Here is a 63,651-nt window from a genome sequence, read left to right on the forward strand (position 1 = left end):
CTGTAAATCAACAAAATAAGAGATTCTAACAAGTTTATAATCTCCAGCAAAAGAATCGTAACCAAATCCATGAACACGAGCAGCGAAGAGAGTCGTATCAGATTCAGAGCGAGGAGTAGTAGGAAGATAAGGGATGATCCGATGTTTACGGATGTTAGGGTTCCAGAAAGCGATATCGTCGGCGATGTTAGAGATACAGATGAGACCGTTGCATGAACCGAAGAGAGTGATGCGGTTGCTGTAAGACATGAGAGGGTGGTTGAGTGGGATTGGGGGGGTGAGGTTAGGAAAATCGAGTTGGTAGAGATTTGCGTTGTGGCGGATGATGAGGTAGAAATTGTTGGAGTTTTTGAGATGGAGGTTGGTGAAGGTGTGAGAATCGATTATGGATTTAAGTGATTTTGAGGTTGATCGGAATCGGAGAAGGGGGTGTGGTGGTAAAAGGGAGAGTATGTCGATGAATATTTCCGGGGGAATATTCGCCATCGGAGATCGGAGGGGTATTTTTGGGTTTTTTTTAAGTTTGGTTTGGCGATGAAAATGAAGAAGAGTGGAAGTTTGGTTTGGGATTAGGTTATGGAACGTAGTGGATACGTCATCGTTGGGACCCGATGTTGATGGGGAGATTTTTGAGAGCCTAGTGTTTGTGAAAAGGTGGAGGTGGGAAGGTGGTAGGAAATTGTTAGACTATGATTTCTGTTGCCCAATTACTACGGCATAGTACTATTTGCTTTGTTTGGTTGGTTGAGAAAAAGTGAGGAAAGAGTGTGAACAAATTACTTTTCTTTATTTGATTATACGACAAAAGAGAGGAGAAGAGAAATGTATATTTACATCCCTCCATCTTAAAATATAAATAATATTTGTACAACTATTTTTTGACAATTTTTAAAACAACTCTCTCTCATATTCACGTGAGTTTTTGTTATCTCTATTCTTCTTTCTCTCTGTTGTTTTTATCCAATAAGAAGAGATGAAAAGTAGTTGTCATAGAAATTGTTTATGATTGATTGTACAAATATCATTCCTCATTTTAAAATGATTGTCGTTTAGGTTTTTACACACATTTTAAAAATGTATTAATTAAAAGAAAGAGTTATCATATTTTACCAAATTATCTTAATAAACTATTGGTTTGTTTAATTGAATGGTACAATAAAATTATTATTTCATTGAAAACTTAAAGTGACATTTATTTTAAAACAATTTTTTTTGCTAAAACGACACTTATTTTAAAATGGATGGAGTAGTGACAAAGATAAAATAAAATAGAAATTGTTTTGGAGAAGTTTGAAATGATTTATTTTACAAAGCTAAAGAAACAAAAAAAGAGAAAGGATAAAGGAAAAAACTACACTCAACAATAGAATCAAATTACCATAAAATATGTGGAGGGAATGTCACATGCTATTGGGCAACCATAATGTTGTGACACACAACTTTTTTTGGTTTTCTTCTCTCTTTTTAACAATGTTTATTTGTTTTTTATTTTATTTTAAAATGAGGTTGTCACATTGCAGTTGGACGGTATCATGCAACATTCCTACCACAATGTCACATAAGGGAAATCCAATCTAAAATTCATGATGAGGGAGATGTGAGAGGTAGGAGAGAGGAGAAAGGTGAACCATAAGAAATATGTTATAGAAAACATCTAACTTAACAGGAATATCAACATAGATGTTTCCTTTTAACAAAGTGTGAACAATAAAGGCATGTAAACCTTGATGAAGTAAATATTTTCTATTTAGCCAATAAAATCCCATGATAAATGCGATGAAGCTCGACTTGAGGAATTTCAGAGGATCTTGAAGGGAGCTTCGAGAAACTTAAACTCCAAACTTTTGAAGGGTGACAAAGCAACCCATTAAACCCAACTCTAACGGGATCGCCAATGCAGCTACTATCAATATTAAGAATAATGTAAGCTTGATTGAAGGAGTTTTCCTGTAAGCTTGATTAAACTCATATTTCGTCACGTGTCACTGGCTGAGAGTTAGGGAAGCAAGAGATGAAGGTGGAAGTCATATTGTGCGCTTTCATGGTAAGACGGTAAAAGGGGTAGCTGAATTTAAGAAGCAAAAATAATTGTGATTATGTCAAGACCACCAAATACTTGCGACAAAAGTGTTGGACTTGATCCCATAAAGACTCGCCTTAAGCCAACTCACCGTGTCCATGTCAAAAAGGAAGTAAATATTGGAGAAGTCAAGGGCGTACCATAGATTCCTTTCATTTCTAGATTAATTTTTTTTTTAGGGAAATTTTAGATTAAACATATACGTCATAAAAAAGTCTTAAATAGCTAAAAGTATATGATATCTTGTATTATTTTAGTAAAAAAAATTAATAATTATTTCATTGAAAATAATACACTAAGGACTTGTTTGTTTTGGGTGAAAGTGAAAAGAAAGATTGAGGAAGGATAGAAAGAGGAAGGATTGGGAATCTTTCCATTGTTTGGAACCATCTTTAAAAAGGGAGAAAAGATGCTGATAGTCGGGTCCCGCACAAAAAAATGTTTCCCCTCTATTGTGCACGGAAAGTCTATGGAAGGCACTATTTTGAACAAAACTACCTAAAAAGCCATCACTCTATTGTTAAATCTAATCAAAAGAATTTAAGCTAATTTTTTTTTATTTCTTTTCTCGGATGTTGGTGCACTTCGTTCTCTGCTATGCAAATGTAATCTTAATAGTAATATGTATAAAAAAAAAACTGTAAATCCTTTTGAATGTGATATTAAAATATATTAAATAAAATAAAAATTATAATATAATATTGAAAGTAAATTCTGACGGTGTGTTCTATCGAAATAAAAAAAGTGGTATGATCATAATTTTAAATTAGTTATATATATAATCACTTTCTTATAGGGTTATTTTAGTCATTTTATTAAATATAAATATTTCTTTCCTTACACTTTCACTCATACCAAACAACTAAAAAATCATCTCACTTTTTACTCTCTTTCTATTCACTTTCTTTCCTCTAACAATCATTTCTTACACTTTCTTTCCTTCAACTTTCCTTTACAATCCAAACAAAGTCTAAATGTAGGTCGAAATATCATTAAAAAGTTAACGAGTTTTTTTTTTTTTTGACAAAAAAGTTAACGAGTTAACAACAGCCACGATAGAGCTTTTTATTTGGATGTGTTGAGCAGGTTTCGTATACATCACCTTTTATAATAAAAATTATGTTACTGCTAATAAGCATCTAGGTGCATATTTTAAACATTGTGAACAATGAAAATGTGTGCATTGTAAATGGCTACTTACGGTGCATATTTTAAACATTGTAAATTATTAACAACTATTAATGTTACATAATTGAACATTCTTCTTTGTAAATAAATCTATTTAACTTGAAAAATATCAAAATCCATATCCATTGACCATTACAATAAATGTGGAAAAAGAAAATAGGTTGTGAAAAAGTTAATCGTTTGAAAAACAAACATAGAAATATGAAATATTTTTATTAGCCTAAGGGGTATACCTGTTAAACTTTTAATTAGAAAGGAGATCCATTAAACTTTATTTTTTTCAAAAAGACCTGAAATAAGACGTGTGCTCTTCGGACCCTCTCATTGCTTTGGGGGATAAAACGAAAAATTTGGAGGGTCTGGAAGCAATGGGGATGGCCAAAATAGCACGGTCTTGAGATAATTTGAATTGAAATTTTTGAGCCCAAATTCTATATTTTATTGGACTTATTTTGATCGGGCCAATATTTTTAGACTTTAGTCTTTTTAAAATATTGCTATTTAAGCCCCTAGTGTTTGCTCACAATCACATCAAACAGATCAAAATACCGCCGACGATAATCAATTACCGTTCACTCCAAAACGATAGTTAGGTACTGTTCCAAACATGTCATACACATAAACGCAGCTTAGCAACGGTAATTAATTACCACTTACCTCTTTGGGTAGCTTCAAGTTTAACAGAATAATGCACTATAAGACCAATGAGAAAGCCACGTGCTTCATAAGATCTGTAGAGTGAATTGAATTTCAATCAATATAGCAGAATATTAATAAAAAAAGAATATAGAAGAAGTTCTTTGTGAAAAGAAGAAAAAATAAATGACAATGATCAATTTAATTGGCTCCTAGATGAACTGAAATGTTTTCATGAAAACTAGTTAATGATAGTTTACCAAAATTTATATACAACGATGCTCAAATTATACGAAGAGTTTGGTTTGCATACTCTAACAGTGTAATAAAACAGAATATAAGTAGAAATAAAACAAAATGTAATTGAGAAAAAGAGGTAAACGGTAATTAATTACCGTTCCTAACAAGAACGAGTTTTGTTTTTGTGTTTCTTTATATCAGAGGTCTTGACGGCAATGAACTATTGTTTGAGAGGTAGTTAGTTATCGTTTGGAATTTTTAGTCAGTTTGAGGTGCTCTGAGCAAACACTAGACACCCGAAGATCAATTTTCTCATTCTAGTTGCCTCTAATTTTTTAAATTGCTCAAACGATCGAATCATAACTTTCAATCGACAATTTTTGTATGTAAACTTGATCAGGTTGTAACCACTGATCAATTTTTTATTTATTTAAAAAATGAGTAATTTTGATGGGTTTATTGATCATCATCTAATATCGTGTTTCTTTTGTTTTTAATTGAGAATTTTTTTAATCCAAGATAGAAAGCATGTTTTTTATCTAAAACAGAGGTACAAATAAATTTATATTTATCTCCTCCACATAGATTATCGGTGCTTCAATTCGAAATCTCTCGATACAAACTCAACTCCTTAGAGTTAATGCGGCTTTTTTTTTACAGGGTTACGCTAAATTAAAATTAGAATGTTTGCATTGGATTTAACAACATTATGATTTTTTAAAATTTAAATTAATCACTTTTTACTCCCTCAGTTTCTTTTTAATTGTCATTTTTGGAGAAATTTTTTGTTTCTATTTAACTGTCACTTTCAAAGTTCAATGCAATATTAAGTGTTGTTTTATCAATATTACCCTTAAATATTTATTGCGGAGAGAGAAACATATGAAATGAAATATTAAATTAATAAGGTCATTATAGTAAAAGTAAAAACAATTGTATCAAAAGTAGTAACACTTATTAATGGTCTTGGTTTATGTAAAATGTCAAAAAGTGACAATTAAAAAGAAATTGATGTAGTACCATTTTTCAATATAATATTTTTATTTTTATCTTCTTATCCAATACTCCAAGGACACTCTTTAATATTTCTCCAATACTCCACATCAATTTCTAGTAGAAAAGCATAGGAACAATTCAAAATTGTTGGGCATGGACAAGGTGGACCATAGGCTACACACACCTATTTGTGCATTAGAGGAATGCTAAATTTAATACTCAATACTTGACCTATTTAGAAAAAATATTTGTTCCACAATACTCCTTTATAAATATTTTTTTGTGATCCCCATATTAAAGTTTGTAGTGAAACAAAGAAAGTAATCATTACTTAAAAGTGAAAAAGTTTCAAAATAATGACAAGGACAATTCAGTAAAAAAATCATTTTCTTTTTTTCATCTTTACACTTTTCTTAATCTGTGTGAAATGGTCAAGTAGGTCGAATATTAAAGAACGGTGGGAGTATTTCATCCCTAAGAATCGACTGTACAGTCCTAGTGTTTATTAACCCCCACACAGTGTACACATGCAATTTATTTCCTTGTTATTATCATCAAGTAGTAGCATCAACAAAAGGAGAATATCTTTATAACCGTTTTAAGCCATTTGACTTTGGAGTTGACAGATTTGGCTAACTTTAATTGATTTTGGACCTTGTTGGTAGATGGTTCCACTTATTATAGAGTATGGCAAGCAACTAGATGTGGATCACATTCATAGATAGTGAAATGACCAGCAATCAATTTAGGGTGGCATTTAGGGTGGGTAAGGGAAAGAATTCCCTACTATGGGAAAGTAAATTTCAGCCATTAGATTAAATGAAGAACATACTTTTATCATACACTCTCAACACTATATATATTTTGTTTCCGTCTTCCACCACCATCTCTCTCCTTCTTCCACACACAATCAGTTCACGAACACCCACCCTAATCTGCACTTTACGTTCACCTAAATTATTTATCTCTTTTACTTAGGCATTCACAAAAAAAATATTGTGATTCATATTCTTAACTTTGATATTTTTCCTAATAATTCTTCCAAACCAAACCAATTCATGAAACCTAAAATCACACGATAAATTATCCATTATGTCTTCTCAATCATCTTCAAATCCCTTGTTGGAATTAAAATGACAGTACTTGTGTTTCATTTTCATCATCTTCAACATTCAGAACATGCTATGATTTATGAACATCAGAGTCATACTCAGATTTGATTATTACTTATTATTATTTTATTTATTTTTACCATTTTTACACAAACTATTAAAACCCGTAAAACTTCAGCCACTTAAATAAATTTAGATTTCAATTTCATTAGAATTACAATCGACTGAAACACAATACCAAGATAAGAAGATTATAATAAAAATTGAATCAGTAAATCAAAGACAAAGTAAAAAAAAAAAAAAAAACGGGAGTATAAGAACCATGATTTAGATATGGGTAATGATGGTTAGGTTGTAATTAAGTTGAGCTTTTTCAGTAGTTGCTGGTGGTTTGTAAGTGAGTGGGTGGAGGGCATGGTGGTGGAGAGAAAAGAGTGGTGGAAAAGAGCGTGAGAAAATAATCCAGTGTTTAAAGAGTATCATAAGAGTGTGTTATTAGTTTGATCTAATGGTTAAATTTAATTTTCCTATGGTGGGAAAATCTTTCCCGTTCCCACCTTAAATACCACCTCAATTTAGATGTAAACTCATCCTAGCCTCTAAGGATGTCCATGCGTCAAAATAAGGAGAATCGGATCGAGGGAGTCAAAACAATAATAGGATTCACATTGAGAAGAATTTTGTTCACACAAAGTGTTTGGCTGAAAAGCACAAATAATTTACCAATATAACCCCATCGACTCTTAACTGTCGATGAGCAATTTTGTCTTTTATTTGTGTTTTTAGCCAAACCTTAAATGTCAACAACAGTCCTCTGACATTGATGGTTATTGGGCTAAATATTTACATGAAGTTATGGAGATATTTGATGTATTGAGGCCCATATTCAAATTTGAGAAATGATAACTAAACACATTTATTGTGACACAATACAGACACCATGGGCAATTTGACTTCTCAACATTAAAGTAAGGACATTGTTGTGAATACAACACACCCCTCTTCAACCTCTCTTCTCTTCTTTACGTCTACAGAACTCTCACTACCACCATCCTCTCAATGACAGCCGTCAATCCCTTCTTCTTCATCCCCCCCCCCCGGCTCTCTCTCTCTCTCTCTCCACCATCCTTCTCACCTCCGTTCAACACTAACCACGATCTCTCTCTTCTCTCTCCGATCTGTTCTTCTCCCTTACGTCGTCGGAGATCCGTTCACCCGCCGTCCGAGACCCATCATCTTCCGTTTTGGACCTCCAGCGCCGGCGACATTCACACCACCGCCTCATGCTGTATTTCTTTCAATCATTACAGATCTCCTATTCATATGTCTTTTTTATTTGTGTTGATTATTGGCGGTGCCGAGTTTAGCTGTGACGACGAGTTTAGTGATGACGAGGGAGATGATACTGAGAGACGATGAGGAAGAGTCAAGGTTTATCTGTCTCACCATTGTGCAAAGGCGCCACCGTGTTGTAGATACGGCGGTCATGGTGGTGATAACAAGTTGCAGGGAAATGAAGAAGAAGAAAAAAATAGAAAGGAAAGAAAAAAAGAGTATAAAGTAACAGTGTAAAAAAAGGGAAATACCGTATAATTATACGGTGGTGTCTGTATTGTGTCTAAAATATGTGTCCATTTATCATTTCTGTTCAAATTTACAAAATACTTGCATCTTTTATATACTTAGTGTGCAGGGACGTTTATGAGATTTTGGTGGCTTAGGACTTACAATTTAGGTCATAACTAATAAATATATAAACATCAAACTTGATACAAAAAACTAAACAACTTTTTTTAGGTCTAATAGACCCTTAAAAAAAATTGAGTTCAAAATTTCGCACTTAATTTTTAGGGTCTAGAGTGGTCGACTGGTCGCCCTCTTCGTCCTGCCTCAGATACGGCCGACCCGGTTAGTTGTGAGGGTTGCAGTTAGATTTTATTAAAAAAAATGAAATACTTGCTTGAATTTGGTATGTTTCTCCTTATTATTATAAAGAAACTAAGACACGTTTAAACAATTGATTTCATATTTATTGGATCATTAAGTTACTGATATCTTAGTTGCAATTTAATACTTCCTCATGTCCTTGTTATAAGAAACAATTGAGTTTTTAAGTTTATTATGTAAGTGATGTATGTAGTCTATATTTACAACAAGATACGTTAATTATTCAATGAATTTAAAAAGTCAATTGTTTCTTATAATAAAGCTTAGAGGGAGTATCTTGTAGCATGATTTAGGACCCCATAACAGAGAAGGGAATTTGGATCAATTCCTTCGTTTTTTTTTTCTTTCTCTTCATCTCTATTAATTTTGCTATCTATCTTCATTCAAAAACCATAAAACAATAAAACAATAGAATAAAAGTAATCTTTATGTACTAGAGAAATAAAACACAACGATGGTCACGAGTGTTCAGCTTTGAAGGAAACGATTGTCACGAGTGTTGTTAGGATGCATATTTATTGCAAAGTCTAACCTAACTTTTTATTGTATGTCCTGATTAATGAGTGTACGTCCAACAACTTTCACATGGTTCATAAACTGAGGGTATGCTTAAAAAAAATTAAACTAACAAAAAAAAAAACATAAATAAAAAGCATAGTAGTAGAATTGAAGTTAAAGTTGTAACCCTAAACTAACAAAGAAAGGTGTTAATCTACTAAATTTACTTTGTAGAAAAAAATACTATATATAAAAAAAGAGAAATATTAACTTATGCCTTTAGAGCACATGTTAAAAATTTCATTAACAGAAATTATGTATTGGAAATTGTTTTAATTTATTGCTCAAAATGTTTAATATTAAAAGTTTTAATTTATTCCATTAATAGGGCGCATGTTAAGAAGTCCTTGCATTTAATTTTTTATCAACACAAAGTTATTATAAAATTTATTGATATGTGTCATAAGATCACATGTTAATAATATCCTCTAAGTGATAAAAAAATCAATAGAAATTCATTTTATCAAAACTTTTTTTTACCTTAAAGTGAGTTGAAAGAAAAATTAATTTGACAAAAACAAAACGATATTCATTCATTCAAATCGACAGAGTACATCATTCAACACGGCTAAAAACGTAAATGATGAATATGCGAAAAAATTCACAACATCCAAATTAATGAGTAGCATATAACGACATAATGCCTACAAAAATACATGATAAAATTAAAGTGTCTGGAATACTCATGTCCCCGGTTTACGTCAAAATCTTTGATTGAATAATCGTTCTTTCAAAATGAATCAAATGAACACCACAACAAGACGGAAAAACAAACAATGACGCACAAGATGACGAACAACACACCACCACAATAAGATGACGAAATCACGAAGAAAAATCTTAGATTTATGTGAAAATCCCTTATTTAAATAGAAAGAAAAAGATGAAGAATGTTGATTTCATGTCAAAAATTGACCCAAAACCATCCCTCAATGAAGAAACTAGAAGAGAAAAAACTAGAGCCGGTTTGTTGGAGAAGAATATTGAAAAATCTTGTTCCTATTTACTTAAAATATATGGTTTAAAGAAAATCATTAACCTAAATGACAAAATTTACAATTTTCAATTCTAATTAATTTTTTCCTTTCTAAAATATACTTTTACAAATTATCATATGAAAATAATCATAAAAAAATTACATACATATCATCGACGAGATGAAGTTTGAACCCATGATCATGCTCTAAACCATAAATGCATTAACCAATTATTCACTTTTTTTAAGTAGTCTAGTGCCTAAAAATTAATCTCTTAGAGAAGAATAAGTGAGGGGTATTTGGGGTTCGAACCCCGACCCCTACATATATTATGCAATGTTCCTGCCAACTGAGATAAGTTCATGAGAACAACAAATTCTTCACGTTCACTATGTATAACTATTATTTTAGTACTTTAAATATAAAAAGAAAATATTTTGAGCTCCAAAAATTTGAGGTCTGATGGCATGAGTGCATCTTTGCTCCATTTAGGAGGGCTCCATTTATACATGTTCACTGCATAGATGTATGACATGCGGTAAAAACATAACCAAAGGTTCAGATTGAAAGATTAAAAATAGGCATTTGTTCATTGAAAAAACAAAATCTTAGCGCTTCCACTTCTTCCTCTCTCGTAAACAATATCTTCCTCTCCTTATTCCTCAGAAACAACCATATGTTGGGATATTCTTAAAAACGGTGATATTATCTTTTTAACCCTATTACTTGGCTGACCTTCTATCAATCGAAATTCAAATGCTGCAAATTTATCTTCCAAAGAATAATTCCCTCACCTTTTCTGTTTTACTTTTGTTGTTATTGGAAGATTTTGTAGATTGATTTCTTGTTTCAGTTTTCAATTTCAATATCTCCCTTGATATCAATTTGGATCGTTTTGTTTTGTTTTTTTTTTTTTTTGTTTTGTTTTTTCCTGTTGATCTCGAACTAGTTAATTTCATCAGACAGAGACAATCGGACGGCACCGGCGAGAATTCAGAGAAGAAGAAGGAACGTGGGGCTTTTTGAGAGAGAGCGCGTGTATGATTTTTTTTCCAGTGAACAAATGCTTATTTTTAATCTTTTAATCCGAGTCTTTAATTATGTTTTTGCAATGTGTCGTACATTTATGCATCGAATAGGTGTAAATGGAGCCCTCTTAAATGGAGTAAAGATGCACGGCATAGCCCAACCTCGACCAGTTCTAATATAATAGAAGAAAGCAATTGACAAGAACAATACATTGTAATAAATAGGGACGAAGTTCGAACCCAAACTCCCCACTTATTCACTTTTAATAGATGCATTTCTAGCCATTTTAACTACTCGACCAAAAAACGATCTTGGCTACTTCTATATCATGTGGAAAAAACTCATGAATAAAAAAGCCTCACACTTCATATATATCTCTCAAACGTGTCCTTTCCAACCATAGCCGCCATTTTTCCATAATTATTCCACCTCCCAACATGGCTGGAGAAGACTCTCTCAATGCGACACTTCTACCCCTTCAAGAACCAATCCAAGAAACACCCAACAATAATTCCATTACAATATTTTCAATCTTAAACCTTCAAAACTTTTATATAATTTTAGGACCATTATTGTCAATTATTATTTGTCTCCTAGTGAAGCTAGATGCTCCTACGACAAGCACAAAAATGCTTGGTGTGATTGCTTGGGTTTTCACGTGGTGGATCACTAATGCTGTTCCACTTCCTGTTACTTCCATGTGTCCCCTCTTTTTGTTTCCTCTCTTTGGAATTGCTTCAGCTGATACTGTTGCTCATTCTTATATGGATGATGTGATTACACTTGTTTTGGGAAGTTTCATACTTGCTCTTGCTGTGGAACGATACAACGTGCATAGAAGATTGGCTTTGAATGTGAGTATTCCAATGCTTAAATTTTGCACAATTTCTTTTAAATATTGAATCAGAAAGTCACATTTAATATGAATAAGTAGAAATCCTTTATTCGAGTTTCAATCCCTACATGTCGCAAAGTCTGTGTCAACCGAGTTGTTATCACGGACATTAATTAAATAAAATCTTCAAATTATAGTTCGAACAAAACAGCAGTTGAACTGTTTAAATAATCCAATAGTAGACAATCTCGTTTCATGGTTCAAAAATCATCATATTCAGTTCAATTTTTAAAACATTAATTCAGTTGTTGTTTATGTTTCCAAGTTTCAAATTAATCTTGTTTTAATGTTAATTGATCGGATTTGGTTTATGTTTGTGTCTTGTAATCTTTGTGGAAATATTTTATTTGAATATATGCTCAGCTGTTGGCTGTAAAAAATGTTTGAAGCTTTGGACTTATTCTCCCTTTCAGAGGATGACAAATTTCTATTTTCATTCTCTTGAAATTATTAGATTAATTAAAATTGATGTTAGGTCTTTAAAAAAAAAATGCTGTTACGTGTCTGAAAATGATTGAATACTCTCTTTTTTTAATTAATTTTGAACAGTAACTTATAGTATTTTTTTAGGGGAGTAATTCATAGTACTTAAATAGCATGGCCAACGTGTGTGTGACATGATTGATACTTAAACATGTGCTCATGGTTCAATATCATGTAGGTCATGTATGTGTCAAAGCATATGTATAAATAATCAGTAGTATACATGTATATCACACAATCAAAGCATGTGTTTTTTTTAGAAATGATATTCGAACGTCCATTTTGTGATAACTTTCTCTCTCATATTCACATTACTTTTTACTTTATCTCTCTATTGCTTTGGTTTTCGTGCAAATATCTACTTTTTCTTTGTAAATTATGACTGTCTCATAAGTTGTCAACTAAATGGTTGTTCAAATAACAATTTTTTTTTAATAGTAATGATATTTTAACAACCATTTTGGTATAACCTTTGAGACAACTTTGTTGTTCTCTCTTCTTATTGGTCAAAAAGAATATAGAGAGAGAGAGAGAGAAAATTAAGAGAGAGATTAAAAACAAAAGTTGTACAAATATCATTTCTCTTTTTTTTAAAGAGAACTATCAAAGCAAATGGATACAACAAACTCTTAAAAAAAATGCTACGAGCTCAAAAAAAAATTACAAATTATTTTGTATTGATTATGCAGTAAAGAACATATTAAAAATTAAAGGAATCATACTTTTTTTGAAAGGATTAAAGGAATCATATTTAAATAATTATAAAAAAATTTAGGCATTTTCAATTTAATCAATATTTATTAGCAAAGGTTAAAAATAATTGTAAAATTTAAAAAGTTCTTAATCGTGTTGGACCCTGCAGGCACTGCAAACCCTTGGATCTAAATTGAATTTCCCTTCTCCAAAACACAAGTTTATGTTAGACAACTTAAGAAATTAAAATTCTCAAAAAGAACTATTATGATCAAACAAGTTCATTTCAATTAGTATCTTCAAATTGTAATAATTTCATATTAAATTGACGTCTTGATAGGATTAGTTTTGCTAAATTTACATCGTGCGTGCTACAATTATGTTGAAACATTTTACACTGACATCATATCAAAATTAAACTCATTTATTTATAATACGATAAAATATGGCATGGTCCCTGCCTACAGGTAACCTTGGTGTTTTGTGGCGATCCACTGAATCCATCAATGCTACTATTAGGTCTATGTGCAACCACATTTTTCGTGAGCATGTGGTTACACAATGTGGCAACAGCGGTTATGATGATGCCGGTAGCAACCGGAATCCTACACCGGCTACCACCAGCGGAGGAGCAGCCAGAATTAATGAACAAGTTCAGTAGAGCAGTGATTCTAACAGTGGTGTATGCTACACCAATTGGAGGGATAAGCACTCTAACAGGAACAGGTGTGAACTTGATAATAATTGGAATGTGGAAAAGCCTTGCCCCTGAAGCAAAACCAATAAGCTTCAATTCTTGGTTTTTCTTTGGGTTCCCTGTGGCTGTTTTGTTGCTTCTCTGCTTTTGGTGTATACTATGTTTGATTTATGTTCGAAAGGGGTCGAGTAGGGCTTTGTCTGATTATTTGGATAGAGCTCTCTTGAAGAGAGACCTTGAAGCTCTTGGTAAGTTTCTCACTTCTAACCTATTTGAATATATATTTGATATGCCTTTTTTTTTGCGGTACAAGATATGTTGTGGTTAAATCTTACCCTTTAATAGAATAAAAAAGATTAAGGTTGTAACAGAAAAAAAAAAATAAAAAAAAATTGAGGAAATAAAAGAAAGGGTCATGTTAAAAGAAAGGTTAACATTTTCCTAAAAGAAATCAAAAGAATCAGGAATTAAAAATTGACCAGTGCTAAAAGTTGCCAAACTGTTTTGCACAACAATGTGTGGCATGATAGAAATGATTTTTAACCTAACTGTATATTTTTCTAGAAATAGCAACTTAATTGATTGGTCACCTTTTTTTCTATAAAGATTGATCACTTTATATCACGTTTTTCATGCTGAATAGGATGTCTCCAAAATTAAACGTTAGTATTTGCTAGGAATAAATCCTCAAGCTTTGTAACATCCCACTTTTTTTATCAAGTCAGCTCTCATTTTTCTCTAACATGAGAATTGTGCACACTGCATCCTAAAATTCACATAAATATCTTTTATATAGTTTTTATTTTTGAAGTAGAAATGACAAAAATATTTCAAACATATGCTCTTAATTAAACAAGTTGTAACTCTGTGACGGGTTTTTGCAGGTCCCATGTCTTTTGCTGAAAAGATGGTGTTATGTGTATTTGGGGTATGTCTAACTATAAATTTTAACTTTTTTTGGTTATCTTAATCAAGAAGAAATTTATTTTGTTTTCCAACGAATTAATATAGGTGTGTGGTTAATAATACAGTTGTTGATAGTACTATGGATGACAAGAAGAATATCAGATGACTTACCTGGATGGGGAGTTTTGTTCCATGGCCTTGTTGGTGATGGAAGCATCAGTGTAAGTATTTCTACTTCTTTTAACAATACAATTTTTTTATTAAGCAAAATTACTTTCAAATGGGATTCTTTCATTTCAACTATATTATTGGCACAAAACTATCTATTCCATCCTGCAAATCTTTATTAAAACAAGAAAAGACAAACATGGGGACAAAAACCAACTCATGTAAGAAAAAAACATCAAACTAATCTAAAGAAAGGAAGACTATCTAGATTATTAAAAAAATTCATTTGATACAACAATTGAAAAGCATTGCCCTATATGTTCTTTAATCTCCATTGAATAGACTAAGATCTTCTTAAAAGCTTTCACCACAAGCAAGGAATCACATTTCAACCAAAGACCATGTCAACCTTAACCAAAACCAATTTCAATAGCCATAATAGCAGTCGTTAACTCGACTTCAAAAACACATTCCTCGTGAAAAAAGAAAAACACCCAACAATTGAACCTCTCAAATCCCTAAAAATGCCAACACAAGAGACGGCACGTGAAGAGTCGTCTGTTTTGTCAATAAAAATATCTATAAAAATAAAAATAACAATTTAATCTTTTAATTTTCAAATTTTGGTCAATTGATAATTTTAAGGATTTTTTAGTCTTCATCAAAAATTACTTTTGAATTTTGAAAATCAAATAGACACTTTCCATACTTTAGACTAAGTATGGAAAGTGTCTATTTGTATTGATGATGAATTTGAGGAAACTACAATGACAACGATACTGTGTTAAAACTCAAAAATATAGATTTTGTCAAAATTATGTTATCACTTCATGATTTCATCATATTTACTATCAATTCAAACATCCACTTAAATAATCCAAACATGAACTATTTTTTTTTTTGTGTGCATATTTAATATCACGATGGATTGAATAAACACATAGTGACTTCCGTGATTTTCTCAAAGTCAACCCACTTGATAACAAATCAACATGTTTTTTCTTAAAGAACATTGTTGGACTACTATACTTTTTTACTCTATAATGACTAACCATTACACCAAGAATTATAGACTTAAATACGAAAATGTCATGCTATTAATGTAGGTACTAGCAGCTGTCTTATTATTCATAATCCCAAACATGAAGCAAAATGGGGAGAAGCTAATGGACTGGAATGAATGCAAAAAGTTACCATGGAACCTAATTTTGCTTCTAGGAGCTGGATTTGCCTTAGCAGATGGAGTACAATCTAGTGGTCTAGCTGATGTAATGTCAAAAGCCTTAGAATTCTTAAAAGATGTTCCATACTTAGCAATTGTTCCTGCTGTTAGTCTACTATGTAGCATTATCACTGAATTCATCACTTCCAATGATGCCACAGCCACACTTCTTGTTCCACTTTTGTATCACATAGCCATAAATATGCATGTTCATCCACTTCTTCTTATGATCCCTGGTGGTATAGCAACTGAGTTTGCATTCTGGCTTCCAACATCAACACCTTCAAATGTTGTTGGATTTGCCACTGGACATATTGAAATTAAAGACATGCTTAAAGTTGGTGTGCCACTTAAGGTTGCTGGAGTTTCTGTTCTGGCTCTTCTCATGCCAACACTTGGTAAGTTGTTATTGTCGTTGTTTTCCGATCGAAAGTGTGTTTGAACTATGGTGTCTGATATCAACACGATACTGACACATGTGATTACATTTAATAAATTTATTTACTTAAATTATTATCGTTGCTAACATGCCGTGTCCATTGTTCTAATAGAGATTTGCTTTGAGTATACTAATTTGGTTGAAAAAGAATTTTGATGTCTAAGGTTTGCTTTTGCAGGATCTATTGTTTATGGAACAAATGATGGTACGCAATAGGTGGCAGATGAAAACTCTCATTGGATAATAACCACATGGACTTCTTTTCCAAATTTATGTTCTTGTGTTTATAATTTTTTTGTATATGATTGTTTTTAGAGGGTAAAAGGAAATTATGTAAAAAAAGGAGTTAAATGGATAGGAATTTCAATAGTTCATTAATTAAAAAATTAATGAGATGTGGCGTACACACTCATTACAAATCATGAACATGTATTTTTCAAAAAAAAATATGAATGTTAATTGAGTTAGAGGATTGATGAGGTCTCACCCTTGTTATACTTTCTTTCTTTTTTATCTCTTTGAAACTTATTTGTGAAATTTGATTCAATTAAGAGTGATCTTGATATCATTTTATATTGCGTACAAAATTTCACCATATGCTCATTCTAGAAATTTTCTTTCATTCTATATGCGTACAAAAACCTAAGTTTTTGGAAACCAAAATGAAAATGAAGAAACAGCCACTTTCATGAGTGGTAGTTGGCGAAGGTCTTCCATGTTTTGTGGCATAATTAAGACAATCATTTTAAAGAGACTTTATTTTACGAATTAAAATAGACTTTATAATATCTAAATTATTAGTTTTTATGTTAATCTTAGTTTTTTTTTCCTAAAGGATATTAATCTTTTAGTTTTTGAGCTGTAAAGATTTATATCACATTTTATCATTAAAATAATTCCAAAGTACCACTTTTAATAGATAAGATGTAGAACTCTTATGAATTCCTTGTAAAGTTGTCAATCATTTCACCTCAATAATATATTGAAGATTTATTTTAATGTAAACACAATTCAAACTTTTTCAATTTAATTTCTAACTCTTATGGATTCCTTGTAAAGTTGTTAATCATTTCACCTCACTAATCTATTGAAGATTTATTTAATGTAAACACAATTTAAACTTTTTCAATTTAATTTCTAATTGAAATCACTGCAAAACAATTGGCATATACCTATGGACACTGTTAGTGATGGTTAATAAAGTCGTAGGTATAGAAAATCTACTTATACTCAATGAAAAAAATTCTTTTTTTTACCATATAAAAAGTTTATGTATATGAATTTTTTTGATATAAAATTATATTTATTATAATATGTTATTCCACTTCATTTGTTATATTTGTTTTTAATAGAACATTTAATCAAATGAAATAGAAGCCGAAACAAAACTCCAGCGTGCTACATGTGCATGGGAAAAGACATGAAATGTGTAATTCATTCACTTTGCAAACGGTTCACCACAATTGATTATAACTTCAAATCACAGACACAAAAATTCACGATGTTAGAAACAAGAGGATGCGTATGTTTCTGTGATATTTTTCGACACAAATAGCATAATGTGTTGGTTGATTTTTAGATTCGGGAAAAAATTCTCACGACTAATATAGCAACACTTTTTTCAAAAATCATGAAGACTTTTTTTTTTTACCATAAAAAGGTAGGAAGACTTTGTTCCTTTTTTTCTTTCTAAGGAAGACTCGTTTACCGTAAAATATCATCTTAAAATCATGCATTCAACTTTTTAAAAATCAAAATTTATTATTTTTAATGTAAAATATTAATCTTGAATTTTTTAACAAGTGTTCTTATTGCACAAATTATCATGATCCAGTATGCTATTACCATGATTTTTTTTTTTTGTGGTGGCAGGGGTTGAAACCCCAAACCTTGCATATATTATGCATTGTCCATACCAACTGAGCTAAGCTCACGAGGACTATTACCATGATCTTATATTATGTAAAATGTGAGTTAGGTAGTCAATAAAAAATTAAACAAATATTACTTATTTTATCGGTTTTCTTTATCATTTTTATCATTTATGTTTCATACGATCTCACGTAGTTTAACATTCTACACTAACTGGTGATGAATTTGGCCAAGGTTTATGGCTTCTTTTCTCTTGTAAAGTTCTTTGATGTCTTGAAGAGAAATAATGGCTTGAGTGTGATATTTCTATTGTGTAGGTCATTCTGCTGGTAAACCCATATATTAAAGCTAGGGTTGGCTATTGTGTAAGTCATTCGTGCATAAATATTTAATACGATTGGAACTTATTTCTAGTTTTGTGCAAGATGTCTCTTGTCCATCAATTGCAGTAGATAAATTGATGTTTGTCTATTTTTGTGTTAATGAATGTCACACACATTGCACGAGATAATCATAGCCATCCATTCCCTACACATGCATGAATAGCATCTTCAAATTTCAACTGTTATCTATTCTAGATTATAAGTACTAGTAGTATTTTTATTTTTTTTTTGTATTAAATCAGTCTCCCACAAGATTTAGCTTTTTCAACTCAAAGATGGAAAAAAAAAAAATTAACTTTAAAAGTGATGAAAAGTTACTTTCACAATCGTGATAGGAGGATGCAAAAAAATTGAAACTAATTGAAACTAATTGCGAGCATCCAAAATAGTAGAAGAGTCTTTAAACTTAAATGGGCCACGTATAAGATCCACTGTACATATGATTTATTAATATTTTTAAATGAAACTACCTACTAAAGTAAATTCAATATCTCTCATAAGTACTAATTCAAACTATTCCCTCACACGATTTTAGCTTTTTCTACACACAACCACATAAATTAAAAATTAAATTTATAAATTGGAAAGTGAGAAAAAGTAACTCTAAAAGTTAATTTTTATACAATAACTTTAAATTGTTGAGAAGTTACTTTCACGACAATGAGAAAATGATCCAAAAATTGGTACTAGTTGAATTGTATTGTACTACACTAACAAGTCATATTAATTATTTGCTATTTTTTTTTTTTTACTTATACCCTTGTTCCAATGTAATTTTAAATAAAGAAATGATATTTGTACAACTATTTTTACATAATTTTTGTACAACTTTCTCTCTCATACTCATATTATCTTCTTATTCTCTCTTTTCATTTTTCTCTCTCCATTGTTATTGACCAATGCGAAGAAAGAATAACAAGATTGTCACAAAAGTTGTATTAAAAGAGTTGTTCAAATAACACTACTCTTTTAAATATGATACTTCAAATGTCGATCCATATAGTATCTTCGGATTCTAGCTTTATAGTATTGGTATTGGTATACATGACTCCAACTTTTTCAAAACCCAATCTCTAAGTCACAAAAGTAATTTTATTTATTTAAATATTACCTAATGCAATCAAATGACGCATTGACCGTCATCATGAGTTTAACTCAATTGGTAGAACAATGCATAATATATGTAAGGTTCAGGGTTCAAACTCCAATCATCACAACAAAAATGACGCATTGGCTAATTCAAAAGATGGGTAACACCATATACACTCTTTAGATTAATCTACAAACTCACAACTGATAAATAAATCTCTTTCTCATAATAAAAAATAAATAAATCTCTTTCTCGATATAATCACGTGATGAAATAAGAGAATCATTATTATCGATATGAGTTATTTATGATCATATGATCATCTGATCAAATGGTTAATCAGTTGATCAAAGAATCCGCTAAGCACCAAATTCCTTGGGCAATTACAATAACAAAACATTAGATTAAGAACTAGTCTTATAAATTAATTTAAAATATCAATAATTGTAGACATATCTTTGAAGCAATGTGGAGGCTTGGGTCCTAAACGTCTTTATCACGGGATGTGGAATTGGATGCTTCTTCATGTTCACTTGTGGACTAGAGTACATCACATAGATTTATTTCTAAATTTACACTATTTTTATATAAGATACACCTATAAGATAAGGTTCACATCATTTATTTCCTTAGCGCGCATAGTTTTGCGTTTTGATCCGTGTCTGCCAAATCTATTCATCATTCATATCCAACTACCCAAATAATTTCATTTGTTTTGTTACCACCAGCTCTTCAAATCCAACGGCAGTTTTTTAAGTCCGTTTTTGACCAATGACCATGTTGGAGGATGACATTTTCTAACCTTAAAAAATATACTATTGTCATTTTGTTACTAGTTGTACAAATTTAAAAGTACGATAATATTAATGGTAATTATAGATGCATATGATAGATTTCTTTGAAATCATTTTAGCTAAAAAAAATTGATTTAATATCTTTATCAATAATTTTGATGTCAATTATGCATTGGTGTGTAGGTAAAAGTCATATATAAACAATTACTTATATATTTAACCATAATTTAGTTGTTTGTCATTGTTGGCTCGATCAATGACTTGTACATCAACATTACAAATTCAAAGAGTATATATTATCGCATTCGTAAGCATTGTCATTTTATGCTATGAATTTAGTTGTTGTGAGTTTGTTTACAAAATATTCTTTTCGAGATTTACAAAATTGAATTTGTATTTCTTTTTATGTATAATTCAGATTTGTACGAATGTCTTTTCTAGAGAGAGAGAGATATTAATGTATTCTTATTTTATGTTCCATCCATTTTTTTTATTCATGGACGAAGTAGCAATGACTGCTTAAAACTCGCACACACGCATTTACAAAGTCTCGAATTCAAACCCGAGTGAACGTGACTGGTAAACAAATTCAACATTATACTTTGAACCAAGTCTTACAAACTCACATGTTTTATTTACATGTTGTTTATGATTTTTTTAAAACATGATTATTAGTTGCATTGATTTGTATAATAAAATAACTTATTAAAACTAAAATATTTATGTCCTAGTAAACAGTGACGGATCTTCCTTGGGACCCATGATATCCCCAATGTTTCTATATATATATATATATATATATATATGATATTAACCATGATGTGTCATTAACTTCCGTCTGGCCTAGTGGAAAATCACCGTAAACAATGGCGGATCTTCCTTTGGACCCATGGTACCCCCAAGGTTTTAATATATATGATATTAGCCATGATGTGTCATTAATTTTCGTCTGATATAGTGGAAAAGCGCTTGGCAAATGTATTAAAGGTCGCAGGTTCAACACCCCCTCTATTTCAATTAATGACATCTTCAAATTTTTGTTAATATATATTTCTTAACGGTTTAAATTCAAGATCTAGCACTGCTTGTGCGCTTAAATTCATTAATATGAATATTGTATAATACATGCAGAACACTCAAATACCTTATCCACGGTGAAATTATAGCCAATCTAATAGGCCTAGTGACTAACCAAAATTGAAAAGAAAAATAAGTTTGACACTTGGGATAAAAACGAGAGAATAGTTATGAACCAAATTTCCTTATTTGTCCTTTTGTGAAAAATAAGTGGATTTTCTTATTTAAATATTTAATTAAGGCAATCCAATATTCCAATCACGATTTTTTCTTTGCTTAGACAGAAAGCCATCATGATCCAATTACTTAAGTACATCCCAGTCACGGATTTGTAAAATTATAACAGAAATTAGCACGAAAACGCGTGATTATTCCAAACTAATATCCAGGGGCAAATCCGTAAAACCCGACACGTACCTATCAAATCTAAGAAGCCCCATAACTCACGCCTTATAAATAGCCACAACCATATCATCTTAGAAAATAATTAGAAATTCATAAGCAAATCTTGTATTGAAAAAACAAATCAATTTTTTACTTTTCTTAGCGATGAAACTTTACAACGTTGCAATCTTCGTTCTTTTTCTATCTGTTGTGTCGGTCTTTACCGTTTCCGATGGTAAGGATGCTCTTGTCGGTGGGTGGACCCCAATCAAGAACGTGAAAGACCCACAGGTGGTTGAGATCGCGAAATTCGCAGTGACAGAGTACGGTAAACAATCTGGTTCGAAACTGAGTTTCGTGAAAGTGATCAAAGGTGAGACACAAGTGGTTTCTGGTACGAATTATCGTCTTGTGTTGGCTGCGAAAGTTGTTTCTGCGACGAAGAATTATGAAGCACTTGTTTGGGAGAAACCTTGGCTTCATTTGAAGAATCTTACTTCCTTTAAACCTGTTGCTTGATTATGTGATGTTGTTTCTTCTATTATATTATTGTAAAATTATTATGAATTGTACTGTGTATCTAATATCTAATATTTATGTTTATAATAAGGTTTTGATTTAGCAAGATGAGGCTAAATCTACGATTATGTATATGTTTGTGTGTTGAGTTCTATTTTCTGACATTTGGGGTTTTTATTTTTCAAGAAATTTGTTTTTTTTGTGATAATCTGTGTTGTGGGTTTTGAAATGCATGTACTATCTGTACACAGAAAATGTTTTTTTTTTTTTTTCTTTGTGGAAGGGAACAAAAGCAGGAATGTTCGTGGAAGATGAAAATATTGTGCTTCAGAAATGAGAAAATTGAGTTTTAATAAATTGTTTTGGGAAATTAAATTAATTAAAATGTGTTGGATGCAAACTGATTTCTATATGTAGTTGATTGAAGTTGGCCACACTGGTGAGTATGATGGACAACACTTCACTTTTTAAGTGAATCTTGAATGGTCCATTTACTATAAGGGACTAAGGAATGATTGGGGAAGAAAGTAATTTACTCCTTGTCATAAATTTCAAAGTCTATGCTACAGTCATCCATTTTTACTTCCCCTTTCAAAAAAACTTCATCTTTAACCTTCTTATGGTCAACAACCTTCTCTTCCTTCTAAAGGTTTTCAACAATAATCACATCATCTTCGATTATCTCATTACTCGCAGCACAACTACGATTATTACAACCATCCATCATATAGATATATCTTGGCTCTCAGGTTGCACATCAGCTCGATGATGTCGTGTTCATAGTGCAGACGTGGCAAGAATTAGACCATCGTGTTTGCATGTTCATGACACATGATTCGGTCTCTTAGTGATGCACCATGTAAAAGAAAAATGGTCTATGATTAACCTTGTTTGATTGATAGTAGAACTACCACATGTTTATATTTATGTACAATGAAAAATCTCATACTTGGTGCATGATCGTCCATTTATCCTCCAGTATAGGGTGCGTACCATCAGGAGACCTAATTGAAGCGATTATATTTTTCAACCAATTGGAGATAACATTCACGTTCAGTAGTTAACTAAAAGTTCAAAACGGATATTCTTAATTCAACATGATTTGTTATTAGTATGCAATAAACTAATTTAGTAGTTTAGCTCACACTCAAAAGTTATAACTTACTTTTATTGATTACATAAACTTTCTTATTGTGTGTGCCATCAGTTCGGGTTGGACAATAATTAGTTTTTTTTTTTTTTATCAAGATGAAATGATAAAAACAAAATCAAACTACAATCTCAAGCGAGCAACTCCAAGAGCATAATCCAGAAGGGAATGATGCAGTTGAGGAGCACAAACAATCCAAAACTTTAGAGCATCCGAAGAAGAAGCACCATACTTAGCAAGCCAATCTGCACACTCAATGTCTTGACAGAGGGTATGATGAAAATTAACAATCCAATCTCGATGTTGCAGTTGGACAATCTGACTAATAAGAGGAGCATCAGGATGATGATATTGGACAATAATTAGTTAATTACAAGATACACAAACATGTGAATGGGGGGCATGAACGACCCTACTAGCCTTAAGTCACAATATTTGCCTTTTTTCTTTCAATTCATGTTTGTGATGGAACAGAGACAAAACTTGTTCTCATGGTCATGGAGCACATGTACAACTCATCATCTCATGGAAGTCGATGTGTAAAACAAAGTTTATGCTTAATAAGATGAAACAAAAGAAAGTGTTATAACCAAATTATTGTACTATTATTCAATTGGAATAAAATTGGTTTATGATTAAAACTAGGAAAATTCCAGAAGTGGTTTGTTATAGATTTTGTTGTTATGTTTTTTATTTGAAGGATGAATTTGTTGTTATGTTAAGGGTTAGCAAAATATGGAATGAATAATATACTTGATTAATTAAAGAAACGTAATATAAAATTTAACAAATACAATTGAAATTAAACATTAAACGACTTGATACTTTCAGCGTTATTAAAATGCATTATTATTATGTCCACGTGAGTTTAACTCAATTGATAAGGATAATGTATAATATATGCAAGGTCTGGAGTTCGAACCCCAAATATCGCAAAAAAAAATAAAAAATTATTATGCCATTATTAAAGCGAATTTGATTTCGTGATTTCAATATTTGTATTGTGTGTGTGTGTTTTTCTTTTATTTATTTCTAACAAAACTATGTCATTTTTTTATATATATTTTTTTTATATATTTATCAAAGGTGAAGTCGAAAAAGGACCTCCACTCCTAGATCTCTAGATGTCTCCGATAATAGTAGCTTTGGTAGATGCAGAAACAATAGGTGATGTCTTTTTCTTCTAGCAGCCGCCGTAGTGTTGGTTTTATGGGCGTTCACAAGCTGTTTTAGAAACCATTATAAGTTTGTTTTCAACCTTGTCCACCTCCGAATGGAGTGGTTGCTAGTATTGCTTGGTCTGATGACTTTAACGGAGGTGGTTTGATTTCATGCCGCTGTTGTTGTCAGTTTGTATCAAAGTTGTTGTTTGTTTGGTTTTGGTTGTTTAAAATATAGGTTTTCTGATTATGGATCTTTGTTGGTTCGATTGGTTGTTGTCACGTGGATCTCGAAGATTTGGCTTGTTGCTTTTTTGGGTTGTCAATGGTGGCGGCTAGCCATGCTGTCGTCGTTGTCTGGTTTGGTTTGAAAACCCAAAAATATATGTAGTTTTGTTAAAATCTGCAACGGTCTGTTGTTTTTAACGTGTTGGAATCATCCCCCGATTTGGGTTTACACGTCAGTTGTTCATGTGAATCTGGTTGTGTTTAGCATTTTTAATCGACAATTCTCTGATGCTCCATATCTGTTTAGAAATTTTGAAAATGATCTATCTTTTGAACTTTCAGTTCACACAGATTTCTATGAAAATAAAGATAAGAAAATAATAATTATTTCAATTCATTCATTTGGAGGCTCATTTCACATTTTTAGTTGTGTATTCTCTCTCTGTAATACTAAGAAAATTATTTCACCATCTAATAATCAACCTATTAGATTGTAAACAAGGCTTCAACTACTAGTTCAAGATATTTTATAATAGATAAAAGTTAATATTAAATACATTTTCTCAGGATTCTATTATGATTCACTTAGTGCATTATATTGAAGCAATTTAACCATGCACGACACATCCAAAAATTCACTAACACGAGGAGTACTAGGCTATCAACCTAAAATCAATTGTTAATTAGGGAGATGATTTACATATAGTATCTGGTTGATTTGATATGCTCAACATACATGATCACATGCTCCTAAAGTAGAATTTAGGTGTTATGATCTCATAAGTGCAAGTTATTCACTTAACTTTGGATGCTTTATGACCTAAGACTTAGGTTCTTTGTGAAATTTTTAGAAAACGAACTCCCAATCAAATTAGTTGAGAAAACAATCTCACAACTTTTGATTGTGAATTGACAACAATCATTTATTTGATGCGTCAATTGTAATCATACAGTAAATACATAGGTTTTATTATTGATGTCTTGATTCACAAATATCACATTATAGAATTTCTCAAATTGTGAGAAGCTCAAATTTTCAAGTTTTCAACTTTCTTTGGTAACTAGGAACACAAAAGTTATTGGATTGAAGAATCTTTTGAATCTTCAATACATATCCATAAATAAATAATCAATTTTCACATCATAATAGTTTCAGGATAACCCAATAGTCTTGACAATGACAAGTTAAATATGATTTATAAGCTTCAAAAGAAATGTTTCAATTGTTTTAGTCTATCTTAATCAATAATGATTAACATATGTTTTTTCAATCCAACTAAAACTTATAATCAACAACATATATATATATATATATATATATATATATATATATATATATATAATAAGCATTATAAACACTTGATCTGTCTTTTACATCACCATACAAATATCAAATAATACATCTACATCAAACTCAAATACAAAGGGATAAATAAAAGTAAATAATTTGAAATGCATTACATATTTTATTTGTAGAGTCAATATTACATAACATAGAGTTAAAAACATTACTCCATCAGTTTCAAAATAAATGTCATTTAAGATTTTTACACACATATTAAAAAATGTATTAATTAAAAAAAAAAAGATATGTTATTTTACCAAATTATCCTAATCAACTTTGAAAGTAGTGTATATAATATTAATTAAAGGTCACAATTGAAAAGAAAAAATTATTATTGCATTAAAAACTGAAAATGACATTCATTTTGAAAAGGAAGGAATGTAATTTTTCTCAGCAAAAGTTTTTTTTTTTTTATGATGGCTGAAGTTTGAACCCCAAACCTTACATATATCATGCATTGTCCTTACCAAATACCAACCAAGAAAAACTATATATACATACCTCGTCCAAATGCATTATTAACTTGATTTGTTTAAGACTAAAATTTCTGTATGATTCAATGTTGTGGTTGATATATTTCTTTTGATAGACTCATAAAATAGTTGTACCACCAGATGTAAATCAATAGTTTTTTTACCAGGGTAGACAAATAATATACATTATAATTGAAAAGTAGTAATTATCAGGTTTAACCTTATTCTTTTTTTTTTTTGGTTAAGAACCTTATTCTAATATCTTGTATAAATGACTAATTATATCTTGTTAATCGAACGACAAGATAAAATATATCAAGAGATTTTTTTTTTGACAAAAAATATATCAAGACATGTATAATTAACATGAAATTTAATGCTCCAATTTTACTAAGATATTGTAATTCAGGGACATATAACTCTCCGTAATTTTTCTTGAGTTTTACATGGATATTTGTTCATCTAATGACCTTATTCTCTCAAAAAGTATAGCTGGTCTGATTTTTCCGTATAAAGCAATCTAGTACCTTCATTATATAACCTTTGATAAAAAAAAAATTCGTTAAATGTCTAATTTGTAATTTCAAACAAAACTTTATCCTTCTACTTAGGTCATCGTCTCAATTTTTTTTTTTTTTGTCTCACCCAAATTATCTCTTTAAACAACCTATATTTTGAAAACTCTTTAGAAGTTATACTATATTTATGTCATCGACATAAATAACAATCATAGCATAGTAAGGGCAACTTCGTTCTTTTAGATATGGGAAAGACAAGTAACTCGTTCTTTTGTTTTTTAAAAGCATTTTTTTCTTATTTGTGAGAAAAAATCGAGCAAACTCTATCTCATCTAGTCTTTAAAATTTATAAACATAGTTTCTAAAGTATGTAAAATATATTTCCTTAGCATTTAAAATATATGAAAATCATCAACAATAAATCAGTCCAAGTAGTAAGCGATTTGAGCTCTTTAAACATATGGTCAAATATTCGATTTCTGACTTATACGTGTGGAAAAAATTTAGTTGGAGGAAAGAATCCACTTTGTATGCCCCACATGATATCTCGAATAGATTAATCATTGTTAAACGACGGTAAAAGTTTCGTACCAATATCACGGTAACAAAAAAAAATGAAAATCTATCTATATTAGTTGTCCTTACACTTACTATCATAATTCAATGCTTTTTTTTAACAATAAAAAATGAAATATATATTAACCACCAAAAGCAACTCCTCTAGCACAAGGTGTGCCAAAAGAAATACTTTACAAACATAGAGTCATACAAACAACCAAAACAAACCATTAAGCAATGCCCAAACATTGAAAGAGACTTTATCATAATTCAATGCTACAATAAGAGTTCAGCCGAAAAATAGGTAAAATATAAATAAAAACTTTTAGTCAAACAAATTTTTATATAAATTAGATTAGATTAGAAGGTATTTCATTATTTTAAAATATTTGAAGGACCTAATGAAACAGAGGAAAATATTAAATAGATTTTTATGTTATGAAAATATTAAGGCTTAATTACATTTTTAGTTCCTTAATTAATTATGTGGTTTCATTTTGATCCCATAACTAATTAACGTTACAACCTAGTTCCGCAAGTATGCTCCGTCCATCAATTAAGTCCTTTCCATCCGTTTTAAATTAAAAAATGTTTAAGTTGTGTATGTGACAGATGACATGTCACAACATATCCCCAATCCACAATTGCCACCTCCTTTTTAAAGTTTGTTGAAGACATGATTGTTTCAACCCTTTTCTTAAAATAACCACTTACTTCTTAAAAAAATCTCTAAAACTAAACATTTTAAATTAATAATTTGAAAATCATTTATTACTAATAATTAAAAAAAACTGCCCCCAAAATAATCTCTCTGATATAACTGTAATCATTAATCATGGTATAATCCCATTTTTAACAAAAAAATAAAAAATTCTCTCAAAAAAAAAAAAAAACAAATAATCACGAGATGATCCTATATTAGCAAAAGATAGACATGGATTAATTTAGTTTAGTTTAGTTAGTTAGTTATTTTTACTGAAAGTGGAGTGGTTGAATTGAATTAAAATCGGAAAAAGATGAAACGAAAAAGTTTGTTTTTCTGGTACCAGTATCCTCAACTTGAATCTCATAATAACTAACATAACATATTCACTGGGATTATATATTATCCTCTCATCTAAATCCAATAATATAAATTGAAATCGCTTTCTATTTCTCTCTTATCTTCTTCATTCATTCTTCTTCCACGTTCAATCAGAAACCCTAATTTCATCGAACATGAAGGGCCTCTTCAAGCCAAAGCCACGTACTCCTACTGATATTGTTCGTCAAACCAGAGATCTTCTTCTCTTCTTTGATCGTAACACCGAATCACGCGATTCCAAACGCGAAGAAAAAGTTTGTTCCAGATCCTATTTCCTTTTTCGTCAATTTTTTACTAACTGAAATTGATGAAATCACAATTATGAATCACAGTTATCTCCTCTATGTGTTTTTTTTTTCCTTCTTCTTTCTGTGATGTTGTTTCTTAATATGATCTTCATATTTTGCATCCATATTTTTATCACCAATTTGTAACGAGTATATGGTAGATGTAGTAATTAGCAGCTGTATCTGGCAGTGTTTTTTTGAGTAAACTGCAAAATTAATCCCTTACTTCGTACTCAAATAGGTCTATGAGACTATGAATATCATAAAAAGGTTGGTGTCTCTGTCAAATTTTATTCATATTGGTCATTCTGAACGTATATTAGAGACTAAATTGATAGTAAGTGGTTAAATATATGGCCCAAATTGATAACAACAACAACAAAGTCTTATCCTACCAAGTGGGGTTGGCTACATGGATAAAATTAAGCCATAATGCTCTATTATAAACCATATTCGGATCCAACTCATTAACCTTTAAACCATATAGTGGACCAAATTGATGGTAAGTTGATAAAATACAGAGAAAAACTTGACAGCTTAATAGAGTCAGAGACCTTTTTGAAATATTCATTATCTCATGGGCTTATTTGAGAGCGCCATACAAAGTGAGAGACTGATTTGTTTACTCGTTTGTTTTTATATATTTCTATTGTTGGTGGCTGATGAATGATGATCATGTTTTACCATTGCAATTTTCTTGTAGATTTTGTTTTGAATTGTTTAGTGCAAATTTTGTTGGAGTATTGGCCTTGTTTGGATACATAGCTTATTTGCGGCTTATAGCACAAGCTCTTATCATGATAAACACTCATGTATAAGATTTTTCTATAGAAAAAGATAAAATAAAGCTAAATTGTTTTCATATAATCTATAAGCTGTTTTCATTAGTTATTCTGTAGAGCTTATGAAAATAAGCTGAAAACAGCTTATAAACAACGACATAAGCTGTTTTTATAAGCTCTCTTAATCAGTCTTGCAAAATTGTGCTAGTAAATAAGCTCAAATAAGTCAATCCAAACAAGCTAGTTTTGACAGGAGGAGCTTATAAAGTTATACTTGCATGTCAGTGTTAAATGTAATTGTGTTTTTGTAAGTGAGTAATATTTGTGTAAGAAATGGCTAACTGAATATGCCTACAATGACATTCATTCTTATATTGACGTTTTTTTATTTTTCTGTGATATGTCTTACAGCAAATGACCGAGCTATGTAAAAATATTAGGGAGCTAAAATCAATCCTTTACGGAAATAGTGAATCGGAGCCTGTCTCAGAAGCTTGTGCGCAATTGACTCAGGAGTTCTTTAAGGAGAACACATTGCGATTGCTTATCAAATGTATTCCTAAATTGAATTTGGAGGTATTAACGAATTTCGAGACCTAGATATTTGCACTTCAATAAACATGTTTTTGATTACTAATTACTAATTTGATGCTGTAAGTTTTATGTGTACGCTTGATAAGATGTTAGCATTGTTGCATCCTCTCGGTGATGGTTGGAAATTGGAATATCACGTGAATGTGTTATCTTTATGCTTTATTGCAACTGTTTAGTATTTGCAAATATTGAGAGTTGAAACTATGGGCTTTTGCAGGCCAGGAAAGATGCCACTCAAGTTGTTGCGAATTTACAAAGGCAACCGGTTCAGTCTAAGTTGATCGCATCTGATTACCTGGAGAATAATATGGATCTTATGGATATTTTGATAGTTGGGTAAGAAACCATTAGATTAGTATTTTGGTTGCTTATTCATTTTTGTTCTAGTAAGCTTTGAAATCAATATGGATTATGGTGTACTCTTCTGCTTGGCCAAATGAATGGAAATATTGATTCATTTTCTTACCAACTATTGAAATAATGCCTCTGTGAATTAGACACGATAGTCTATGTCCTTAATCACTGAATTTCTGAATTAAGTTAAATATAGCCTTGTCACATGTCTGTCTTGATATGTGTTTAATTATTTTTTGTTTCTTATCAAGCTTTTCACTATGCTTTGCTTAGTATTGTTTCCATCACGCAGTTACTGACAATTCTCTCTTTACAGTTATGAAAACACGGATATGGCTTTACACTACGGTGCGATGCTGAGGGAGTGCATAAGGCACCAGATTGTTGCAAAGTAAGCAAAAAAGAGTAGATAATTCTTTGTGCTATTGTTTGACATGTGTATGTGTACTACCAAGCTATAAGCTTTTAATGATGACCGCTAGAAAAACGATTCTTATAGTTGTAAGCAGGAACTTTTGGTTCCTATAGATCCATGTAATTGCACCACTTAGAATTTATGCCAAATAAGAAAGGTAATGTGCAAGGAAGGTCATATAAAGAAACTGAAACTGAGAATTAGAAAAGAAAAAACGGTGTAGATTTGATAAACTTCTTCCCACCTCCTTTGATGCTCTAACGCTTCATGGTTTTGTATCAGATATGTTCTGAACTCACCTCATATGAAGAAGTTCTTTGATTATATTCAACTTCCAAATTTCGACATTGCTGCAGATGCTGCAGCTACTTTTAAGGTGGATATTGTCTGAAAGTATTTATGCTTGCTGTTTCTTATTTTGTGGCATGCACATTTTTGCAACAGAATCATTAATATAATCTGTTATTCACTTTCAGGAACTCATGACACGACATAAATCTACTGTAGCTGAATTCCTTTCTAAGAATTACGAATGGGTAGGTTCCCCTTCAACCATAAACGATAACACACCATTTTAATTTTAATCTGTATATACACTTGTACATTGACATTTCGCCATTTATTTATTCTGACATTGTTTTTCTATATAACGTGCATGGATGGTAAGCTTGATCGCCTTATGAATTTGTAATTTGTTGCTAAATTTTATTCTTTCAATTTTATTATAGCATATCTGTAATATCTTTTTTTCTTTTAAAAAAATTGTTTTGTTTCTTTTAAATGTAGATTTCCGTTATAGATAACAGTATCCTTTTTTGTAAATGACTCTTCTTGGATCGAGGGTGAACATATTTTCTATTAACTAGGCGTATTGTGGCCACTAATAACTGTTACTGTTAGGAGTTAGAATAAAGGGCAGTTTGTTAGGACGGAGTTTTGACGTTAATCAGAAGTTAGTTAGTAAGTTGATAAGTTTGTTAGGTGGTTGTTAAGAGCTGTTATTTTAGTTATTCCTAGAAAGTCTTTAAATATCCCTCAGTTTTGGGAATTCTCAATAGTGGACTCCCTGGGGAACAATATTTTTTTCTTATTGACAACTAGGCAACCTGAAGAACTTTTTTGTTCGATTGCATCCTTGAGGACAAGGTTGCTTTGAGGAGGGGTGTATTGTTGTGACTGAGAACAAAGGGGAGTTTCTTAGGATTGGAGTTAGAAGTTAATTAGAAGTTAGTCGGTTGATAAGTTTGTTAGTTGGTTGTTAAGACTTGTTATTTTGGTTATTCTTAGCAAGTTTTTAAATAGCCCTCAAGGGTAGAGGGGAAAGATAGTTTTTGAATAATTAAATTTAGTGACTAGAGATAGCTCTAGTGTGAAATGATAGTGCTAAGATGGGATAGCCTTGAGTGCAAGGTTATCTTCATCGTTGAATTCTTTCTTGCTTAAAGAAAGGATCCCAACAATTACAGTGATTATTTGACCAATGACCACACTTTCATGTTTATTTGGCTTATCTAGGAATAAAGTTTTAAGCTACCTCTTATTTGAGTTATGTTTTAAAACTTTCTGTTTGCACACAATCATCTAGTTATCACTTGTCAATTTATGTTATTTAACTTAATATGTTCTGCATGTATCTGGTTTCAACTGTCACTCACTGTCTTTGTTGTTATTGTTTTCAGTTTTTTGCTGATTATAATTCTAAGCTGTTGGAATCTTCCAATTATATCACAAGGCGCCTAGCTGTCAAGGTGCGATATGAATTCGTATTTGATCTTAATTGTAACTTTCTAAATTGTATGACTATTGAAGGAAGCAAGCATCCAGATCTCTAGGAATTGGAGGTTTACCTAGTTGAAAATTTAACCTTGAATTGTAGAATCTTTGCTTGCCTGTTTATATTACATTTGCAGTAGACTTGACGTTTATATTACATTTGCAGTAGATTTGACCTATGAATCTTACTGAAATGTAAAATAGCCATTACAGCTAGTCAACAATAACATAATTAATCAATGCAATGATTTCCTTTGGTTTTCCCTCGTGAAATTTGGAACATTGGTCCATGCAATCTGTTGTTATAATTAAAGCGTACTGTTACTGCTCTTTTTATTACATTATTTCATGTTGTGGTGATGCATAGTAAATTGCTGAGTTTGATTTCTTTCTCTTTCACAGTTGCTGGGGGATATGTTACTCGATCGTTCAAATTCAGCCGTAATGACACAATATGTGAGCTCAAGAGAAAACCTGAGGATTTTGATGAATCTTTTAAGAGTATGGTCCTTTTACATAAAACTTAATTACATGCCTAATCACCTACCTTATTGCCTTGATTGTGTGCTGCCCCCTATTCCCTCTTTTTGTGTGTATGATGTATTCCTTTCCTCTATCGTTTGCTGTTTTTAGTATCTAAAAGTGTCTTCTTTTCACCAAAATTTATAGCGCGCCACCATTATTGCTATAGTTGTAGTTTGTCTAAGACTCTAAGCATCAATATCTGAAATACCAAACACATTTTAATTTAGTTTTGGATGATAATGTTTTATGGAGAAAATAAAACGCTTTAACACACGGCTGTCAACACTTGCTCGTACTGTAAGTCACGTCACTACTCCTTGCTCGGCTACCGGCTATCCAATTTACTTTTTTAACACTTATTTTGTTTTTAAATTCTATCACAAAACATACCAGAGATTGGGCTACCGTTTTTAACAACTGATTTTCCATTTTCTTCTTGAATTTGAGATGGGGAAGCAAAAAGATGGGTGGGGTTGAAGATTAAAGAGGTCGAATTAGATTATTCGCTCTCTGTTTTCTCTAATTGTAGTCCTTCCTCAAATTTTGGGGTTATGGGTTAAGGTTGTAAGGTTGGTAAGAGGTATGTTAGACTGCTTAAGGTTGGGAAGAGGTAGTTCAGATCTTACATGATTATGGCAGTAGTTTGGGGCTAGAAGTTAGTCAGAGATGGGAAGTTGACAGTCTTGGTGGGTCTTATGGCTGTTTGTGATGATGGGTGTGGGTGGCGGAGTGGGTGATTGAATTGGTGGTTTTGCTGATGAAATGCTTAATGTTTAACGTGCCACAATTTTTTTTTAATAAGTCTTAAAAAGGACAAAACTTGGTTAGCCTATAACCAGGTAAATAACTTTTTAAAATGGTTGACGTGGCTTAACAATATTGGCGTGTAATCATCCGCAAGTGTCAAAGCCTTTGTGGATATCTCTCTCTCTCTCTCTCTCTATATATATATATATATATATATATATATATATGCAAAGTGGGTGTTTAATGGCTAATTGCTGATTTCATTATGCAGGAGTCAAGCAAAAGCATACAGATCGAAGCATTTCACGTTTTTAAGGTATTACAATTATTATGATATGATATAGCACACATTTGAAGGTCATTATTCTTGATCCGTGCAGTTATTGATATTTCTCTGTCAAAACAGCTATTTGCTGCTAACCAAAATAAACCAGCTGATATTGTCAGCATATTCGTTGCAAACAAAAGTAAGATGCTGAGACTATTGGATGAATTCAAAATCGATAAAGGTAAGTGATGCAATCTATTGAATAGTGAGTTGTTGCTTTTTATATCAAATATTTTCTGATGATAACATGTTTGTTGCAATTGTGCAGAGGATGAACAGTTTGAAGCTGACAAAGCTCAGGTGATGGAGGAAATTGCTTCTCTTGAAGCATAAGGATTAGCGTCCTTGAGTTGCAGACACTATTATACGACAAGTTGCAATGTGGTATTTTATCTTAATGAATTCTGTATTATAATAGCTACGTTAGTCGTCTAGATGCAACAATCATTTTATTCAGATTTGAATGTTTCCATTCTGTAGTTCTGTCGCCTCACCGCCCTGTAAAATATTAGATAAATAAATTGTTTAAACAAGCTACATATGGGTTTATGGCTTTCCATGTTTTAGAAAGGAATAAACATATTCCTAGATGCCATGTACTTATAAAATGTTTGAGGTCATATGATAAGCTGACCCTCATAAATTTATTCAACTCGTCCTTTTTATACTTACGATGCCCTTTTACTGCTTTTGGAACCATGCCAGTGAATCCGATTTGGTCCTTTACCAAGTCGGTGTTTTGATGAAGTTTCGATAGATGGTTGATCTGCTATGTAGTTGAATTAGATTCATGTTCCCACCTGAAGCCATGCAAAGTAAACAGATAGACATTTACAAGTGGCAATACACAGTCATAAAGGTCAGTGTAGCACTTGTTGGTCCCCTGGGATTTTGGTTGGTCATACCCATAGGTTCTAAAATTTTGTGAAACAATATTTTGGTAATGAGGTTATTTAGTCAAGGAGTTGGGAAAGAGAAATGAAGCCAAATCCAAGGGGCTGAGATTGGCTGGTGTTGGTAAAGGCTTTAATCACGAGACTGTTATTTTCAGTATAGAGCTTGATCATTTTCTCTATATATTTGATGAACTCACTCTTGTAAGTTGTAATAGTTAAGTTAAATCATTCACATTCAACAATGAGGACTCATTTTTCACTGTCAAGTATTTTTTTTTTTTTTTTTAAAACTCAGTATCCGATCCAAGAATCGACTAATCTAAGGAAACCAATCCCACTGCCCACTTGCGGGGGCCCTGTTTAAAGCCAGAGCTATCACTGTCAAGTATTGACTCCATGAGTTACGTACATGACTTGTTCCTCTGATGCTGGTCAATTTCAATTAGGCTTAAATGCTCTTTTGGTCCCTTAAGTATTTAATTGGTATCGCTTTGGTCCCTTAACTAAAAAAAAGATTCTTTGAGTATTTAAGTTTTTTTTTAGTCTCGTTTTGGTCTCTTCTGTAAGTTTTGGTCCCTGACGGAAACCTAACAGAAGGGACCAAAACGAGACTAAAAAATAACTTAAAGTATTCAAACAATCTTTTTTTAGTTAAGAGACCAAAGCGATACCAACTAAATATTTAAAGGATAAAAAAAAAACATTTAAGCCTTTCAATTACAATAAGTTACTTACCTTAGCTCCCAATGGTGTTTGGGAGTCTTCACTGGAGCAACAAAAGGTGGGGGCAAAAGATCTCACCCTTTTCTCGGGTATAATTTAGTCTTGTCGACAGAAACGTAACATTTGCAAAAAGTGTGTGGCACGGGACCAATACAACGTATCAGGATAGTTTCGGCATATTCCCATATGCCATTCACTTGAATTAGAATCTGAAACGATAATTCCATTATAGATTGTACTGTCTGAAATCAATTAATTATCAATAAACAAAATGAGAATCAAATATTTTAAAAGCATGGTTTCCAATTCAGCCCTTGAATGCAGTGTTTAAATCTCTTGAGGAAACTTTGACATCCATTACTGTTCTACTTGCTTCGAAAGATCAATCTTTGTGCGCTTATATACTCATTTAACACAGACACAACATTTGAAAGCATTTTCAACGTGCTTTTGAAGTTCGTAAATAAAAAACATTCCCTAAAGAAAGGACAAAAAATCTCAAATCAGTTGTAGTAAAAAAATATAATGAGTGTGATTAATGAAAGAATATTTTAAAATAATTTTGATGATGGTAAAAAAACCAAAGTTCAATTTTTCTTAGAGGAAGTTGAACTTACACTTTACATAAAAATACATAAGAATTATCGATATTTATTTTATAGAACTGGTTTTAAATTCACCAAAAAAAAGTTATACAACTGGTTTTTTTTTTTCTTTTTCATTTGAGTGTGAGATTATTTTACAATCTAAATATCGAGACCTACCCATGTAAGTTCGGATAGCATTTGAGTAACATTGACCGACCATAATGTCGCAAGTGTAAAAAAAGTTAAAAAAAAATTTGTAAAAGAGAAAGAATAAAAGCCACTTATAACATTATGGTTAGTCAATGTCATCAATATCACAAACCACAATGTCACTCAAGTGCACCCATGCAAGTTCTTTACCATATACCTAATTATTTTTTTGGTGAACATATACTTGAACAAGCTTCAAAAAAAATACTTGAACAACTGATCCTGTACTTTGTAGAAATCATATCATATTGGTATAGTTCAATAATCCTGTAATCGTATAAACTCTTATATAATTTATAATCTATAAGAATACATGATTTTTTTGGGATGAACTTTTCATTATTTCTATTATACTCTTATGTAAATTTTTCTCTAAGAATGCTATATCGTTGGTAATATTTAAAAAGATTCTTTTTATTATATTTGTTATACTGTTTTTTTTTTTAAGAAATATTTGTTATACTGTTAGTAAAAGATAAACATAATTTGTTAATATTTTAAAGTAAAAAACATCTATGAATATTATTTTAATCAAAATTAATTTTTTTTTTAAATATTATTTATAATTTACACGCGTTAGTACAACAAAAAAATAGATAGACGTCCCCGTCTAAATGCTAATATATACAAAGAAAATACATGATTTTGGGGTGACTTTTTAACTGTCAATTATATTCATAAACGGTTTGTCTATAAAATTGTTATATTGTTGTTGTTATTGAAAAATATAAAAATGTATATTATATTTAATATTTTGTTGATGTTTTTTAAAAGATAAAAATAGTTTGTTACAATTTGAAAGTCTCGAATATCAATATTTATAATTTTAATTTTTAAATTAAATCAAAATAATTTTAAAAAAATCAAAATTTCATATAAAGTAAATTGATAATTTATACGCATTAGCCAAAAAAAAAACGATTGTGTCTGTCTGAACGTTAGTTTACTATAAAATTCATTTTTTTAAGAGTTTATTATAAAATTGATTAAAAGGTAAAATAAAAATATAAAAGAGTGCAATGTATCCTATAATCATATAATTGTAATTTTAATAATAACTTAAATGCAATGTATCCTATCCTATAGTTAAAAATATAGAAGAATCTAATGTATATTATAAACATTTTTTTTAAAGGATATCCTATTATCATATAATTGGACTTTTAATAATAAATAATTTAAGAGTTTTATTAAAAAAAATAATAACTTAAGAGTTTAATTATTATACTCTGTTAGTGTAAAGTTATTATACACACAAAGTTAATGATGTGTTACCACGTTACTCCGTTGTTCTAAATTATAAGTCATTTTAAAGAGAAAAAAAATTATCTTAAATTATAAGTAGCTTTGCAATATTAATGAAACTTTAGTATTATTTTTCTTTTTGTACACTTAACTATTTACTACTCTATTTTTTTCAATTTATCTTTTCCATATCACTTATTATAAACAATTTTGTATAAAATAGTTTAGAATATCTTTTTTTCATACAAAATTATTTACATTTCTTAATAGATGTGAAGTGTCTAAAACATTTTATGATTTAAGAAAGAGGGAGTAATTAATAAACATGACAATTCATATCTCTCTCGCATGTTCATTAAAATTAATGTAAATTCATAATTAAATTACTAGTCTATTAAGGAGAAACAATAAAATGGAATATACCCTCCTCCTCTGTGTTGTATGTATATATGAGTAGTGCGTTAGTAGGCGAAAGGTAGGAAGGATCAAGAAAAAAGCACAGCCTTTCCCATATCATCTCCTTTCTGTTCACTCTCTCTCTACAATTCCAGAACAAAATGGTTGACAACAATGGTAACACACACTCTCTCTCTCTCTCTCTCTCTTTCTCGTTTCAGTTTGTAGTATGGAGATCTTATTATACCTACTCACTCATTGATTGATTCGTCACTCAACTGTGTAGATTTACACTCTCAATTTCTCGCATCTGCTGTCGACGCTGCTCATAAAGCTGGTGACGTTAGTTCTTTTTTCTCTCTTTTCTACTTCCTTCATTCATTCATTCATTCCCCTTTCTCTCTTCATCTATCATTATCAATTTTCACTTTCAATTCTTTTATCAGGTTATTCGCAAAGGATTCTCCCAAACTAAACACGTCGAACACAAAGGATCGGTCTGTTTCCCATTTTCTTCTACTTTTCTCAAAATCAAATCATATTTTATTTCACATTATTGCAATTGCTCTTGATTTCACTTATTATGACGTGTCCGTTTCCAACTGCTATTGTCATTTCGTCTATCTACAAAAAAAATAAAATAATAAATAAAGCGCGAATCTTAATTAAGTCATAATAGCATAAACACTTATCATATAAGTGCTTATGTATAAACTATAAACTATCTTGGAGAGCATATGAAACTTAGCTGAAAACTAGTTACGGACATGTCACAAATTGTTTCTAAGATCTCTACCAAACAGTCTCACAAGTGATTATGCCTTTTGATAAACTTAAATAAGTTACTCCAAACAAGCTCTTAATAAGCTTGTTTGCATATCAATGCCTTTAGAAATAAGTAAGTAGTTTGAGGTAGTTACTTGTTAGTAATGTGATTGGATAAAATATGTGTATCATCAGTTATCACAGCTTATAATAAATGTAATATTAGTGCTCTTTTCATACTTTGTTATATCTTTGTTATGTTTCGCAGGTTGATTTGGTCACTGAAACAGATAAAGCATGTGAAGAACTAATATTCAATCATCTCAAGCAGCTTTATCCCACTCATAAGGTTCATTCAGATCTTCCTCTAATCATATAATGTTTTAGATTAGTGGCTATTATGGCTACTTATCAGTTACCGGTGTATATTTGCCGACGTTCATTTGTATTTGTGGTCTTATTAGTTCATTGGAGAAGAAACAACAGCTGCTTTTGGAACTACAGAACTTACCGATGATCCCACATGGATTGTTGATCCCCTCGATGGAACTACTAACTTTGTGCATGGGTAAGCAGTATTGCTGACATTTTCATTGATGGTGATTATGGATACTCATATTTATATATTGATGGACTATAAATTATACTATCTGTAGGTTCCCCTTTGTTTGTGTCTCGATTGGTCTTACAATTGGAAAAGTTCCAACAGTTGGTGTTGTGTACAATCCAATAATAAATGAGGTGTGGAATTTTCTTTCTTGAAGATGCTAAGTTGTTGAGCACAAAAGCATTAAATTTTCTGAAAGGCCTTTTAGTCATATGGACATAGCTCCAACCATTGCTCCAAAGCTTCTTTTTGGAGATTTGACATTGAAGTGACTAATTTAGGACTATTATTCAATAAGGATTATCAGCATGGAATTTTGTAGTGCTTAAAATTAAGTTTCTTTTCTTCGTTAGTGTGCAAATTGAAATTTGGGATTTTTGTATGTAGCTTTTCACTGCAGTCCATGGAAAAGGTGCTTTTTTGAACGGGAACCCTATAAAAGGTGTGTCCTCTGTTTTTCATGTTTCGATCATTTGTTATTAATATAGATATAGCCATCGTTAACTCGTATGCCTTGAATTTCAGTTTCATCACAAACTGAATTGGTGAATTCTCTTCTTGCAACTGAGGTATGTCAAGCCTGTTTAATTGATTATGTGAAACTATTCAATTTTTTGTATTTTTATTCCCATCAACGAAGTGCATACATCTCCCTGTCCTTATCATGTACCTGTATCAATGTGTGGAATGACCGTCAAAATCAGAATGGTTCTTTCTGTTAATCAAAGTAGCTACTTACCAACCACATGAACAATAATAAACCTTGTTAATCTCCTGTATTTGGTCTAACACCTAATTTGCCTTATACTGTTGTTATACATGACTTTCTCTTGCTATTAAGATGATCCCTATGACACTTTCATAATCTGACATTTTAAATGTTTGTATCGAGTGTCTAATCTTTTTAATATGACACTGCATAATCATAATGTCACGTTACCTTGATATTTCCAATACAATTGGTAAAGGAGTTACCTGCTCTGAAGAATCTCTATTTCCAATCTGTAAAATTAATTATACCCTCAAAGTTTATGTGGTTGATATCCAAATTATCTGCATATTTTTAAATTGCTCTTACTGAACTTTGATGATTCATGTACTTCATATTTAGATGTTCTAAATGATTTGTAATCTTAGCAAATGATATGCTTGTTCTCTAGATAAGTGTTTGATAAGCTTTGTAATCAATCATCTACGAGTGTTGTTTGCAATCTTAGCAAGAAAATCGTGACATTGCACTTTATTCTTGCAATAATCGTGAGTTGTCAACAACATAAATGATAACAATCTAATTTCTGAAGTGAAGTGTTTTTTACTAAAAGTCAATCATACGTGTTTTCCCCCCAACAAGTTACAACGTGATCAGTTGGCAGATTGTAACTTAGAATCACTAATCCCACTTAAAGGTTCCACCTGAGTATACAGGTATTTTTTTACCTTACAATTAGTAAGATTTCCATAATGCTTGGAATTCTAATTGTCATGAAATATTAAGATTATTAGTTCAGGTTTACTTGTAAATATGTTGCCTTTTGAATCGATGCATATTTGAAATTCATTAAGCCTTTTCCCTTCTGAAAGAGCAGGCTGGAACAAAACGTGACAAGGCAACACTAGATGCGACCACCAATAGGATTAATAGTTTGCTTTACAAGGTAAAGTCAAGACTTGCCATGAATTTTTTTGAACTAACGTTATATAACTGCCCTGTCATAATAACTACCCTGTTTCTATATGTCAGGTGAGATCTATTAGAATGAGTGGCTCCTGTGCTCTGAATCTTTGTGGAATTGCATGTGGAAGACTGGATGTGTTCTATGAAACTGGATTTGGTGGTCCATGGTATGAGTTTCTCCTGCATAATTTTTTTTGGGATTGTCGTTATGTTACTAGGCCGGTCCAACCTTTGGGCAAGTAAAGCAAGGGCTTTAGGTCAAGACCGCTTTGTCCACCCCTACATTTCTAAAATCCCTCCAGAAGTGTATTTTCGGATAGGACAAAAATTGTTCGGAAGTACACATCTGGACTGCACAAAACTGTGTTATTTTTCTTCTTTTTCTGAAGTGTACATCCGGAGTTATTTTAGGGATGAGAGAACTTTTCTCTAATATACATATTTAGCATATAATAGCTTATGTAAAAAATGGCCTTTGACCTAACAACGGTTAAGACTTAAGACCCCTAATTCTTATTAAATGTTTTATGTATGAATCTTATAGGCTTCATACTCTTTAATGTTTTTCTTCTCATGTTACATTGTAAGGTTAAACCGTATTAGATTTTACATACAGTCTCACATTAACACTTGCTTTAGCCTAGTGGTTGGTTTATTGGGCTGGCCCTAATCACATGGTTTCTCTTTCCAGGGATGTGGCAGGTGGTGCTGTCATTGTTAGAGAAGCTGGAGGTGTTGTGTTTGATCCGTAAGTAACTTTGCTTAAATATATATAATCCTTTTTTCTTAACAAAGTGAAATATGTACAAAATTCTAGATAGTCTTTGCATAGTTAGGTGCATAGTCTATTTTACTCTTTACACGTGTCTTCATTTTATAGATACATAATGTAATCATGGTTGGATGTACATGCATTGTGGCAAACATAATATTTTTTCACTATTGGTAGGATTTGCTATGATTACAGAAAACTATAAAACATGAAGCTTCATAGATATGTTGGGAAGATCTCATACTAACATCAACATCTGATGTTTTTGTTTGCTTCAGGTCTGGTGGAGATTTTGACATATCAGCTCAGCGTGTAGCTGCTTCAAACCCTCTATTGAAGGATGCAATTGTTGATGCTCTGCGCCAAACAGAGTGAAAACTGAAAAATTGAAGTTATATATTATTAATCTATGATTAGGAGAAATTGTGTTACAAGTCAGTCTTTTTTATTTCATTTACTTTTTCTCAAATAATCAAAACTATCAATTTTTGGATATTAAATTATCCGATAAAATTATTGGAGCAATTTTATACTTTTTGTGCGAATTATCGAACACTCAATGATACAAGTCACTTTAATGCAACTCATTATTATAGTATGATAATTGTAGTTTTGTACTTTCTACGTATTATAGTATTCTAGTTCTATACTTACTACGTATCCGAAATTTAATTTTCATTAGTGCATCAGCATTACGTAGTGAATGATGTAAGTAACTTTTAATCAAGTTCATTCACATTGTCTTATGAGAAGCTTCGTGAAAGCTTCCATCTTTTTATTATGCTGTGATTCTTGTTCTTTTCTCGTGACACTTTTTCTAGTTAGTTATGGTAAGTCTAGTGGCCTAGTCTTTTGGTACAATATTTAAGTTGGAAGAATATGACAAAAATGCGAGCATATTTGCGAGGAGCAAGTCACTCTTTATGGAATTAAGTTCTATTCGACATAAATGAGTAGATAAACTTTTTTAACAAGCTAAATTGGAATACATTAATACAAAATAAGCATTCTGAAAACAACAAGTTCAAAATAATTATAAGACGCCAACTTCAACAAGGCTAGGAGAAAATTATTAAGCCACCAATTATGGAAATCAAAGACAAATGAAGTTATTTGCCGTCAACCACAAAAAAAAGAGTAGATTCAAAAGAGAGTAGATTGATTCTATCCAAAATATGTTGTGATGATTCTTCATTATTATTATTATTAAAATCCTATATTCTTTCTTTCCATATCACCCAAACACATGTAAACCAAATTAGATATAAAATGATCCAGCATCCTACGTGGATCAGCTGTGTAAATACCAAGCCAATGCCTAATTAGCTGTCAACTTGAACTAAAAAAGAGAACAATCCAAAAAAGGTGATCCACGGACTCCACCACTCCACACACAATTACATATAATTGAGAATTTTGTTGAAGTATTCCACGCTTAAATAAATTGTCTTTGGTTGGAATCCAGTTTCGAAGAAGACGCCAAGCAAACAACGTAACTTCCAAGTGAACAAACTGGTCCACTGTAGTCAACAAATGATAGACACCGCAAACAGTATAACCCTTAGAAGGATCTAAATACCATTCCCACGTATCCACCACGTCAACCTGCAAAACAACATCAAGAAGCAAAACATAACAATCCCATAACATTTGCTCCCCGCGCAAACAACTTCCACCGTCACTTCCAAGTCCCTGCCCCTCACCCCACCCAAACCCAAACATATCGGCCACTGACATCAAAGGGTTGTCAGTTAACTCAAACAACCTATCAAATCTATCACTAAAAAGAATACCACTCAACCATGGATCCGTCCAAAAAAATGTATCACCACCATTTTCTATCGACTTCCTCAAGTTATCATCAAACCAATTAGGCACTCCTGAATGAATACCTCTTCGAACTCCCAATAGGTCCTTCCACCGTGAAGAATTTTGACACCCTCCTTCGTTCAACCGACCTCCCATCTCTCTATAACGCGCCACCAAAACTCTATACCAAAGACTCTCTCTATTAATATACATCTTCCAACACCACTTTTCTAATAAAGCAATGTTAAACTCTCTTATCTTCCTAACCCCCAAGCCTCCTTTCTCCTTCCCCAAACAAATAAGTCATGACCGACTTTAGAAGAGTCACCCGCCCACCGAAAGAAAGGGACTTACTTTTCCAACATGACGGATGAGCTTTGATACGGTTTGACAGTGGAACCCAAAAATTCAACCTACAGGCATCAACACCAATATAAAGACCAAGGTACACATTGAAAAAACCAGACATAACCAATGCGGACATAATAATGTTAAACCCTTCAGCAAAATTAATGCCGTTCGAGAGCCAACAAAAGCCAACATCCACTTACGTCATAAAAAGGAAAAATCATCTTCGTGTAACCGTTTAGTTGACAGTTCACAAATTTGTATTTTATTTTTAGCTATCATTTTATTAATATTTTTATCTTCTTTTTAAAGTTTGATATCCTTTTTTATGCATATGCCTTTAAATATTGAATTATTTCATATGTTCGTTTATTTTAAAACACAACATAAAGAAAAAGTGATATTTATAAATAAAAATAATAATGTGCCTTAAAGCATTTGGCCCGCATATCACCGTGGTTACACCGTTTTATAGCAGAGTTTGAATTTAAAAATTGACCCTGGAGTCTAGCAAGAGACAAACAAAGTCAAAACCCCTCATTTGAACAACCACACTTGGTTTGTCATAAGTTAGTCAAATTTGTCTGTCGAAAAAATAAGTTAGTCCAATTTGCTGGTGAAATCTACCTAAGTCAGCAAATAAGACGAGACTTGCACATTTCCTTACTTAGCAATTCATATGCTTATTTTCGTGATTTTTGGTTTTCAAACCCTTGAAAAGAGGGGAATTGAGATATTTAAATGCAGAAAAGGATAGTCGTAGAACAATACAAAGCAAAGGTATTAGTCAAAAAAATTATAGCGTAAAGTACAAAAGCATAAATAAACAAGTCGTACTACATACATATGTCCAAAAAAATGTCGTACTGCATACATATATATTTTTATAATTTGCATGAATAAAAATGTATAATTGGTCAAAAGTTATATTATTTATAATTAAATAACAGAAAAGTGAGTAAGAAGTTTCTAATATAATTTATAAATATCTTATTAATATAACAATGATGAAAAGAATTTCAAATGATAGTTACAATTTTTAAAACTCATACTTTTTTTATTAAAAGTTTTACAGATAGGATCTAATTTAAGTTCTTCATTTATAAAAGATATGTAGCAAAGAAGCTATTATTATCAATTTCCCTAAAAAAAAAAAAAGAATCTATTATTATTACCTTTTTTCTTTTGAATGATAAATATTAATATGTTAATTGTTACGTTGGTTTTTCTGCGAGATCTGAACCTTCAACTTCTTAATCCTTACCTAAACCAGTTGAGCTCCCCAGCCCCCTTACCAATCTCATTCTGAAATGAAGACTGAATTTCTTCCTTTTGAAAAATGAAAATTTTAAATTTATTGCTGAGCAGAAGTATTCAAAGATCAGATGCCATGTTCCTGATATAGTGTGGAATGTATTAAAAATGTTCTAATAGAGGTTTGGTCAATAATGTCCATCAAACTGTGTCATGTACAACGAATCCAAACTGTACATTTCATATCATAATATTTACAACTGCTTTCTTCATTGCAGTCTAAAAAGTCCACACAGAAATTTAATTTGATACAATTTGTTAGTTGTTTTACTTTACCAAGTGCATGTTCCTTTCATGGTGGATCTGAATAAGTTTGGCACCCTAGATAGGATAATCTATAATGTCAATGGGATAATATTTTTCTCTATGTATTTAGTCATATTTAACTGTGATTCTCTGTAACATCAGTCATCGAGTACTTTGTAACACCAGTCATCGCGAATGCAACATGTTATTGCGCTTAAAAACCCCGGTCTCTGTCGTTGTTTGACACAAGAGAACATAAGAAGAGGAATATGAAAGTAGAAGCAAGAGAGAAACATCAAGATAAAAAGTTAATAAAAAAATACAATTATGTATGTAAATGATATAAAGTATCCATTGGAATAATAGCATGGCGAAAACCATACTCCACGATTTCACTATGCTATGAAAGAATAATCTAAAAATCAGAATCCAAGAGTATACTACAAACACTCATGCAACAAAATATACAAAAAGGGTCTAACACCAAAACTCATAAAACTCATAAGCCAAAATCCAGTATCTATATCTATCTCAGTATCCTACACCCTAGAACCATATCCATTACCATTTGTTCCATTCATTCCTTGCAACTTGTTCTCTGATTTCTTCCTCTTGATCACAATGATCCATGTGTAAGCTTCCAAAAGTACAGCAACACCACCCAATGCTGCGATAATGCCGGTGTATGCATGCTTCCAGTTATCGTAGCGATCTGCTGCAGACACCTCCAATGCTTCAAATCCTTTAAAGATGTTGATGATGCTGATGATGATAGTTGCGTATCCGACACCCCAATGGTAAAGGTTCCAGTAGAATCTGATTTTGTGATCTTTCTTTGGCCTCAACAACAGAGCAAAAACCTGTATACAGTAGCAGAAGTTTCTGTCAGTTTCATTTCAATTATTAGTAGCATAACATAGCAACAACATTTAAAAGAGGCATAGCAGCAAGGTTTCAAAAACAAGTTCGACACCGCAATCTTGCTGCAGCATCATTGCTTTTTTATATTTTCACAACAACAATTGAAGTTGCATCAGTCACATTTACTATGATTCTCTGCAATATCAATGATTGCAATAGTATCCACAGCCACAATTCAAAACCTTGGATATTAGTAGTTTATAGTTTAAGAAACTACTCATGAACAACAGTTGAAGTTGCGTCAACCATATTTGACTGTGATTTTCTGCAATATCAATTATCGCGACACAACTGTAACAGTTACCGCGTATGCAATTTAAAATATTACATGTAAACAAATCATGAACATGTAATTTCATACCTGAAGGGTTCCAAGGCAGAAGATGACGATCCCGAGTGTTCTATGAGTTGAATATGTAACACCAGCGGAGTCACTACCGAGCTTGAGACCAGTACCCCATCCAGCAACACCAACTATATAGGCAGCAGATTGGCAGGTAACATGAAGGTAAAACCAAGCAGGGTCTGCAGACTTGAAAACCTTCAAGTACCTTGCAATCACAGCTCCCAAGGGCATCAAGATTCCCCAGCTTATTGCATTTAGCACTCCATGAGTCTGAAAAACAATTAACATCCTTAATCAATTTCCAAATTACCAAATAAAATCCAAACCTTCTTGTTGTGTAACATCTAAAACTACAGTAGAATATGATCACAATGATAGTCATCACCCATATTTTTTTTTTGCTTTATTTGTTATAAATATGATGAAGATTGTCTAATATCAATTTTACAGAATCAATTCATCATCAATTTTCATCTATCTTTAACTAAAATCAATTTAACTCTATCGCTTCACACTTAATTCACCTTAACAACAATTCACCAATTTAACAGAATAAATTCATTGAAAGTCAATTTTTGTAACTGCAAAACCAAATTAAAACTAAAAAACTACTAATAAAATCGGACAGTCCAATTCTCCTTAATATTAAAGATCCTTAAAACTTTGATTATGACACTGAAATATTATAGTTGTAATTTTATAAAAAAAAATAGACCCTTTGATTGAAGGTGATATAATATATAAAACAAACAAACAGAATATTAAAAAAGAGAAAGAATTACTGACATTTCTTCTTCTACTAAGAGAACCACCACCTGATCCTTGTTCAGAAGCACCAGAACGAAGATCCAAACTCTCCTTAGATTGAGTATTAGCACTAGTCATATCATGCATTTGAGGTGTAGAACCAGACATAGCACCATCTTGCCAAAGATGAACCAAAGAAGGAGTTCCAACAGGAAGAGTAATACTTGCATAAATCGTAACCTCGTTATTTTCATGTGTAGCAATCAACCCTGAATGAGGATAACTAATATTACTCTCTGCTAATTGTGTCCTTGAATTGGCAATTGATGAAGTATAAGCTTTAGGAGTTCCACTAGATTGTAGAATTGCAACCAAAGCTTGTGCTCCATTCATGGAAGATGCGAGATCATTGTTTGGGTTAATAGCCCATGCTACCCATCGGTTTGTGTCTGTTATACCTTTGTGTCTGAATGCTATGTCGAGTTTTCCTGTTGTTTGGTCGTATGTCCAGTGGAGATACGAGGTGAGTTGTGGTAGATCACGACATGATGTGAAAATTGCGTTGTTTGTGAAGTTTTGTGATTTACATGTTTGTGTTGTTGTTTGTGCTAAGGTTGTTGTAACAAACATTAAGATTGAGATGAGGAACATAAACCTTAAGTTCTTAACCATGTTGATGTTTTTGATGATTATGTTATGTTACTTTGTTTTTGTGTTGGGTTGGATTGAAAGTGAAGAAGAGGTTGTGAGATTGGAGAGAGAGGAGAAAGGGGTTAATATAGAGAGTTGGTGGGTTTGGGTGGTTGAGTGGTTGATGTCCAACGATGACTAAAAGTCTTATACAATAGAATAATTAAAGATAATCAACAAAAAAAAACAAAATTAGTTTTAATGTTAAGATTGTAACAAAAAAAAAAAAAAAGATTTAATGTTAAGATAAACACCGCAAACTCTAGATGTGCTAATTATTGTGATTGTGAAATATGGTTTAATATTAATGATAATCAATGTGGATTGGTTATGGGTTATGGCTATGTTTGTTTGATGAATATAGCCGAAAATTGAGAAATTAAATTATAGTTAATAGGGATAATTTAATTAGTTAAATTTTTAATGTTTGATAAATTTAATGGTTTTTTTTAGGAACATAAATTTAATAGTTAAAATATCTGATAAATATAAATGATATTCCCTAAAGAACATAAATGATATAGACATATAATTATAATTAATATTCCATAAAAAATAATTATAATCAATATTTTGATTTGTACAAATTAAGATAATGAGGGTATAAATGAAAAAAAATATGATATTGTATAAGTTCAAATGTTACTTGAATTAGTATATAAAAAACCCGTATATTTCACGAAAGAATAATCACTACCAACTAATTAAGCGAGTTTATATATAAGATAAAGTCATAATTCAACAAAAAAGATAAAAAAAAAATGCACAAAATTGAATTTATTAATACCATATTTCACGTGCCCGTCTTTCTATTATTTTTATTGCGCTAACATTTAAAAATTATGAACGTTTTTTTTTAATTTTAATTAAAAGTAAAAATGTAATTCTGTTTTGTTTTCAAATTATAACAAATCAAACTAACCATGATTATCTTTTCTAGTGAAACCAACAATATAACCAAAAAATATAATCTAAATTCTTATTTTTTTTAATGATACCAACAACAATTTTTATTATAGAAAAAGTTGTTGTTTAAGGGTATAATTGAGATAATGAAAAAGTAAGTATAGATACACTCATTTAGTTTGTTACACTTTTTAAATGATAAAGAGTTTTTTTTTAGCAAGATAAAGAAAAAATTTGACATTTGTGTTTGTTACACTTTTATTTTAATATTTAAATTTATTCTTATCTATTTGTTACATTTGTTATTTGTATTGAAAATTGAAGACTTTTTTTAAAAGAAAAAAAAACCAACCCAAAAGAGGTGAAAGAAGTTATTTTCTTATATATATATATATAGTATAGATAACATATTGTAAAATATTTTTTGTAGAAACTATTAGGATGAGATGGGATTTTCTATTGTCCATGAGTTTTGTCCTACCAACAAAAATGATGAAATTGTTAAGCTAGTCGTAGTGACCAGGATTTAAATCTTGATCCCTCCACTTATGTATGTTTCAATGATTATTTATCTTTTCGTCTATTAAAAAAAATTGATTTTCCTAGTAATTTTCTAAAACCAAATCTATTTCTAAAGTATATAACTAATACTTATTTATTTTATGACGCAACTTATGTGTATTTCGTTAGATATTTTTGTATGACTCTTCATACAAAATACATTTTTTGTGGTTGTAACAAACGTTAAGAAAATTGTGAATTTAAAAAAACATCGGTAGTTGAGAGTATATTATTATACATGAGTTCAACTCATGGTGCCAATGTGAGAACTTCATTGATAAGTGATATGTAACTAACTCTATAAACGTTTTTTGAACTTTAAAGTATATCCTAACATGATGAAATACCAGAAACCGACTCATTTATTTATTTATTTCTATAAAATATAAATAATAATGTTGGGTATATTTTAATTATAAAAAAAAAAAAATGTTGGGTATATTTTACCTTATAGAGGTTGATGATAATAACCAATAATATATATTATTTTTTGACCAAGCTGTAACAATTTATTTGACATTACTTAAACGTGTAACCCAAATGAATTTTACAGACCAAAATAAAATAAAATGAAATGTATTAATTTAATTGAAACCACACTTAATTAGAAAGGATCAAATCAAATTTTGCTGGAGAAACAATCCAAACCAAGCAACATGTTATTTTTATTTAAGTTTTGGATCATATGATTTCTTTTCTCAAAACTGTTCCAAATCAAACTACTACATAGATTCGCCACTTAATATATGTTTTTAGTTGAGAGGTTCGAAAATTCAATCGATTAATTCTTGTGTTTATATGACATAATTAGGAATTAGTGATACCTTAACCATCGAACTACTACTAGTTGTGTTGTGTTGTGTTGTGTTGTGTCTGATGGCATGGTCCACTCGGTCGATGAATGGAAGCTTCCATTACGTGTGTTAAGAGACAATTTGATTTGTTCTTCAAATAAAACAAAGTTGGGTTTCCGACTTAGCTCGGTTGACAAGTTTTTCCATCTTTCCCAAACGACCATTTCTTTTCTTTTCACACCTGTCCGTCCAGTCCTTACACCGAATCTAAGTTCTCACATACACATTTTATTTATTTATTATTATATCATATTATTGAAATGGATGGTGTGTTCAAAAGTTGCGAACTTGAATTTGATGGGTGAATCCTAAGTGAAGCATAAAAAAAATTATTGTTGAACTGTTTAACCAAATTGATGCCACCTGTGATGATTTTTTTTTTTGTGACAATATGATGTTTAAAAGTTCTATTCTTCGTTTTGGCCTGTTTTTAATTTTTGCGTAGTAATGTCGTCAGTGCTATACCGAACAGGGTTGACTACGTTTTCTGAAATTTTTTCTTGCCATATGGTACGGCGGTCGTATTTATTTACTAATTCAATTTCATTTTCAAATGTAATACTATACTACATTTCATGCGATATGAATAGTTCAATACAGTATTGTGTCACATATTTAACTTTTAAGCATGTGGAAGATTATGGAATCATATGCGTGACTTCAACTTCAATAATCTTTTTGTTTGAACATTTCTTTTTACAAAAATTGAAGAGTTGAATTTTAAAACTATATAAAAAAGTTAGTAATATTACTGTATGGCTACCAATTTCATGCAATATGAATACAATATTATGTTAGACACAATGACCCTATGAATTTGATCATAGTTTCTAGCCTAACAATATTGTTATGTGTCTGTTGGCACAATATTTTGTTACTTTTATTATTCTAAAGAGTTTAGCGGAGAAACACACACCACACAAACACTAGTGTTTAGAAGCGGAGAATTGTGAATTATAAAATACTCATCATTTGAGTTTTACACCGAAATATCAAATTTTTATTTTTATTTATGCCACATCATTAATAGTTATAAATATTTTTAAACCTAGTTTTAGCAAATAACTATATAAATAAGAGCAATCCAAAGTTATATTTACTTTTCTGTCAATTTACGTATCACAACTCAATCTCAATTCTCATCTATGCCAATCTCCATCTCAATGGAGTACTTTACTTACATTCCAAGGTTTAATGGAGCTAAATAAAGTTTGCAATGATGATTGATTTACTTGTGAGATTTGCATTGAATCTAAGAAGACCGAGTTACCAATTACATAGTCAATGTTTGAGGATTCAAATTTTTTGAGTGATTCTTTATCTACTACATTATCACAAAAAAATATTTACCACCCTCAAGAGGATGGGTTCCACTTCCCACGAGGATATACACGTTGGTCGGAGTCAACTTTGAGAATGTGGACATGAGTGTAATAATTTACTTAATTATAAATAATTGTGGGTGCTCCATTTGAGTCAGTCAACAATAAACTTGTACTTTACTTGGCACTAAATTTGCATGTGAAGACGCGTCTCACAAGCAAAGAAACAATAGTAAATTAAGCCAATGAAACCAAACCCATGCATTTCCTTCGAGGACTATATCAGCTCTCATATCATTTGCATTAGCATTACCATACCAACCAACATTACCAATTCCCACTACCATTGAGAAGAAGGATATGGTCTAAGTTAGGTTGTTTCCATGTTTGAGGGATGAATGTGATGTGTTTCTTCAAGTCTTTGTAACAAAATAAAACAAGTTTTTTCTTTCAATTTAAGTTTGTCCATGAAATGTTAGCTTCAAGTGCAATGTATCAAATTTTCTCGTCTATCTCTCTAACAAGTCGATCATAGTTTTCTCTATCTAAATTTTCTTTTTCATTTACTTCAACGAAAGGGTAGTTTTGGATCAATGTTTGACATAAAATCACTCATCTTAATTGTTTTATCTCTATTTCAATTTAATAAGTGATTTTCACATAGATCTAGTTTTTTTGTTGTGATTTCGTCACTCTGCAGTGTTCTGTTGTTCGTCGTCTTGTGTAGCATTATTTGATTTTTTGTCTTGTTGCGATGTTCATTTGGTTCCTATTGAAAGATTGTCTTTTCAATCAATGATTTGGGTGTCAACGTTGTCCGGAGATATGAGTATTCCGATCACTTCTATTTTATCTTTTTTTTTTTTTTTAATATTTTATCCTATTATTTATAAGCATTTTGTCATTGTATGCTATTAACTTCAATGATGTGAATGATACACTTTATCATTTTAAATGAATGAATATAATTTTTTTTTTTACAAATGAATATTATTTTATTTTTGTTTAAAAAAAAATATCAGTGCAACTGTTGTCTTCCTGCAACATACACATCCATCACATTGGGGGCACCTGGCCCCCACTAATACTATATATTGTTTTTTTAACTGATTATTGAGTAATTTTACATAATCCCTACTAAATATTATGAGTTGCGACGACCAAAATTATTGAATATTTTATTTGAGAAGAAATAAATGTACAATAATATCGAAGATAAACTATTGATTTTTATTTTGATCGAGTAGTTTAGTGACGAATTCACCTTTTTTAAGGTGAATAAGTGGGGTGTTCATGATTCGAACTCAGTCCCTGTATATAATAATGCATGTCCCTACCAACTAAACTATATTCACGGGACAACTATTGAATTCTAATTTGGTCACATACATAAGAAAAAAATATTTTCAGTGAAAATAAAAAAAATAAATATAAAATCGTTTAAAAATACAAGACAAGTAAAGACCAATTATAATTTCTTGTTTTTCAGGGACAATCATAATTCTTTTATGTTTCCTCAATTTTTTGGGTGTATATTCAATAATCTCCATTTTTTTATTCCACCAATACTTATGTTATTATTTTTCGCTTATGCATTGATAAAATATATTCTTATATTAATATTTATAACAGAACCCCCCAAAAAAAAATGGATCCGCCCATATCCTTATTATATACTCCATCCGTCCTTAAATATAAGTAAAATTAATTTTTTAAATTCATTCATTTAATGATGTATCTGGTTCATATATGAACCACATACATCATTGAAAATAAATAAGGGTTAATAATGTTTTACCCCCTGTAATATAGGTCATTTTCAGTTTTCCCCCTGTAAAATATTTTTTTTGAATTTCATCCTTGTAATTTGAAGATTTTTTGGTTTTGGACCTTCAATGAAAATTTCACCCCCTGTAATTTGAGCAAATTTAGGTTTACCCCCTTGTAATTTGAGGAAATTTTGGTTTATCCACCTGTTAATTTGAGCAAATTTCGATTTACTCCCTGTCATATCTTCGATTTTGTACAGTCAAAATTCATGAAAGTCCAAAACAAAAAATCTTCAAGTTACAAGGACGAAATCCAAAAAAAATATTTTATAGAGGGTAAAACTGAAAATGACCTATATTACAGGGGACTAAAACACTATTAACCCAATAAATAATAAGTACAGTTAAGAAAAAAGAAGCAAGAGAAAAATCTTTGGTCTAAAGATTCATATATCTTCATTTTAGAGCAAATTCTAGACGAATTTCATCTTTCAAATTTTAAAACGGATATTTTTTTCTATGTTAATCATCTGATTTTCAAGAGTGATGGATCATAATCAAAATCAGGTTCTCACGAATAATTGTTACGGTACAATTAGCGATTGCATCAAATTGTTTGTTTTAAACTTATATTTAGGATCCGTTTGTTACGGATTAAAATAAAAGTGATTTTGACATTAAATAATTTGAAGATTATATTTTTAGAGATTTTATGAAAAATCAGAATCTATTTTTCGTTTTTTACCGCAATAAAAATCACTTTTTTTAAATAAATATTTTAATTTGTTTGGATACAACTATATAAAATGGATTTTTTTGTTACAAAATTAGTTTAATATTTTAAACCATATTTCCTCTCTCTCTCTCTCTCTCTCTCTCTCTCTCTCCTCTAAAAAAAAATCTATTTTTTGAGAAGCTGCTCTTAACACTTCTCATTTGAAACGCTTTTTAAATTTTTTTAGATTCTGATTTTTTTAAAAAGTTGTAACAAACGGAGAGTCCTATTTCTCATTCATTTTTATCTCATTTTGTTTTATGCTGATCAGTGAGAGTTTATCTATATCGTTCATAATAAAACATTTGATGTTGTTTTTTTTTTTTTTGAAGAAGTTAAAATGAATTTATATTACCACCTCAAAAGAGTCCTTCCTAGCACAAGACGTACTAAGGAAGAAACAACAGTGTCCGAAACAATAATTACAAAAGTCTCCTGTACAGAGCAAAACAAAACAAAAAGAAAACCTTAGCCTATGCCTAAAATAGTAAACGGGCTAAGCCACCACCCATGATAATTGAGGGGAAGAGATGAGTATTTCGCCTTCAACCACATTTGATGTTGTTATGTCATGGTCATGGAAAGAAAAATATATGTAACACGACTTATCAAAATTAAAAGTTATACATTCTGTTTTTGATATTTGATTCTTCCATATTTATCAATAAGTTTGATTATTCCTTAAAACTCATATAAACTTTTGTAGACTTATGTGGCATGACACATCATAAACAACGTAATTGTGCAATTGTTAATTAAAATTTCAAAGTTGTGCACCTTGATCGTACAGAGTTAAAGAAAAGTATTAGAAGAATGTTTGTGACATATTTAAAACTCCACTGGAAATCGTCGTTTGTGTTTGAAGTCAAGCAAAGCTAGTGTGTTAGACATGCTATTGCAATTGAGTACATTCAAAATAGGCGATGCAATTTGTACGATTTTTAATTCAAAAATAAAATTTGATCTAAAGATTAAAAACTCATGCAACTCACTTTGATTTTGATGATTATTTTTACAAATTGATTTGATCTGATTCAAATAAATGTGGTCCAATTTTCGATTTATCCAATTTACCCAACTTCCAATTACAACAATAGTAAAAGCAACATTGTGGGATAGATATAATCAATTATATATTTTTTGGAGTGAATTATAACTTATATTTGAAACATATATAAATTAATAGTACAAAAAATAGATTAAATTATTATTAAAAAATTTAAAAACAAACAAGTGATATACTCCTTTTTGAACCAAGAAATCTAAAAACCAAAAAGATTAGGAGATTTTCTCCATCCTCTTTTTTGATTGGTAAAGATTTTATCAAGTCATATTAGAAATGATCTGTGCCCAAAGTAATGGATGAAAAAAGTCCAATTCCAAGACCTACGTAAGCATGCTTAATTCAGAAATGGTAAAGCTCCAAAGAAGTTGCGTTTGAATAGTAATCCTTTTTGTCCAAAAAGAGGAAAAGAATTGTAAGCCATGAAGATGTCATCACATGCCTTATATATGAAGTATTATACCAGAATTCGACCCACGAGAGTAATCTTGACCAAGACTTGGGATTTAAACCGGTAAAACAACGCAAGTACATTTCCAAGCATTTGTTTAAAGCTTCTAATTGTCCATCCGTCTGCGGATGATATGAGGAACTCATGGCCAAAGTAGTTCTGCTGAGTTTAAATAGCTGCTGCTAGAAGCGGCTAGTAAATACCCGGTCCATGTCGGATACAATACTTCTTGGAATACCTTGCAACTTGACCAATGACCACAGTGTGCATGAATGTTTCAGCCACCTTAGAGCTTGTATAATCTGATTTTTAAGCAGCAAAGTGAGCATACTTAGAAAGACAATCAATAACCACCAAAACGACAGTGAAACCTTGGGTGATTGGTAATTCCGTAATGAAGTCCATCGCGATATCATCCCAAATTTGCATAGGTATAGGCAGGGGCTGCAACAGTCCCGCTGGTAAAGTATTAGTGCAATGTCTTTGTGCATACAAGCCCATAAAAACTGCTTACAGATGCGAGCCTTAGTCCTCTGAATACCGAAGTGACCGCCAATAGGAGATGCATTATATTCCAGCCGCGCATTGATTCTTCAAAGCACTCACTCAATACGACGTCCTCTTGAATAGCTTGGTGAATTTGTTGAAGTAACAAAGGACTGGTGGCTTTAGACAGCCATTAGAAAAGAACGAGATATGGCATCAAATCCAAAAAATCTATGTAACCACCCTTGCTGTTCTGATGTTTGAATAGTTTGATCTGTGAAGGATTTCAAAGTCTTCTGATCGGTGTGGATAATAAACAATTACACCACCTGTGGTAACCAGAGTAGCCTAAAAACGCACGCCAGTGCCAGTGTTTGATGTTAACCGGAATAGGCCAATCCAACACAGCATTACACCACCTCAAAAAATTACATATCCAAACACACTCATAGGTTACAATAGAAATATCACCTTTACAGAATTTTGTTTCTCAGGTGTAGTCACCAAACAAAGACCATCAAAGCTAAATTTTTCCGTAATATTTTTTGTAGTACTATATTGTGTTGAGACCCCTTTCAGTTCAAAGCCTCCTTCACTTTGGTATATTTGTATCTATCAATCTCATCATATTCCTTAGAGATACTATATTTATCTAGAAACAAGCTATAAAGAAATATTCCAAAATCATTTATCAACCTTAGAAACCTAACTGTACTATATCTATCCTCTAACAATTTGAATGGTGTTTTCCGAACTTCAAAATTTGGAGTCTCTATTTTTCACATTACAATTTTTTCTCGACTAACGAATTTGGGTTTGTCTAAGAACAAAATTAATGAAAGAGTTCCTAATTGGTTACTTGAAAATTGAAATAGTGGATTCATCAGCATATTTGAACCTCTCTCAAAACTTGTTCACGTCAACAGAAAAATACTCAGGGAGTCAATGAGTCATGGATACGACCTATGCATTCTTTATCTTAGTTATAATCATCTAGTTGGAGAAATACCTCAAGGAAATGATTTTTATGAAGGAAACTGGGGGTTATGGATTTCCCTTGTAAATGAAATGTGGACCTAAACGAAATTCTACAACTTCACCCAACAAATTATATTGCAATGAAGAGAAATTTGGATTTGGATGGAAATCAGTGGCAATTGGATATGGATGTGGAATGGTGCTTGGAAAAGGCCTTGGATGTTGTATGCTGTTAATTGGAAAGCCTAGATGGCCTGTGATGATGGCTTCATTGATCCAAATCCTTGAACGTCTCTTTGGAAGATTAAATAAAATACCTCTACTGTAATTTTCCCAATAAGTAATGTAGCCAGAATTTAAACTCGTGCTCTTCCGACAATTCTTATGATAATTCATCCTTAACAAAAGTTTATTAACCATATGAGTTCAATCACATCATGAATATTAATTGTCTTCATAATAATTAGGCGGCGTTCATACCAATTACACACACTCTTGCCTTAATTAATATTCAAAAATACTTAGATACCTTCTTAGAATGGAGGTGAGCATAAACTTGTTCATGCTTTTGAGAGATATAACCCAAAAGAGGACCATCTTGCCAAAGGTGAACCAAAGATTTAGTGGCTAGAATTCACACAATTTAATTGTAGAGAAGTGAAGTGTCTGAGGTTCGAACGACAAGCTCACATTGATATATAAGATTTTTTTTTAGGGGAGGTTAAATAAGAATTGGTGGATTGATGGATTTATTATTGTATTAATTTATCAAGATAATCCTTAACAAAATACAAGCAATGGTTTATGTATCTAGTCTTAACTTGCATTTTTTTTTTTTCATTTTTTTTGTTAGAATTAAGTGCCATACCATTTTTAATAACTTTGGGTCAGCGACAATTTACCTATAAAATGTGTTACCTTAATTAAAAAGTCCAACAAAACAAAACAACATAAATTTCGATTTAGAAATCAAATTTTGAGTTGATTGTTTGTGAAGACATCTATAAAAATATATAATAAAAAAAAATGTAAAGTTTTATAACATTCAGAAAAAAATCTTGATTCATTTTCACTTTTTAACCTAAACGTATAAAATTGTTTAAATCTGTGTTCTCTAATTTCTCTAGAATGTTTATGACATCATAAAAATATCCACCACAAAATTTTAGATTTTTTAAAGAAGGAAATAATTAATTATAAATTTTCCTTCTCATAATTATGAATTTTTAAGAGGATGAGAGAACATAAACTTTTAATGATATGTATACGTTATATGAATGGAATATCTAGCTACTAGAGTATTCTTAATAAACACCTTTGTGAATTTGGAAGTAGGGGGCGCTTCCTATGAAATTTTAGGCAAAATGTATAGAGTGTTCACCAAACTGACATTCATATGCAGGACCTTTAATGTACAACGTTTTGGAAATACACCTAAAATAAAGTTGTGTGTTAGATTTTATAGACAGAGTCCAAGACTACAAATCACTCTAGTAAAATCTAAATACACAAAGATTCAAGTCATAAGACACATTTGATTATTTACAATCTTAAAAGAAAATTTCCAAGTCATTTTTTATATTCAAGTGGATAATTTTATCACACTTATAGTAAGAGATTGCCTCACTGAAATTAATGAGACTTGTATTAATTTTGACGGTTGATATCTGATATGTAGACATCCCAAAACATCATGTGTTAAATGCATCTTATCCTATCTACTATGGATAAAAAAGAAAAACAAAACAAAAAAAGTTGGGTGGATCGCATGATCCTAATGTGTCTCACTTCGTGTTTCATGATCATGAATGTGTCTCACATGATCCTTTCAACCAAAGAACGTGTCTCACATGATGATCCTATTATGCAATCCTTTCAACCAATCCGAGAAAGTTGACATTACTATATTAATATTATTTATTTTTTTGGATCCTCTAAAGTAAAGATTAAGATTGATTTATGAAGGAGGTCCCTTTTTCAACTAAAATATCATTTGTTTTGTTATGAAGATTCTCTCAATTTCTTGGATAATAAATTTCTTGGCACATTATTTTGAAGAAAATGCCCAAAAAAATATTTTATTGGGAGGGTTTATATTGAAAGATATGCTCAATATGTGACTATATATAGCAAATCACATCAAATAGGCTAAAACATTTGCATATTTCAGTTCAGCCATCATTGTTACTAAATATACCTCCAATAAACCAAGTCTTTTTATATACACCCCACACATATAATTTTTTTTTGACCCCCTACCAACATGTGTCCTAGGCTGTCGCACCCCAACCTATGCCTAGGACTGACCCTGTTTATATAGAGGAGGTAGGACTTTCAAAAGTGTGTCCTTGAGGTACATGGTTTAGTAAACAAGTGATGAAACACTCAACATGCTCACAACATGTGCAATAATGACGTCATCACATCTGACTAAACTTGGGCTTGGGATACGTGGTGTAATATTTTTTATAATTTTTTGTTTCGGTACATGTCATCACATGTAAGCGTTTTGCATGCGCTTGACATCACGCACAATTTTGAATAACTGTTTTATCTTAAAACGGTGTAGTTGATAGTTTGTTTCGAAACATTTTAAAAATTGCAGTCTAGTCTATGACTTATCCTAGTAATTTTCTTGGTGACTAAAAACGTTTTTGAACTTTTTTTAAATACGGTTTCAAGACATGCTCAACAAAATTAATTACAATTTGCATGTGATTATACAGGTAGCACTGGGTAGGAAAAGTTATATCTCCATGCAACATTTATGTTTTAAATGACCCCTACACAAAATTGACCCCTCCATTTTCGTGTGCACATGTGAAATCAAAAGGGAAATATACTTGAAATCTTTGAAAAAGTGTCCCCTGCGTAAGATGCTCTACATTGATTAAAGAATAGTGAAAGTAACAGTTGAATGATGAAGGAAAATAAAAACAATAGGATGCTTTTTACCTTTCCCCTCACATTCATTTTTTCCTTATACTCCAACTTTTCGAATGTTTTTGCTTGTGAACCTTAAAAGTTTAACTCTATATGTTATGGATATGCTACTCCCACGTGGATTGTTAACAAGAGGTTTCAAATAACAATGTAGGGTCATTAGTTATTAAATGTGATGTGATAAACATGTAATAATAATGTTTGGTCAACTTCGCTTCATTTTCCATTCCAAGTGGCTCATTTATCTTATCCATCATTTTTGAAATTCAATGTTATCGTGTTCACACTTTTGTTCCAATTTCCATAAGTATTTTTCTAGAGGACCATTTCTAGTCTATTCAAGTGTTTGAGATTAGTTTTGTCATACTTTCGAAACTATTCCACCCGTCCTTAAAATTACATAATTTCTGATTTTGTCGCTATCATAATGAATTGTACATTTTCCTGTTTGTAGACGACAAAGGAACGATGGAAAAGTTGGTGACCAAGTTGCAACTCTCCCTAACATAGTTAGATTTATTCTCCTCATGTTTTTACATATTTGATGGAGAAAATATATGGTAGCATGGGAAAAAAATTTGGTTAAAGGTGGAAGCTTTTTGTTAACGAGTATTCTCAAAATATTCTTTAAAATATGTGTAATAAGATCCTTCATTAAAATGAAAGCAAGACAAATAAGGAGAGAAACTTTTAGAGGGAAAGAACTATACCCCTAAAAATAAAGAGAGAGTTTGTCCCTAAAGAGGTGGAAGGAGAACACCGCCAAGGAGGATGGAGGTCGGCCACCACCTAAACTCTAATGGTGTGTTTGGATTGAAAGTTTAGGAGGGGAAGGGAGGAGAGGGTTTGATTTTCTTTTTTAAATTACCAACTATATAACATGTTTTTCAAAACTAAATTATGCGTGATTGAAGTATTATATGTTTGTTTATCATGCTAATATGCTAACTTTAAAAAAAAACATTTTATAGTGTCCGTAATTTAAAAATGAAAATCAAACCCTTCCGTTAGTTTCCCTCCTGAACCCTCAATCCAAACACACCCTAAGGATCGGGGGGATAATTTTGTAGAGAAAGGGTGAGCATCTCTTTCTAAAACTAAAAAGTCTCTTATCATTTTTTCTGTTTTTAAATGAGATATTTTTTAATTTATTGGTCATAGTATTCAACAACGGTTGTATTAATTGAACCATAGTTAAGAATTGATTACAACAATGTATTGGTTAGGAGGCTTATCTATTTTCTTTTTTCCTTCGGATCAATTCTAGTTATTTTATACAAATTAAAATATCTCAATTCCACAGCTGTATTCAAATAATTCACAATCAAAATTTTATATATTAATGGAACCATTAGCTGCAAAATCTAGCTGATTGGGGCAGTCCACAAATATAGTGGTCTAAACCACCAACAAGAATCCTATTCGTAGGTTCATTTTTTTTCTTTGCCACAAGTAGCCAGCGTACCATAATATAATAGTACTACTAACTAAAGTGCTTCCACAAATAATCTAAATGCTTATCCATCATTAAGCTCATTAACAAAAGCACAAAGAGTAACTTTGTAATGGATTCAAGATAATCAATCTTTCTTAATGATATCTTATAAATCCCTTTCTTTGTGATCTCTGTTACTTGCATGTCTCAAATTCTCAATTTCCTAACCAATACATTGTAGCCATTCTTCTAATTACATCACTAGGTGGTACCTTTTTTTTTTGGGTCAAATACGCGTTATAGTTCATCTAATTAAACTTTGAAACTATTTAAATATAGATACATAAAATAAAGTTGCTTTTTTGGACGCATTAATCATCCCATACTACGTCTAATTTGTATGCTCTGAACCTTTCGCAAAAGAAAAAAAAACTTTAGCAACTACTACCATACCCTTATATAACAATAAATGTATATGTATATGTTTTGTAATATTTTAATAACGTCACTTTTGCTATAAAAAATCATATGCATGATTATTAATTATAAAAAAAAAAAAAAAAGGATTGCGTATAGTGTATATACAATTATTAATGTGAAGTGCAAAGTTGCACTGTTCCTGACATTGTTGATATGATAATTAATTTAACTGTATAAAATAAAATAAAAATATCCTCTACATCAGCATGGAGTTGGTCTTTTACATTCAATTATTTTACATTGCGTTTTTCATTGATTTCATTTAATTATTTTCAAGTTGTGGCTCAATTCATAATCAATTTGCTTTTTCATTTATTTTCAGTTTAATTCAATGGTTGTTACTTGGTGCAAAAACAACCAAACTGTGCAGAAAAACAAAACTTGCGGCAAAATATGAACGAAACCAATATTCTCGATCTATGTCAGACTATTGTTTTTTATGGACAACTCAGATTGCTACGTCCTAACATGACAGTAGAATTAAAGTATTACACTAATTAATGAATATGCAACTGTATTTGTATTATTTATTATTTATTTACTAGATTTGTATACATGAAAGAGAGACTCGGTACTATTTAATTTTAATGTGTTTTGGTGATTGTGTATCGAATTAAAATAATTT

General features: G+C 31.2%; 6 protein-coding genes across 7 annotated transcripts in view; 4 read left to right on the forward strand and 2 right to left on the reverse strand.

Annotated features, from left to right (window-relative positions):
* LOC11411053 (F-box protein CPR1) overlaps positions 1 to 690 on the reverse strand; it is a 2,675-nt gene extending 1,985 nt beyond the window's left edge. Inside the window, exon 1 of one of the 2 annotated variants that reach the window (XR_003009423.2) lies at positions 1 to 690. This exon is cut by the window's left edge and continues 1,050 nt beyond it. Coding sequence is in view for 1 of the 2 variants with exons in the window: in XM_003594190.4 (XP_003594238.1) it covers positions 1 to 486 (486 nt within the window). In the remaining variant the exon portion in view is untranslated. The other variant, XM_003594190.4, reaches the window with a different exon arrangement.
* A 9,975-nt stretch (positions 691 to 10,665) lies between these two features.
* On the forward strand, positions 10,666 to 16,688 carry LOC11413586 (tonoplast dicarboxylate transporter). Its single transcript, XM_003594192.4, has 6 exons — positions 10,666 to 11,617; positions 13,302 to 13,779; positions 14,416 to 14,459; positions 14,563 to 14,658; positions 15,712 to 16,225; positions 16,445 to 16,688. Exons 1-6 carry the CDS (start codon positions 11,201 to 11,203, stop codon positions 16,480 to 16,482), a joined length of 1,587 nt encoding a protein of 528 aa, XP_003594240.2. The 5' UTR covers positions 10,666 to 11,200; the 3' UTR covers positions 16,483 to 16,688.
* Positions 16,689 to 21,826: 5,138 nt separating this feature from the next.
* LOC11409521 (cysteine proteinase inhibitor 5) lies at positions 21,827 to 22,547 on the forward strand. Its single transcript, XM_003594193.3, has one exon. The coding sequence runs from the start codon at positions 22,032 to 22,034 to the stop codon at positions 22,383 to 22,385; it is 354 nt and encodes a 117-aa protein (XP_003594241.1). The 5' UTR covers positions 21,827 to 22,031; the 3' UTR covers positions 22,386 to 22,547.
* A 6,280-nt stretch (positions 22,548 to 28,827) lies between these two features.
* On the forward strand, positions 28,828 to 35,358 carry LOC11406420 (putative MO25-like protein At5g47540). Its single transcript, XM_003594194.4, has 11 exons — positions 28,828 to 29,155; positions 30,382 to 30,546; positions 30,782 to 30,900; positions 31,235 to 31,309; positions 31,616 to 31,709; positions 31,810 to 31,869; positions 33,013 to 33,081; positions 33,509 to 33,607; positions 34,650 to 34,694; positions 34,785 to 34,887; positions 34,975 to 35,358. Exons 1-11 carry the CDS (start codon positions 29,036 to 29,038, stop codon positions 35,037 to 35,039), a joined length of 1,014 nt encoding a protein of 337 aa, XP_003594242.1. The 5' UTR covers positions 28,828 to 29,035; the 3' UTR covers positions 35,040 to 35,358.
* A 3,422-nt stretch (positions 35,359 to 38,780) lies between these two features.
* LOC11405917 (inositol-phosphate phosphatase) lies at positions 38,781 to 43,165 on the forward strand. The gene is made up of 12 exons (XM_003594195.4): positions 38,781 to 38,940; positions 39,050 to 39,105; positions 39,210 to 39,260; positions 39,797 to 39,877; positions 39,993 to 40,096; positions 40,185 to 40,269; positions 40,523 to 40,577; positions 40,661 to 40,704; positions 41,722 to 41,790; positions 41,877 to 41,977; positions 42,502 to 42,558; positions 42,861 to 43,165. The coding sequence occupies exons 1-12, from the start codon at positions 38,925 to 38,927 to the stop codon at positions 42,955 to 42,957; spliced, it is 816 nt and encodes a 271-aa protein (XP_003594243.1). The 5' UTR covers positions 38,781 to 38,924; the 3' UTR covers positions 42,958 to 43,165.
* Positions 43,166 to 46,613: 3,448 nt separating this feature from the next.
* On the reverse strand, positions 46,614 to 49,092 carry LOC11407481 (cytochrome b561 and DOMON domain-containing protein At5g47530). Its single transcript, XM_003594197.4, has 3 exons — positions 48,353 to 49,092; positions 47,582 to 47,836; positions 46,614 to 47,159 (listed from the first exon to the last, which is right to left on the reverse strand). The coding sequence occupies exons 1-3, from the start codon at positions 48,983 to 48,985 to the stop codon at positions 46,839 to 46,841; spliced, it is 1,209 nt and encodes a 402-aa protein (XP_003594245.1). The 5' UTR covers positions 48,986 to 49,092; the 3' UTR covers positions 46,614 to 46,838.
* Positions 49,093 to 63,651: the final 14,559 nt, after the last annotated feature.

This window comes from Medicago truncatula, chromosome 2, assembly GCF_003473485.1.
Source record: "Medicago truncatula cultivar Jemalong A17 chromosome 2, MtrunA17r5.0-ANR, whole genome shotgun sequence".
Taxonomy (NCBI): Eukaryota; Viridiplantae; Streptophyta; class Magnoliopsida; order Fabales; family Fabaceae; genus Medicago; species Medicago truncatula.

Excerpts from the sequence above, each read along its gene's own strand:
- LOC11413586 (XM_003594192.4), top strand. The coding sequence starts at position 11,201 with ATGGCTGGAGAAGACTCTCTCAATGCGACACTTCTACCCCTTCAAGAA. Across the intron at positions 14,659-15,711 it reads TTGGTGATGGAAGCATCAGT|GTACTAGCAGCTGTCTTATT; the intron begins GTAAGTATTTCT and ends CTATTAATGTAG. Across the intron at positions 16,226-16,444 it reads TCTTCTCATGCCAACACTTG|GATCTATTGTTTATGGAACA; the intron begins GTAAGTTGTTAT and ends TTGCTTTTGCAG.
- LOC11409521 (XM_003594193.3), top strand. The coding sequence starts at position 22,032 with ATGAAACTTTACAACGTTGCAATCTTCGTTCTTTTTCTATCTGTTGTG.
- LOC11406420 (XM_003594194.4), top strand. The coding sequence starts at position 29,036 with ATGAAGGGCCTCTTCAAGCCAAAGCCACGTACTCCTACTGATATTGTT. Across the intron at positions 30,547-30,781 it reads TTCCTAAATTGAATTTGGAG|GCCAGGAAAGATGCCACTCA; the intron begins GTATTAACGAAT and ends GGGCTTTTGCAG. Across the intron at positions 31,310-31,615 it reads AGGCACCAGATTGTTGCAAA|ATATGTTCTGAACTCACCTC; the intron begins GTAAGCAAAAAA and ends GTTTTGTATCAG.
- LOC11405917 (XM_003594195.4), top strand. Across the intron at positions 41,978-42,501 it reads ACTGGATTTGGTGGTCCATG|GGATGTGGCAGGTGGTGCTG; the intron begins GTATGAGTTTCT and ends TTCTCTTTCCAG. Across the intron at positions 42,559-42,860 it reads GGAGGTGTTGTGTTTGATCC|GTCTGGTGGAGATTTTGACA; the intron begins GTAAGTAACTTT and ends TGTTTGCTTCAG.
- LOC11407481 (XM_003594197.4), bottom strand. The coding sequence starts at position 48,985 with ATGGTTAAGAACTTAAGGTTTATGTTCCTCATCTCAATCTTAATGTTT. Across the intron at positions 47,837-48,352 it reads CTCTTAGTAGAAGAAGAAAT|ACTCATGGAGTGCTAAATGC; the intron begins GTCAGTAATTCT and ends ATTGTTTTTCAG. Across the intron at positions 47,160-47,581 it reads TCTGCCTTGGAACCCTTCAG|GTTTTTGCTCTGTTGTTGAG; the intron begins GTATGAAATTAC and ends TACTGTATACAG.